The sequence below is a fragment of the Lycium ferocissimum genome, chromosome 6, assembly GCF_029784015.1.
Source record: "Lycium ferocissimum isolate CSIRO_LF1 chromosome 6, AGI_CSIRO_Lferr_CH_V1, whole genome shotgun sequence".
Lineage (NCBI taxonomy): Eukaryota > Viridiplantae > Streptophyta > Magnoliopsida > Solanales > Solanaceae > Lycium > Lycium ferocissimum.
The window spans coordinates 4,268,597-4,340,685 of NC_081347.1; the positions used below are offsets into that span (position 1 = coordinate 4,268,597).

Consider the following 72,089-nt stretch of genomic DNA (forward strand, 5'->3'; position numbering starts at 1 on the left):
AGGTTCTTGTTTATAGAAGAGACAGAAACAAGGGGATGCAAAACTCAAATAAGACTGTAAAGTACTACCTCAATATAAGCAGAATTAATGGCTCTCTGTGCTTCTTCAACAGCAGTATCAAAACCAAATGTTTTGTCCATAAGCATAATATCATTGTCTATAGTTTATGGCACACCAACAACAGCTACCTTCATACGTCTTGTACGGCACTGCACAAAACCAATTATACTTCCTAAGTAACATCATTACTTCAAAAGTTATACCATTGGAGACCACTGGGTTTATATTTCTTCACGGAGGAGACAAAATACGAACATGATATAATTATTTGTTACGATTTTTTTCCTCTTTGCCAACCAAAACAAAACTTTAAATTTGATGTGATTGTGACCACATAATAGTTATAGGCACAAGGGATATCCATTATTCGTCTAATGAGAGGACTAGAGAAAATCATGTATTCAAGAAAAAGTCAGTTCTTCACATAATTTTTAACTACATGCCCATCCTAATTAAAATAAACAGAATCCAAACTTAACAATATTAACACATCTGCCACGATTGACAACCTCATCATGAATTGCATTTGCACCAGCATCTGTACCATTTCCACCCAGCACAAGAGCATGTTTATTCCTGTCAAGAAGTAAATCTTAGATAAAGCCAGCACAATAATTCTGGTGTAAGTAAGCTAGCTATAGATGGTCAGTCAAGCACCTGAATGCTATCCACAATGTCAGAAACTTTAGGTCCTCCACGTGATACACCTAGCAAGCTTCCACAAGAATGATGAATATTTTGAACCACTTTCTGGGATAACTGGTAACAAAACATGCTATGACTTATCACTCAAATATTTATTTCTGTTAGAGAGGATTGTATTCTTCCTAAGAAATCGAGACTTTATCCAGAATAATCATGAAATATTGAGGCTTCTGCACTTAACTCTAACCTACAGCAATAACCAACACAAGGAGCATATGGGTAAGGAGGAACTTACTGGCATTTCAGCTAAATCTTTGTTTGAAAACCCATGATATCCAAATGGAATCCCCAAAATTTGCTTGACACCTTATATCTCAAGGGTGATAACTATCTGCATTCATTGGAAAGATTGGAAGGAGGAGAATAAAAAATGTTGTACAATGAACTAACATGACTGATTTTAAACAAAAATAAGAAAGAGCAAAAGAACAAAGTATATGTTAAGACCTGTCGAATAACGTCCTTAAGACCTGGGCATAGTCCACCACAGGTTACAATTGCTGCTTTGACCTCTTCTGGTTTGAAATATATTTTCTCTTGAGGACCAGCACGTTGAACCCTAAACAAAATCAATTACATATTTACAACCTATAAGGTCAACGGGCTGCCACTTTCAAACTGAATTTCTTCATTAAAGTTATTTCATCTCGAGCCAGAGTTGTAATTCTTGGTAAGACTGTCAAGCCTCTATTAGTTGATGTTCAATACTCTAAAAACACAACAATCACTTTCGACATGTAAACAAACTTTTTTGTGTAAGGCTTATTTTATATAAATAGACATTAGAAACTTTCTGGAGACAGTTATAAAGCCTAATATATTCATTTTGCTGAAAGGATTCTTAGTTCCTTAGTTCTGATAAAAGAAAAAAGGATTATTAAATCCTTAGTATCAGTATGACTGTATCAGAACAGTTGAAGCACAGGTGGTAGTTATAGAAATAATCACGTTGGCATTATACATGTAATTGTAACTTTTGTTCTGCTGAAGATTCATACGACATCAGGTAACACACATATCCAGTAATAGTTAGAAACACATTTCTCCAGTAATAATATTATTAGAGCACTTATTAAAAGAATTAGTTGTTAGAGTTGGAACATCAATTCAAGTAGCCCTTTTCCTTTCTTTTCGGATAAATAATATGTGTAACCGGTTTAGCATCTTCCACTATTTATTTCCACTTCTATCTAGTGCAGCTTAGCATTGGGGCTGTGTAGTATAGGCCACATTTACATAAACCCTTGCCATTACTTGTTGCTACAGAAACTATAAAGAAGCTTACCATTGCTCTACCCATGTACAATCAGGATCAATGCACTCAGCACCAGCAGAAGTTGGAGAGGAATAATTCATAGTCTGAAAAAAACAGAACTTTGCATGAATGGATTGGCAGGAAATAATTAAAAAGGCAACAAAAAGAAAAACATGTGTTTGTTTCTTCATCTGTATACAAAAAGAAACAGGAAACTTACTCTCTTAACTATCACCTTCCTTGTTCCATTCTAACAGTTTGCATGATTTTCAACAAAATAAAGAGGAAGGCAAATGCATATGAAAAAGGCTTCCAGGTTTGATATCCCCACTCCTCATGCACCTTTTCTCAGTACTGTTAAGATAATGAAACAATAAAAAGAAAATAGTAAAAGACAAGAAACAATTTGTTTTCTGCCTTCCATAGAAGCCGATGCTCTTCTTTTCAACTAAAATAAGTTTATAGGGTACTTAATGTTTTCTGTTTTCTCTTTCACGACAAAGAGTCCTCATGTCATCATACGGTGCATTGACTCTCAAAGCAAGTAAACATACAAATTGCTGTTTCTTCAGCTTTTGTTGCACCCGGTGTATACTCACCAAGGAATGTACAGTTGTAAAATTGGACTTTTGACTTTTGAAATTTCTTCTGTCAATCAAAATCCGTCCAAATGAAACATGGAACTCCATTCTGCCCAGAAAGTTTAAAATGCCATCTATCAACTTTTGATTTTAACAACTAGGACGTGTCAATCCCAAGCTAGGTGGGGATTGCTGCTCCGAAACAGAGTCTTGAGTTATTTATCTCATTCAATGGGGCAAAAAGGTTCATTATCCGCACCTTAATCAATAAAGGGCAAAGCTTTTCCACATAGATTGAAGAAATGCCTCAGTATTTGAGACACCAGGCGCATATCTGACAATAATTAAGCATAAAATAACCTTTATAACGATCCTGAACGCAAATCATGTGTGGGTGCAAACTCAAGCGAGAATCACATTATGTTATGCATGATTTTTACAAGTGAAATTAGTCCATTTTGGACACCAAAGTTAGATTAGTTTGACATCATTGCTAGAGATTTTAAAAAGTTGCCTTTTGCCACTATAATCAATTGGCAACGGGTGATGAGATATGCTAAATTACAAGGAAAGAAGCTTACTTTAACAAGTACTCTTATCATTGTTATTGATGTATCCATGCCATTCTTCATCTGAGGGATAACCTTTTGCAAAATCCTTAGTGTCTGGAGTTCTGTAACACAATCGTAGCACTAAAGTTAGTAATATTGCTTCTTCTTTTTTTTTTTTTTATAAGGTAAAGTTAGTTATATTGCTGTCAAACAAGTATTCATTTTACAAATATTGAATATTATCGACGGTATCTCTTGGCAAAATTTAACTACCAAAATCCCTTGGCGACTACATTCCAACAAGTTGTACATGAAAAATGTTGCCCGATTAAGATTTCTCAATAATGCCAGACATACCAATTTGAGAAAGGAAACAGTTATAAATCAAGCAGAAAGTTAGCTGATGATTTAAGAGAGTTGAATAACTAAACTTTGAGAGTCAAATTCCTTAATTTTGACGCTGAATTCAGACGTAAAATCTTTATGTTTTCAAAAATAAAATCTATATATTTAGAAACTATATTAAGAAAATACTATAAGTCACAATAATTAAGAATTTAAAATATTTAAAAACATATAAAAAAAATTATGGTAAAAAAAATACTTGTTTGACTTTCTGATACGTGACCCATAAATTAGAAATCGGGGAGGTACAAACTTTTTACTTTTTTTATTTGCTGACAATTGAAGCCATTCCCATGCATATGCCTATTTTCTCAAAAAGCACAACAGAATAAACAGCAAAATCAAAAGAAGAAAAAAAACAGTAGCGAAAAAAAAAAGAGAAAACTAAAATTCAAACAGAGTGTTATTTAGAAGATACCTCATTTTGAGACAGAAAGTGGAAGGATACGAAATAGCTGTGGGAAAGATATGAGTTTGTTAGTAGCCTTTCGAAAGTGGCTTTGAGTGAAGTATCGACTATCGAGATTGTTTTGTTTAAAATTAGGTAAATCCCGTTTTCGATGTGACATGGGTAGATAATTTCATGATTATAGTATAAAATATAATTCTGAGTTTGCTTTACATGACATATTTAATTCCAATTTTTATTGCCTCCAATTTAACGATCCTTTAATTCACTCCGACTAAAGTTTCTTAACTTTTCAAAAATGTGTGCGTTACAAGTTACAACCTTCCAATTTGTTTTGGACGTACTAAATCGCCCATTGGGATAATATTTAATTGAAGTTGAAATATTACATTGGGGATGGAAAACGAGAGAGGAAGGGGATAATCAGAATCAAACCCATTTATTGTGCCGGAAACTCACAGTAAAACTATATAATGGACGTTGATGGTGATCTTTTTACATGTATATCTATGTTCCCTATCGAAATATGGGTTTCAATTAAACCCATAAAAGAGGTTACTCTCTCCATCTCATATTACTCGTCCACTTTCCTTTTTTAAAAGTCAAACTATATAAACTTTGACTAACATTTTGAGATATATTTTTTCACCATATTGATATGAGAAGAATTACAATTTGTAATACTTTTCGTATGGTTTTTTAATATCTAAATTATAATTTTAAAACATTAAATTGATCTAATTCAATTTAGCTTCGAAGATTGATCCACTTAACTCTCGAAAAGCGAATCAGGACAATGTGGGACAGAGGGAGTACCATTTGCCTCTATTTCTACGAGGAAGAAGAACTAATGTTATATGTAAGAGAAGTTACTCTTCTCAACGTGGAATAACCAGGCTTCACGTTGCAAAGCAACCTTAAAATTCTGAATTTCGAGTACAGAAGTACTCAACATTTTATCTGACAAACAAAATGACAGAATTAAAGAGCACATGGGGAAATCCTTCATGATTTATACCCTGCTTTGCTAATTAAATGATTACACAATATACTATGAAGGAAGATGCAAAATTCGCAATAGAAGTACTCTATGCCTCAGATTGTTTATGCATCTTTAAACTGGTAGTTGAGTTCATCGATGCAAAACAATACCACCAGAAAGATAATCCGCTAGTGCCAAGAAATCTGAGTTTGTATAAATAAAACGTCAGAATCATCAATAGCAACCAGATGTATGAAGGTGAACTTTTTGGTATCGTGAGCACGCCCTCTCATATAACACAAATTAGGAGCAATAACAGACTCACACGACTTGCAATGTGTGTGCTTGTAGCGCTTCTTGCAGGCACTTTACTGCACCAGTGTAATTTAGAAATCCGATAAACCAAAAATCATGGTTATCAACAGATATAACTTGGATGTATTTTTCTGATGGATTGGTTCTGCTCGATGAAGGATTAATTGCTTTAAGCTGATGTAACGGGATAATTACCTGTTCGAATCAATAGTAAACAGAGGGAAATGTGAGTAAAATAAGGTTTCCTCAAATGAGTAATTCTAAGTTCTACAAAAAAGCAATTAAAGCTTGAGCCCGATGTGTTGTAAATCAAGCAGAAAGTTAGCTGATTTAAGAGAGTTGAATAACTAAACATTGGATTCTGAACTATTAATATTAGCTAACAATTCTTTATCATTATAAAAGTAGATTTAATTCCAATTTTCAATTTTCAATTCAATTAACTAACAGATTCTTTATCATTATTAATATTAACAACTTATCATTATTCTCAACTCTACAAACAAATCAAGCCATTTATACGCCGTTTCTCCAAAGAACTAATGAGAAAAGATAGTCAACAGAAAAGTTAGAAAAGCAGAAATAGCAGGAAAAAAAAATCAAATTTTGCAAAAATATGTGCAATTTAAATTACTCCTATGTCCCAATTTATGTCGCACAATCGAGAGTCAAATTTCTTAATTTAGGCAATTAATCGCATAGAATCTTAATGTTTTTTAAAATAAAATCTATATATTTGGAAACTACATTTAAATAAAACTACTATAAGTCACAATAATTAAAAATTTAAAATATTTAAAGACATATAAAAAAAATTATAAACTATATTTAAATAAAATTACTATAAGTCACAATAATTAAGAATTTAAAATATTTAAAGACAAATAAAAAAATTTACGGTGAAAGAAAAACTTGTTATATGTGCCCCATAAATTAGAAATGGCGGAGTACAAACTTTGTACTTTTTTTATTTGCTGACAATTGAAGCCATCCCATGCATATGCCTATTTTCTCAAAAAGCATAACAGAATAAACAGCAAAACCAAAAGAAGAAAATACCAGTAGCCAAAAAAAGAAGAAGAGAAAACTAAAATTCAAACAGAGTGTTATTTAGAAGATACCTCATTTTGAGACAGAAAGTGGAAGGATACGAAATAGCTGTGGGAAAGATATGAATGAAGTTTTAGGTGGATCTGTTTAGAGCCCGTTTGGATTGTTCAGAAAAAAAAGTGGCTTTTAAGCGTAAGTGTACGTTTTTAGTGTTGAAAGTTATGTTATAAATAAGCAGTTATGTGTTTGGATAAAAATAATTAAAGAATTTTTAGAAATAAGTTATAGTGTTGAAATTAACAGAAAATATAAAAGATAAAAAATAAAGTTGTCGGTCAAACTAAAATGGCTTTTAAGCCAAAAAATTAAGTTGAGGTTGAGTAACTTCTTGATTTTGGCTTATTTTAAGCACTTTTTAACTTAATTTAAGTTGTTTTCTATTTTACTAAATACTCAAATAAGTTAAAAATGGCTTATAAGTTGATTTGACAACTTATAACCCAATCCAAACGGACTCTTAGGCCTCATTTGTTTGCACTTATTGGAGAGTCCGAAGATGCACCCAGTCATTAGCCGCATTTGTTTGCATTAAGCATCTAAGCACTTATGGGCCCGAATAAGTTTTAATCACAAGATTTGAATGTTTTATTATCATATCATTTTTGTTGAACTTTTCTATCACCAACTCCAACCCCAACCCTCCACCTCAACTCCACCCCCGCCCACTATCCACTCCAACCCCACCCATCCACCTCAACCCCACCCTACCACCTACCCACCTTCCACTCCAACGCCCCACTCTTCACCACCCCTTCCGCACCACCCCTACCCCACCACCAACCCCACCCACCCCACACCACCCACCCCCACTCTCCACCACCAATCCCTACCCCACACCACCCACCCCTCCCTCCCACCATCAACCCCACCCCCACTCCCCACCAACCCCACCATCAACCCCTACCCCACACCACCCACCCCACCTCCCACCACCAATCCCACCCCTACTACCTCCCACCCCTCACCCCAACTACCCACTCACCCCCACTCACTACCCACCATGACTACAAAACATCTTCACCATTACTAGTGAACATAAATGTTTCATTTTTTTTAATCAAATAATATTTCTTTATTAAATTTGTATTTATTTTCTACTATTTAATTACTTATTAATTTGAATTGTATATTTATTATGTTTAAATAAATACATTATGCACATTCAGATATTGAAAAACAAACAGTCTTAATTATTCAGTGTTCAGACCTAAAGACAACATCTTAATCATTCAGATGTGCATTCAGATTCAGACGTCTTAATCTTAATGAAAACAAATGAGGCCTTAGTTGTTTCCTTTTCTTTCCCCATTGTTTCGGTGGAATATTTCCATTTTTAGTGGAGTTTACAGTAGCCTTTCGAAAGTGGCTTTGAGTGGAGTATTTCCATTTGGAGTGAAGTATCGAGATTGTTTTGTTTAAAATTAGGTAAATCCCGTTTTCGATGTGAGATGGGTAAATAATTTCATGATTATAGTATAAAATTAATTCTGAGTTTACTTTACATGACATATTTAAGATCAATTTTTATTGCCTCCAACTTAACAACCCTTTAATTCACTCTGTGACTTTTCAAAAATGTGTGCGTTACAAGTTACAACTTTCCAATTTGTTTTGGACGTACTAAATCGCCCATTGGGATAATATTTAATTGAAGTTGAAATATTATTATTTCTAAGCTGAGCCTAAAAAGAAATTAGAAATTTGCTCTTATGACACTCTGGGCAAAATTTTCACATTAGCAAAACATGCTAGAAATGCTGAGTAAATAAGGAAGAAAGTCTTCGAATCTTAGTGCCGCATTTTACAACGATGCGACAAAAGCAACAACGATGCGACAAAAGCAAAGAATGGATGATATCAATAGCTGGTTGAGTTAAGAGACCAATTCGAAATTTGATGGTTGAAGGTGCACCATTACATTCAACATTTAATGTAAACATGACACTCATAAAAAATTCAACGAAATGGTGTATATTAGGTCAGTTCGGTGTTATGATATTATTGCAAGGAATGAGATTTGAGTTTCACATCGGTTAGAAGGGAAGCTGATGTGAGGATTATATAGTATTGAGCTCTGCCACCTGAATAGCTAGCTTTTGGGGTGTGATTCTCCTAAGATTATATCATTCGACCAAGTTAATTTGGTTTAGTATATGAAATTTTTTATTTAGAATTCAATGTATAAAGTCTAACATAGCACCATAGAAATTGATGACAAAATAGAATGGAAAAATACAGGGACTCGAATCTCCTACTTTCATATTTGTACTTTTTGAAAGAAAAAAAATCAACTGTGTGGATCAAGAATTTAAACTCTATACTGTGTTTAACCTTTGAAAATCTTAGTTTGGACCAGAGGCAAAGCTGGAATTCTAAATGTTATAAACTTTGAATTCTATAGAAATCACCTCATTGATTTCTGAATAAATTATATACATATTATATGAATTTTTAAACGCAAATACAAAATTCGAATTAAAACTACTAGATTGTGCCGAACCAGTCGGCAGGCTTGTAGCTTCGCCCCTAGACTGAACATATGGTATTTTTGAAATTAAAATTCTGAATTTAATATTTGTTCAAATTTTAGTAACTCTTTTATATTTTTTCTAAAAAATATTCCATTACATTGGGGATGGGAAACAAGAGAGGAAGGGGATAATGAGAGTGAAACCCATTTACTGGGCCGGAAACTCTCAGTAAACCTATATTATGGACGTTGATGGTTATTTTTTTACATGTATATCTATGTTCCATATCGAAATATGGGTTTCAATTAAACCCACAAAAGAGGCTACCATTTGCCTCTATTTCTACGAGGAAGAACTATGTTATATGTAAGAGAAGTTACTCTTCTCAAGATGGAATAACGAGGCTTCACGTTGCAAAGCAACCTTAAAATTCTGAATTTCGAGTACAGAAGTGCTCAACATTTTTTCTGACAAACAAAATGACAGAATAAAAGAGCATATAGAAAATGCTTCATGATTTATCTCATGCTTTGCTAATTAATTTAATGATTACTCAATATGCTATGAAGGAAGATGCAAAATTAGCAATAGAAGTGCAACAAAAGATGTACAGAAGCAAATATAAGTGCCTCAGATTGCCTATGCATTGTTAAATTGCTACTTGAGTTCATCGATGCAAAACAATACCACCAGAAAGATAGTCCGCTAGTGCCAAGAAATCTGAGTTCGTATAAATAAACCTTCAGAATCTTCAATGGCCAGATGTATGAAGGTGAACTTTTTGGTATCGTGAGCACGCCCTCTCTATATAACACAAATTAGGAGCAATAACAGACTCACACGACTTGCAATGTGTGTGCTTGTAGCGCCTCTTGTAGGCACTTTACTGCACCAGTGTAATTTAGAAATCCGATAAACCAAAATTCATGGTTATCAACAGATATAACTTGGATGTATTTTTCTGATGGATTGGTTCTGCTCGATGAAGGATTAATTGCTTTAAGCTGATACAACGGGATAATTACCTGCTCGTATCAATATTAAACATAGGGAAATGTGAGTAAAATAAGGTTTGCTCAAATGAGTAATTCTAAGTTCTATAACAAAGCAAAAAAAGCTTGAGCCCAATGTGTGTCAACCTCTAGTGGCATATAGTCTCGTAATGGTATAATAGGGCATTAATGAATGATGCATAAATATCCCAAAGGAATAAGAAATTAGATTTCCCAGCAAGTAAAGCCAGGTAGGAAGGTATTGCCAAGAGAGGAAGTGAAGCAGCTCAGAACTTCCTCCGCGCAGAGGTAAAAATGCAAACGAGCAGATTATAGGGAATGATTTACATTTGAAGCAAACAATTGAGGATGTTTAGGAAGCTAAAGTAAATAACACGGGATAAAATTATACAAGTTACCCTTGAATTGCCTCTTCAAAATACAAATCAAGAGAAGAAGTATTTTCCCACAAAATGTCCCAGCATATGCAAGAACTAATATGCCACATATTTACATCTCAGCCACTTTGCATGTATTTTTTGAACCAAAGTTTCAGATTCCATTGTTGTTTACATCTCAACTAGGTCTTGGTGATCTGTACTATATATGATAGAGCAAACAACTTGGGCACTTACCTAGGGCTGCCTAAGTATTTTTTATTGTTTCCATAATTACTATCTTGTTACTTTTAAAAGATTTCACCACTGTGGTAAGAACACACAATTTGGGCACTTTCTGAGGACTATCTAGATGTTTCCATAGGTATTATCTTGTTACTTGTTAAAGCATTTCACAACTGCATACAGAGGAGCGCACATGGAGCACAGAGGGGAAAGCCATTCCCCTCCTCGTCAGGGACAACCACTCACGGCTCATACTTTACCAAGTTCGAAACATGTGGCAGAGGCAGCACCGGGAACCATTCGCACCAGAAGACCCTTCTTGAGGAGATTACAAGCAGTCCTAGCATAAGCCTTCTTTCTCTAGATTTCTTGTGATGAACATCTTTTACTATTATTTGGTGTCTTTAACAATTAACAGTATCTAGAGTCTTCAGATTCAAATAAATTTACATGAATAACTTTACTAGTAATTTAATATTTTCTTCATCTATTTTTCATACAAAATAAATCAAACTAACACCTTGAACACATAAACTTAGTGCCCAATGAAATAGTCACATCAAATGGATAAAGGAGACTGACAAAGAAACAGATGGAGTAATTAACAATAAAAAAAGATTTCTTAGTACTTCAAGTACTATTTGATGCTTAGAGATGTACCTTGTAATAGCTCCATTCAGTCTTGTCTTCGGTTTTGTAGGGAAGGGGGTTATCACTACAAAATGCAAGCTTTGCGGTAGAAAGATATAACACTCCCATTACTGGACCAGCTGATGTCGATAAATAACATGCAAATGAATTTTGGAGTTTCTCCTCAGGATCTGCCTCAAATGTTTGGCGGAATATCTTGTCATAACCACCTTCAGCAAGAACCTTTGTTCCCTGAGCAATTCTTCCTAAGGCAGCATCAGCAATACTAGGGCTCGTTTTCACTATACAAGTCAATAAAGAAATCAAAGTTATTGCACACATCGATTTCCTTAGTTCTTTTTCTGAGTGAGTGGTGAGAATTAGCATCTTTGATACTCCTATCTCTTGAATACAATGGTCATTTACCAAAATGACCATTGTTTGAAAACCTCAAATAGAGGAAGCCCTCACTCCTCACCCCCAAAATCTTGAACATACACAAGCTCCTGTCCAGGCCTCACCCTCACTCCTCACCCCCAAAATCTTGGAACATACATAAGCTCCCATCCAGGCCTCACCCTCACTCCTCACCCCACCAAAATAGAAAAGGAAGAAAAAAATAAAGCTATCGCAGGCCTCACAAGGAAGCACCTCCAAGAAAAGGGATATTGCTTGTTTTAAATAGCATATAAACTGCACAAATACTGATAAACATCCACCCTGTGGTCCTTTATTATGCACAACAAATGATTCACAAGAAAGTACTCTTATTATTTCAACACAAGCCACCAAAAAAAAAAACTTACTCCAAATTGGAAGCATACAAAGTTACGCATCAACGTATCGACATCATCCAACATATGACCTAGAAAGACCTTTACCGCCCAAATGTGCATAATGCATTTTGGTAGAGTAAGTGAAACACACATTCTTTGTAAGTGATAATTGAAGTTATAGTCACACTATCGCCAGTAAACAACAACTATTTCTCAATCCCAAGCAAGTGGGAGTCGACTACATGAATCCTCACATCACCGATGAAAAAGAATTAGACTCCCACACGAGAGAATGTGTTAGAGAATGGTCACACACAACTCAAAATATAATCTTCCTGCCAGTTTGCTGGTTTAACATTCGTTTTGGATTAGAAGTTTCCCAAATAGAGCAGAATTGATATAGAAGATCCATATTGCCAACATATCTAGTCTGGAATTGAAGAGAAAGCGAGCTACATACTTAAGGAAGATTCTAGAAGAATGTACAGAGGGCTTCTTATAAGGGTGGCTTTTAAATAAAAGATTACTAGAAGCATTATTTTCAGCATTTCCAATAGTCATGAAATTATTCCACGAAGCTAAAGTCCGTGAAAGCATCTCAGCTCGGCTCAACTATTCACAGCCATTGCTATATACAACATATAATCAAAGTATATCTCAAACCGTACAATTTCGTACCTATTTATATCATTATACAGCAGGGATTTTCTAATCCAAGTGGGACTACAGAACTGTATGTTTATTCAAATGGAAAGTGGACGCACAAGAGGAAGGAGGGTTAAAGAGGAGCAGGAGTTATCTAAGTTAACTGATGAGAATTGAGAAGAAACAAATAAAGAAGGAGATGCAACTCTCGGAGTCAAGTTTGGAATATTTTTGGTAACTTTACTAGAAAAGAGGAAAATTAATATGAAAATAAGGATATTTCTCCCTAGAAAAAACAATAGAAAGGTCACTTAAAGTATCCACGCCCTTCTTTGAACCAATTGTAACATTTGGTTTAGTTTAGATCCGCAAGGGAAAGAAATTCAATTAGTCTCCGTCTCCAGCATGATACTTAGTAAGTAATTCATTAACGTTTTCATCCGCTATTCATATTAGACAGTTCATCATTAACACACATAAAAATAGGACCATTAGACCTTTATGTCATCTATAAGTTCCTCCAAAGCGGTTTCTGTCAGACAACAAACTAAACTTTTTTATCATTTATCAATACAATATAAGTTGAACTATAACTCAAAGTATTCACAGATGGCTACCGAATGAAAGAATAAAAAGACTTACAGTGTTGCCATGTATTGCCAGCAATATCCTCAGCCTTCTTTGTTGCTTCACCAACCCTCTTTCCCCATCTACCAAGTACATCTTTGACACTCTCCATTTTATCTGACAATATTCATAGTTAGTGGTGGATGCACCATGGCATCGAGTTCATCTGAACCCAATACTTTTAATGTGCAGCATACATTTTTTATAAAAGTCACTACCCAAGGGTGTGGCCTAGTGGTCAATAATGGGTTGGGAACCATAACATCTCAGGTTCACAGACAAAAAACACCTAGTGATTTCTTCTCATATGTCCTAACCTTGGTGGACAGAATTACCTGATATATGTCGCTGGTGGGAGGTGGCAGGTATCATGTGGAATATGTAGAATAGTATGTATGAACCATCATTATAAAAGTACAATGGGTTCAATATATGCTAAGAACCTTAATGTTTGAACTCATAGAATTTAAATCCTTACCTTCTCTTCACAATAAATATGTATATTTCATGTATGTATATAATATATGTGTGTGTATGCTCGCGCATACGTATGTATATATAGGCATGCGATTTTGCATGTGCACGTATATACGTATAATAGAGAGAAAAAGATGATACTAACTTTTGATATTGAATAAATTAACGGAATTGTTAGCCAGAACCGGAGAATGAGCTAAGTAAGGATTATTCGATCCGGCTTTTCTCTGATCCGTCACCAATTCCTCGCTCCAATGCACCGATTTCTTCGATTTATTCCCCGATTTCATACTACTCTCATTCTCCTCATTATTAGTATTACCATTTTGATTATTCTCATTTACAATAGTAATATTATTATTATTATTGTCCTTTTGCACATGTTTCGGATCCGGATTATTCATACCCGAATTGATCTTATGTTCCGTCGCTGCACCACCGTCTGGATGTTCCATCATAAGGCGGCGCGTGGATAACTTTGGTTGAATTTGGAAATTTCCGATTTGTAAAGAGACGGGTGTTTTAACGCGGGAAGATAGTATACATACGAGGGTCCGTATTTCGGACCTCTGGTTTGTCTACCGCCTAATTTTACTCTTTTATACATTTGTATTTTTAAAATTAAATGGATTTTTTTTTTTTTTGATAATATAATTTCATGATTAATTATCCTTCTTTTTGCTAGCCCCAAAAAAAAAAAATGCTACTTCCTCCGTCCTAATTTACGTGGCACCTTTCAAATTTCGAGAGTTAATTTTTTTTTTTTTCTTTGACTATGACTTTTTTATATGCCTTATAAATATTTTGATTTATCGATTATATTGGTTTATAGTATTTTTTACATAGTTTTAATGGAAAAGGGTAAAATATACCCCTAACTTTGAGAAATAGTTCATCCATACCCTTTGTTATACTATTGGGCTAATTATGCCACTTCTTTGTTATATTTTGAGTAAATATACCTGCCATAGTTAAAATTGTCGAAATTGGGCATGAGATATGATGTGACACTAATAACTCGGTGAAGTGGGACACGCGTAGCATCCACCTCAACACCCCAACCCATTTATCCCCCTCTTCCCCTCTTCTTCCACCACTACCATCTCCTCCCCTCGACAACTCTTGCAACCATTAGTACCACCATACCATCACTTTTTAAAGTCTTTAAAAAAAGAGACAAAAAAAAAAAAAAAAAAAAAAAAAAGCTAAACAATCAAGAAACTTAAGCAAACAAACAAAAACAGTTGAAGAGAGAGGGGGTAGTGATCAAATTTGACTCTTTCTTCTTCAAAAAAATGAAAAAGGAGATGACTTTATAATTAAATCATCATCAAAAAAAGGTGTATTAGTTGAGAAATTAATATATAAAGCCATTTTGGACACTAAAATTGAACTCCCAAAAGACAAAAACAAGACAGCTGTCAATGATGAATTGAAGTAACCGAAATTAATACTACTACTTACCGAAATTAATACTACTACTTAAAAAACTATGGGAGCTGACACTACTAATACTATTCCAAATTTTGTCAAGATCCATGCTATTCTAGACACTTTTGGTTACTCAATTTCAGCTAAAATAAAAAACCTATTTGTCAAGACATTTAAATTTTCTCCACTCATTTTAATTGTAAATTCAGTTTGACCCCCTTCTTGGTCAGTGAAATAGGAATGACCTAAAGTGTTTAAATGGAACGGGGTCGATTCCCGTGAAAGAAGTGGAACCACGGTGTTTGTCTTAATTATCATTACAAGTTTTGTCAAGATCCAATAATTATTACAGCTAAAATAAAAAATATTAATCTACAAAGCATATGCTCAATTCGATTCCCGTAATCTTAATTATTACAATAAATATTAATTACAAAGCCTTTTTAAAAAATGGCCCATCCTTCTTCACATTATTCCCACCACTTTTCTTCACATTCTTGCAACTCTGTTTTCAGTAATTAATTTTTGATTTTGTAGTCTAAGAATGTGGTTTCGCTTGGTGGTGTGGTGGTGCTAATGGTTTCAAAGGTTGTGAAGGAGAGGAGATGGTAGTGGTGGAAGAAGAAGGGGAAGAGAGGGTAAATGAGTTGGGGTGGTGAGGTGACATGCTATGTGGTGTCCACCTCACCGAGTTGTTAGTGCCACGTCATATCTCATGTCCACGTTCGACAATTTTAAAGGAGGAAGGGTATATTTGGACTCAAAGTATAAAAGAAGGGTATATTTGCACTCAAAGTATAACGGCAAGGGCATAATTGGCCCAATAGTATAACAAAGGGTATGGATGAACTATTTCCCAAAGTTCAGGGGCATATTTGACCCTTTTCCGTAGTTTTAAATATGTAAATTTTATTTCAAAAAATTAAAAAAATTCGTGTTCAAATTCATGGTCAAAATTGAAAAGTTTGACTCTTGAAATTCTGACTATGATATATAGGGAGTACTACTAATAATATGAATATCCATAAAGAATGAAGGAGTTAATAGTACGAAAATCACAATATCTGATTGTTTTCGTGTACATAAATTTGAATATAGCGCTCAAAGATGTTGTGATGTTCAGATGATTCTAGCAGGCAATTTCGTCATCTCAAAATCTCTATCGCTTTTGCAACTGTCCTTCACTTTTTTATTTATTTATTTATTTATTTATTTATTTTTCTTTACTTGTATTTTGATGGTTATAAAGTGCGAATGTATTATTTAATTAGACTTGCTGGAATTTATATGTATGTATGCTGAACTGTTGAAGGTGATAATTATATGTTTGCGATCGAATTTAGACTATTTGGGATGGTGTGAATGTTTGAAACATGGTGGTAAGTGTGGCGGGTAACACTCCCTTGCGAAGGACCAAAACTCAAACGAAAATACATTAATACAAAATATGCTTTGGGTGAAAAATGATATTGTGATTGCAACCATCATGCCATTATATTCGTAAAGTGTTTGTAATCGTTGCAAAGTATGGTTGAGAGACAGTAACTTCAGACTAAAGAATTACAACTGCGCCAAAGTTAATAAAATGGATAGAAATCATTATTTTCCCTTCTTTAACATTTGCCACCAATTGTCAAAATCTCATCTTGTATTTTTAATATAATAGAACGTAAATTATCGTGTTTACTTGTGAACAATTCCATCACAATATGCAGAGAATTAAATCAACAACCAAAAATTCGAAAACAAGAAAATAATTTTAGAATATAACATACTATCGAGAATTCTCTTGGCAGGACCAACAATATGAGAGCCAGAATATACCACTCCTCGTGTTGTCTCAAAGTTGTTGAATTTTGTCAATAAACTCAAGCACTATTTCAAAGCTGCTATCATCTGCAAAGATAACATGTTTTAGTTGATATTTTTAAAATTGTTAGTCAAGTAAGAATTACATTCATAATTTCACATTCTAAACCAAAAAATAGACAATAAAATTTTCCAAAACAACACTACTCACCTAGTTTAGGTATGGTATGTCCTTTAGGATGATGAATCACTTGGGGGTCCACAAAACACTCCAGTAAAACTTCTCCGTCTTTTCTTTGAAAATCCGTTTCTCCTTAAGAATGAAAAATTAAATAAAAGCATTTAACACCAATTGAATTCGAATTAATCGAACTTCAAAATGAATATCAAAATACCGAAAGCAAAAAATAAATTAAAGAAGATAATATACCTAAGAAATGAAGGGATGGGCAGTTGATTGGAGATGTAAATGCATTGGCAGCCAAAGGTGGTACCCCATAAGTAGGCCCTCCAAATTTAGCCCCTGATATTATTATCAGAAACTTTATTTTTGGAACTTTTGTTAGAGCCACTCCTTCCCTTTGCATGCCTGGTATTGCTGCACCTAAAACAGCTCCCTATTCACACACACAGACAAACAAGCAAAAAGCAGATAAACTGTCAGAAGGAGGTAAGGAAAATTGAGATCGGTTTTATGGTCCATGAAAAATGATTTTTTACTTATACGTCCAATTTTTAAGAAATGGTGGGAAAAAAAAAAGAAGGAAAAAGGCTCAAATATGCCATTTTAAATCGGAAATAATAAAAAATTAAGTCACTCGTCGCGTTGCATTATTGGATTGCCATGAACTATTGGAAATGGCTATTTAATCATCAAAATGATCATTTACGCCATGCATAAAAAAAATAACATTGATCAATGCCAATTTTTCATTAATATTTTACAATACCAAAAATGACGTGCGTAAAGAGCATTTATAGTTTGATGGGTTTCGGGGTGTGTGACTTAGATTTTTATTAATTTGGGATTTAAAAAGAAATTAATATTGAGGTCATCATCCTTTATTTAAATCAACCCAATTTAAATCCCAAATTAATAAAATTATCAATTGTTACACTATTTAATTGACCCACCTACAACCATAATTAAGTATGTATTGTTACTCAATATTTGTATTATAATACAGTGTTAATGAAAAATTTCGATATAACATATTTATATAAAAGGACTAAGAGTAAATTTTTTGTTAATGAAAGTGGCATAAATGCTTATTTTAATATCATGACATAACAAGCCCAAACGTAATGAAAGAGACAAAAGTGCATATTATTAAAAATAGCATGACTAATCTTTATAAGGTTTTTTTTTTTTTTTTTTTTTTTTTTTAAAAAAAAGGATAGTAGCACTTTTGGCCCCTCAAACATCAGGCGATACTGATTAAGCACATTGAATATTCAATTAGTTGAAATGGTGCAATCATCCTTTTGCTTGCGGCTCTTTTCAAATTTATCAAATTATCAATTGTTACACTATTTAATTGATTATGTGTGAGGTTAAGTATGTATTGTTACTCAAACTTTGAAGGTGCATGATACAGTTCAAAAATGATTTGGATATAACATATTCCTATATAAAGGGACTAAAGTACATATTTTTGTTAATGAAAGGCTAAATGCTTAGTTAGATATCATAACATAACAATTTACGTAATAACTGAGAGACCAAAAGTGCATATTATCCCTAAAATAGCATGACTAATCTTTATAAGGTCATTTTCTCTTATTAAAATTGTAACCAATCATAGAAGATTATCTTCTCGTTAGTACAACTGAAAAGAAAAAACAAAGAAAATGGTATCTAATAAAGCTTACTTGTGAGAAACCAAGAACACCATCAAAAGGTCCATGCTTTGACATAAAACCTTCTATATACTCTAGGCATTCTTCAAAATTGTAAAACTCTGTGAAATCCTACACGAAGATATACAAAAATTGAACAATTATGACCAGAAATAGTAGTGAATATAGGATGGGATGAACTATAAAATAGTATGCCGAGATGAACAGGATATCTCCATCCTTAATCAAATGTCTCAGTTAAGCCCGAGGGAAATTTCATGTGAGGGAGTGTTTTTCCTTTATTGGGCCTAAGCAGCGTGAATTCGAATTAGTTGTATAAGTGAGATTCGAACATACAATAGTTAGCACTTAGCTGGAAAAGAAAAAGGGATGAAACAAATGTTGATACCTTATTTGATTGAAACCATTCAAAGTAAGGAGGATCAAAAAAACCTTCAAGGGAAGATTTTCCCAGAGCTGGAAAAGGTGCATCCAAGAAAACCAAATCTAATTTCCCGGTGACGGATTCCGGCCACTGGAGAACCAATTTCTTGAGATAATCAGCATTGCCTCTAAAGCCATGGAGACACAGAATTCTTGGTTTCTTTTTCTCACGTTCTTTTTCCATGTTTGGTACCCTTTGTTTTTTATTTTCTTTTTGGGAAAATGTAAGACCACTTAGCATATGGCTACTACGTGGTCTCTTATGTACTACTCCATAATTCAGCCAAAATTGACCAACAACTACAAAAGAGTTTGTGGACTCTGTTTTTTTTTCCCAAGCATACAAATCAACTAATAGGCATTTGGATATGAATTGATTGATATATTTCTTAAAAGTAATATTTGAAGTTAAGTGAAAAAAGTTATTTAAAAGTTAAAGGTAGATATTGACGTGAAAATACAGTTGAAATTTTAAAAGTGAAAATTCAAAAAAATTCTAGAACATGTTATCCTGTCACCACCCAAATCTGCGGACGTGACTTTCGGAAATTTTCACCCGTGGCGCGGTTAATCATGCGAAAATTAACGAATAAAATGAATAATACGCAAAGTCTCATAATATAAAGAAAAAAATACAAATACTGAGTCTTGCCCATAAACCCCAAAAATGGAAACTTTAACGACCATAATAATACGAGACGTCTTAATACTACTAAGTCAACAAAAGTATATGATCAATGGTGGCTTACCTCGACCGAATGGACTGAACGAAGTTTGAATCAAGTATCTACGGTCACCGTTAACCACACCCGCACACATACAACATCAACAAGCAACAGTCTCGTAAAGATCATATACGGGGCAAGTCTTTGAAACTGAGATAATGATAAAAGCAAAGGTAAAGATAAAAAGTATATTAAATATATACAAAAACACCGAAGCTAAAAGCCGAAATCATTGCATAAACAAGCAAAACATGAAATATAAATACGAATCTATGCTCACGGACAGAACGTATTTATCTATGTCTGCACTGGATAGGCATTATTTACCCCATCTTACTTGCATTGACAAAATCTTATGAAATACACCTTAATCGAATGTACGCTCACTGACATAAGACGTATTTGTCTATGTCTTACCCCCGTCTTCCTAGCAGGCATTATTTACCTCCATCTTATCCCGACGAGCCATACAAGCCACGAAATACATTGAACGTATGCTCACGGATTACATGCGTATTTGTCTATGTCTTACCCCGTCTTCCTAGAGGGCATTATTTACCCTCATCTTATCCGACGAGTTAACATGCACTAAACCGAATCAATCGATGCTCACGGACATAATACGTATTTGTCTATGTCTTATGGAGGCATTATACCTCATCTTACCCGGAAGATCTATTTCCCATCGAACATCCATAAGTGTGCCTTCCGAAGATAATGATATCCAATCAATACACAATAGCCTATTTAAGCGAATTTTAAAGACTCATACGGTCATTACACAAACCAAAAAGCAAACTAAAAAAAGAGATGAAGAATATAACCTCAAGTTTTGAAGTGTCCAATTTCCTTCAACCAATCTCCAATAGCCTCAATTGAAACTTCTTTATTATTCAAGAAAATTTACACGTTGATAGCTCTACTTTTCCAAAAAACTGCTCTCTTTGTTGATTCCCTTTCTTTCTCTTGTTTTTTTTTTCTTTTTCTTTAGATAAGGAATAAAATAATCATTTTTCTTTGCCTCCACTATCACCTAAAAGGTTAAAAACGAGATCAGTTGCTGAAGTAGTGGGCTTGGCCCACTAATCTTAACTAATTGGGAAACTTACATAACCTACCTTTTAACAACTTCTAACAATTTATACTACTTTTTCTATATTTACAAATCGTAGTTTTTGATTTCGCCAGATTTTGTATTTTTTTGAAATATGGAAATCGAAATACGGCCGAGTTCGCATTTTTGAAATACCTTTGAAATATAAAATCTGAATAGTCAAAATAGATATATGGAAGGATTCTCTTCTTTCATTTTAAATGGTAAATCAAATTAAATCAACCATGTATCACGCATAATCACAGTTCCATAATAACCCACGTTTCTTCTCAAATTTCCATTCCAAACTTTTAGGAAATACTTCCAAATACGAAAAATATACTGCTTTGGAATACAATAAAATATGATTGATTGTTTAAGAAATATAAAATTGTAGTTGCATATATACAATGGAATACAATGAAATATATCGGAAAATTGTTTCATAAATTAGAAATACATTGAAATACAACGAAATATCAAGCATTTTATCAAACACTTGGTGAGCTTGAGCTCCACAACTCTCATCTGAGGAGGTGGATACGTGGTCTCTGTCGAAAAAGTAAGGAACAAACCAAAACGTCACTCCTTTTCTTCGTAGATTTATATATCGAGAAACTTAAAAGTTTGACCGATTTACAACTACTAAATCGAGAAGGGTACGAGCTCTCTAGTGTTATTCTTGTAAATTCGACGAGGATTGCGGAGATTGTGGCTCTATGCCATCAAGAAGAGTTTTCTAGTTCTTGTCATTCGACACTTCCACCGTCACATCGTCTTGAACAATTTTCCCGACAATCGACATATTTGAAGGAAAGGTGGAAATAGATAGGCGAGAGAGAGGAGAGAGAGAGAGAGAAATGAATGAGGGAGAAATAAATTTGAGAGGTGAGAAAACTAATTTCTTGAAATACGGAAAGCTGGTTATGATGTGTAATTTTGAAAATATTTTAGTTATGACAATAAATAAAATCAAAAGTTATTAAAAAGGTCTTAGAAGTAGTTATGACAAGTAAATTTTCCTAACTAATTTACTATGTAATATTATATCATATAAATAATAGCTTCAACGCTAAATTTCTACTATATAGGGAGTGGGTTTGGAGGCAGGATCGTCAACACGGGGGCATTTCTGGTATTACGTAATTTTCATGCTTAATTTGTGTTGTACTAAATGTTAAAGAGCATGTATCTTTTACCTTATGGACAACAAGGTACTACTATAGTTTATACTTTCTTACATGTGAGCCCCACCACGAGAAAGCTTTCACTTCACACGTTGTTGGAAACAGATATCATCACCATGTGGGCTCCACAAAAACTTCACCATTTCATTATGTCCAGTTCTCTTTTATCCCAAATTAATCAAATTATCTTATATGGTGTTATTTAAAATGGTTGACTTATGATGTAATTAGAGAATTAATAATTCTTTATCTAGAGCTCTAATAAAAAGGAGTAACATTTCCGAGGATTAGAAATAATTCAGTTCTAAGAAAGTGCAACTTCTCAATCATACTTAATTTATTTTTTAAACATCAACATTTGATTTTATTAGAAAAGATCATGAAATAACTTTTTCACCTTAATTTTCATCTGTGTTTGCGTCCGTGCGAGATTATAGAAGCTTGAGAATCATGATCGTCGACATGCTGTTGCACGGAGGCAGTAAGCTTTGGTATTTAGTATACTATTATAGAAGCATGGGTTTGAGAATCGGGATGATTCACATGACATTTGTTTACGCAGAGGGTAGTTTTGGTATTTCGTATATTTTGAGTTTTAGAGATATTGTACTCAATTATTTTATGCATGTACTTTTTCTCGCTTGGCCAATTAAGTGCCTAGGTGACTTTAGTGAAAGTGTGAGTTTGGATTTTCTTCATTTGCACACTTCTTAAATCACTCCTCTGCAAAGGTGGGCCCCATTTAAACTTTTGTGACAATTTGCATCTTTTACTTCTTTCTTTCTCTATAACTTTTTCAGTAAATATATATCCTACATAGCTTTTAAATTCTATAGTTAATATGTCAAAGAGGTAGAGAAACACTGGTAAAAATTATTTTTAAAAATCAGTTTTTAGTTTGAAATAAATATTTTATTTATTAACAGATTTAATTTTTAAAAGTTACAATTGGTTAAAAGTTGTGATGAATAAGGAATAATATCTGAAAAAACAAGTATAATTAGGTAACAAGACTGCAATATTGTAATAAAACTAATTAAATATGTTTAAGAAATAAATTACTCTGGTCTTATTCAAATGTTTAATATTCTGGAAATAAACTAATATAAGTATCCATTTTCCAATGTAATAAGTTTCTAATTATAAAGCATCAAAATAGCCAATACAATTTATTAGTAAATACATAATTATGATAGTTCACAGTAAAAATAAAGATAGAAAGAGTATCTTATACCACACATATAATTATATGCCTGTGTTATATCATACAATAGAGACATATAATTATTATACATATATGTGAAGTTTTAAAGATTATACTACTCTGTGAACATTTCCCGAGTTCATGTATTCCAAGTACATATATATGAAGTTTTAAAGATTATCAAGTTTTAGTCTTGGGGTATGATCGTTCAGATGATGTTTATGGATTTTAAAAAGTAATTAAAATTGAATCAGTTTTGAAATGGTGATTAAGGTTTGATTAGCGGTTTAAAATGATTATTAGCACATTTCTTAAAATAAAAATAAAAAAATAAGGTCATATAACTTAAAACAAAGAAAATATACTATAACACAAATTATTGAACTTTTGCTCCTAAAACTTTTATTTTTCCACATGTAACTTACAAAAAATGTCATAAAATATGTTGAAGGAGTCTTATTATTGCATAAAAATAAAATGGTTAACATAATTCATATAAATACATACATGTTATATGGATATAATCAACACCGCCTCGATACGTTAAAAATTAGTAAGATATAATTAAGGAAGTAACTCTAAAATTCACTTGAAAAATATCGGGTTGTTACATATTTAAACTTCTAATTCCGTATATCAAACTAAAGTTGAAATAATAAGCTAATTTGAGAAACAAGTCAACGGAATATGTCACGATAAATGAAAAAAAAAGGAGATTCCGGCTAAGCGTCCTCTTTCCCACAGCAGATTTTTTTTTTTTTTAGCAATTTTCAAGAATTTGTTATGGCATACACTTCTTTATTTTCCGACAAAAGTATTATTTGTGACTTAACATAACATAAATTTCAAACAAACTATTTGTTGCAACTTTAGTAAAATTTATCAATAAATTCTTCCAAGCTTTGTTTGAATATTATTTCAAGGCTGCTATCATCTGCATTTGAATAAAATGTTCATTCGGGATACCAGTTTAGTAAAGGTCTAAATGAAAAATTCAAACAAATTTAAAGAGCCGCAAGATATAATAGAACCTAAATTATCCTGTTTACGTGTGAACAATTCCATCACAAGATGCCCATAATCAACTAAACAAAATCCGTAAACAGAAAAATCAATTGAGAGTAATTCATATGCTATCGAAACTTCTCCTTTCAAAGTTTTTGAATCTTTTCAATAAATCCAAGCATTATTTCAAGGCTGCTATCATCTGCAAAGATAAAATCAAGTTTAGTTCTAGTAAATTATTTCAAATTTCATGCAGTAAGTCAAAGCCTAAGAGACAACCAAATGATTCTTCCCCCTACTATTTATTGATATTATTCCTTCCAACCCCCCCAACCAAAAAAAAAAAAAGACAAAGGTTTGGCATGTTGAGGGAAACCCTCTTATTCTTGAAATTCAAAATTTGCAAATACGCGTTCTGTCATTAGTATTGGCAAATACTGAACTTCGATAATTGAAATGCCGGTGAAATATTGAACAATTGTTTTCATGTGAAATTTATCACACAAAGCTTTTAAATACCCTTTTTAACTCAATGACAGTAAAATCAAGTCTACAAGTTAATAACCAAGAGCAACTTCAAGAAAAATGTTTTAGTTGATTTTCTTGAATATTAAGTAATAAAGTAAAAATTACTTTCATATTCTAAAGGCATAATACATAAACAGATAATAAACTTGGCTTTGTGGCAATATGCCTTCAACTTTGGGTGTGCGCAAGTAGGCAGTATTAACTTGTATAAAGTTGAACACTTAAAAATCTTGATATGGCGTTGACACATAAATTTTGGAGTGTACAGATGATCATTTTGTAAGTTGGTTGGTCAACTGACAAAGTGGAGACAAGTTGAGATGCTAACTTGTGCATAGTCAAAGTTGGAGGGCATACTTGAGGTTGAAGCTAAATTTAAGGCATTTGTATGTATTATCTATCTCTAAACTACATCATAGACCATAAAATTCCAAAACAACATGCACTCACCTAGTCTGGGTATCGTATGTCCTTTAGGATGGTGCATCACTTGTGGGTCCACAAAAGATTCCAGTAGAACCTCACCGTCTTTTTTCTGGAAATCCGTCTCTCCTTATAAAAGAAAAAATAACTACATTTATATTAATTGTATTGGAAAAAACAATTAATCATTTTTATTTAATAATAATAAGAAGGTAAGCATCCAACTCTTGATTCAGAATTACTGGTTCATGAATTAATTGAGCCCAGTAAGTCTGGTTAAGATGTTAAATTTGATAGGGAAGATGAACTACTCCTTTATTAGCTGTCATAGTGGCCTTATCTGCGATATTTCGAGGAAATGAGATCTCTAAGACAATGGTCTTTTCAGATCTTTTATGTGTAAAAAATGCAGATTTCTTGTAAAAGGGTCATAAAACTAAAAAAAAAAAAAAAATGTAAAGGGCTACGAACCATTTCTCCTGTTAAAATTTGTCAAAAATAAAGATTAATTTTTGTCCTGCGCTTCATTAAAATACTAACCAGATAAAAGAAATTATATTATGAAAGTACCTAAGAAGTGAAGGGATGGGCAGTTGATAGGAGATGAAAATGCATTTGCTGCCAACTTTGGTACCCCAAATGAAGGCCCTCCAAATTTAGCCCCAGATATTATGATGACAAACTTTATTTCTGGTACTTTTGTTAGAGCCACTCCTTCCCTTTGCATGCCTGGTATTGCTGCACCTAAAACTGATCCCTGTTTCCCCCAACAATCAAAAAAATAGAAAAACAGATAAAATGTCAGAGGAAGGTTAAGATTTTGGCCCTCGAGATATCTGAATGAACATATTGGACCTTCAATTAGTTAAAGTATTGCACTTTTCATCCTTCTGCTTGCGACTCTTTCTGAATTTACCGAATTATCAGCCGTTACACTATTAGTCGACTATGTGTAGTGTTTAGTATCTATTGTTACTCAATCTTGGAAGGTAATATACAGTAGTTCCAAAGATATTCTAAATATGACGTATTTCTAATATAAAGGGACCAAATACACACATTTGTTTTAATTAAAGGTTAAAATGCTTAGTCTGATATCATAAGGATCAAACAAGAATTTATTAATAACTGAGAGACTAATGTCATTTTCTACTCAAATTGTAACTGGTCATAAGAGATTATTTTTTCGTTTCTGCAGGAACAGAAAAAAAAAACAAAGAAAATGGGAGTACTTAATAAAGCTTACTTGTGAGAAACCAAGAACTCCATCAAAAGGTCCATGTTTTGACATAAAATCTTCTATGTACTCGAGGCATTCTTCAAAGTTGTAGAACTCTGTGAAATCCTACAATCAAAAGACACTTAATTTAATTCTTCAATTTTGATTCTTCCATGATGTTGTAAACAAAAACTGATAGGCTTAATGCATATGCAGACTGATAGGCTTAATGCATATGCAGCCCCTGAATTTGTTCTTTTTTTCTATTTTGCGCACTTAGCGAGTGTTATTCTGTTGAACTCATGAACTTGTCTAAATGTACATCGTAAACCAATCGACTTACGTAGGATTATGCTTGATGTAGCAACATGCTAATATATATTCTAATTTAATTATCCATCTTAACTAAAATTAGACAATTGATGGGGGGGGGGGGGGAAGGTAAGCTCTTAATTAAGGAAATTTGATGGAAGAGCAGAAACCAGCGCATGTGACACTAAGAATAGCTTACCACATGTCTAAAATATTACTTCACCTTCATTACCACAATTTGATTTTTGCTTCTATTAAAAATCAAATTTAGAGAGTTTGATAGACACACTTGAGGACGAGTTCGAGTTGACTAAACAATCTTTTAGTTGAGGGTGCATAAAATGGAAAAAAATGACAAGTTTAGGGGGTTGCATATGCATTAAACCAAACTGATAACAGGGGTAGTAAATTTCAATCTTGATTAATTCTTCATTGTCAGTTTGATTATGAAAATATTCAATAAATATGAGCAGAAATAAAGTAAGTGAAGGATTGGATTGGATGAATCATCCTAAGGGGTGTAATCCGACAGTTGGGATCTTTCCACTCTTTATCAGAGATTTCTAGTTCAGGTCGTCTAAATTAAGAATTTCTTGGTCGGCGTGAATCCAAATTTGTCAATATACAAGAACCACTCCCAAGAGGTGTAACCATTCGGTTGAGATCTTTTCATCCTTAGTTAAAGATTTCAGGTTCGAATCATGTAAAGTTAAATAGGACCAATCGATAAGTGAGGTTTGGATACCAAATGACTTCAAAAAAAAAAAAAAAAAAAAAAAAAGGGGGGGGGGGGGGGATGGGATATGAACCAAATGTTACCTTATTAGATTGAAACCATTCAAAGTAAGGAGGATCAAAGAAACCTTCAAGTGCAGATTTTCCCTGAGCTGGAAAAGGTGCATCCAAGAAAACCAAATCTAATTTTCCAGTGACGGATTCAGGCCAACGGAGAACCAATTTCTTGAGGATTTCAGCACTGCCTCTAAAGCCATGGAGACATAGGATTCTTGGTTTCTTCTGCTCTGATTCTTTTGTTTCCATGTTTGGTAGACTTTGTTAGATTTTTTATTTTTTTTGAACTTTGGAAAATGTAAGACCATTTAGCATAAACGGCTATAGTTGTCACGTGGTCCGTTAAAGTACATTCAGCCAAAATTGACCAACAACTACCATAGTCCATACTGTTGGTGGGCTTGAATGTTTTTAAAAACATACAAATGAAATTATTGAATGTTCGGATATGAATTGATTGATATTTGAAGAAAAAAATAGTATTTGAAGTTAAGTTGATGTTGGGTTTGGATATGAAAATAGAGCTAAAGTTTTATGAATAAAAACCTGAAAAGCTCGTATTCAAATTTGAAGTTGAATAATAGGCCAAAAATTATGAAGAGAGACTTACTTGAAATATCTCAAAATATTTTTCAAATGAATCCCTTTTGATTCAATGCCTCTCCTTTTCCAATCGTTTTCGCACAGTTATACAATATTAGTTTGAGATTAAATTTAGCGATATGGTTTGCGAGGTTTATATAGTCTATACAAACTTGCTTGAGATTGAGGCTAGTTATTATCGTTGTCCTTCATATATGTCCACTAACGAGAAGAGGTAGGGAAAACTTGAGTTCAATTTCTATGATAATGAATATGAGCGCAATTAAAATTTCTAGAGAATTATACGTCTATGTATTGATAAGATTGTTTGCTTGTATGTTGGATTTATTTTGCTTTTGGATTTCAAAATTGACACAATTAATTTTGATTCGCACCGGATATGCCTATTATTGGGTAAAACACTTATTACCAAAATATTCTCCTTTTTCAAAGTTTGAACACAGGACTTTACTTGTGGACAGAAGAATCCACGCCCTTTGGTGGTAATTACATAATTAATTAATTCATATATTTACTTTATAAAAATAAATTTATCGAGGCAAGTTGAATTAATTTGGTATAAACATCCAGTGCGAGTAAGTATCAACCCATCTTTATCAGTTTAACTTCAAAACATTGAAATGCTTATATATAATTGACACATAAAGGGTTTTATTATATAGTACATCACAAGAAATTTACATGAGCCAAGACTAGATACAACCTAAATGAGGGCTCTTCTTTGAGGTACAACTTTGCTACAATTGACAAGGTAAAATTAAGGTACAAAAACAAACCATACATAACATGTTTTTTGACAAATTACTCCAATTATGTGACCATAGTAGTATAGTACCACCCACCAGGCCACCATACATATTTTACAACAATCTGTTTTTTCTTCTTCACACATGAGCATGTAAATACAAGTAAAAGCTAAGGTTTGTTCCTAAAATGGTTGAGTGCAAGTTGAGCATCACATTTAGCCCCAGCAGTAAATGCTTTAAAGAATTCTAGATAAGTAAAGGCTCTGAACACCGGTTCATTGTGAACCAAAGCAGTGGCCGGTTTTATTAAAGACTCGGGTGATGGACTGAGAAACACACCAATTGTGGTTCGAGCCTCTTTCGGGTGTGTCACCACGCGATGAACCGGAGTTATGAACCTGTCATTGCTTATTACCTGCACAAAAATGAATGGTAAGATCTCCCGACTTTTCTATATTTATTTCTGTTATTCATCCTTTTTTATGAGAAGAAATTTTAAACTTTTAATGCATTAAAATAGCCTTAAGGACATTTCCGTCATTTTAAACGGAAGAAGAAATATCGACATTCTTTTTTTACAACACATTTTCGATGACTTGTTATTGTTTAAATACTTCTATCCAAATTTATAGCTATTTACTATTAAAAAAAAAAAAAACATATTAAACAACAACAACAACATCACTTGTATAATTTGCAGAGTGGAGTGCGGAGAGGGTAGGAGTAAGTTTCACACTTTTTGTTTTGTAAGAAGTATTATTCAACTCTTCACACTTATCGGGGCTGAGTAGTCAAACAGGCTCTTAAGGTGCATTTGGTATAGAGGAAAATATTTTTCAGGGAATATTTTTAATTTTCTTTTAAATATTTGGTTGGTCAAATAGTTTGGAACATATTTTTACTAGGAAACAATTTTCTAAAAATAACGAAAATGAATTCTCTGATGGAAGCAGAGGAAACAAGTTGCATATACGGTATTCTATGTTAATTGTCTTCCCCACCCACCCCCACCCCCACGCCACCCTTAACCCCCCCTCCCACGCAACCCCTCACCTCCTACCGCCACTCCTGTCTCCCGCTCCTCACCCCGACCCTCCACTCCCCGCCCCTCGTCCCCTCACCCCCCACCCACCCCACCTTTAGTCCCATAGTACTTGTATTTGTCTAAATTATGTATAATTAATGTTTTTAAGACAATATTTTTGTTTACTTAGTGACCACCAGAAGATAAGTAAGAAATTTATATTTTCTAAAAATCATATTACTTTATACCAAACACACCCTTAATCCTCTTATATTTGATCACTGACAAATGTAACCAACCTCTAAAAAGATCCAACCTTTTGAAACCCAAAACCTTTAAATTTCGTACAATTATCACAGGAAAGTACCTTCAATTGTAGACCAGGAATAACAATTATAGCATGAGGATCAGGGTGAACACCTATCCACTGACCATCCTGAAGTATCTGAAGTCCAGGGACATCACATTGGTGAAGCAATGTTATGAGATTTGGATCAGAATGTACTGGCATTCCAAGTGTTAAACTTGGATCTGGGCATGGGATATGATGATTAACAGATAGCATATGAGTTTTACTCAATTCCCCTTCAAAGTACCCTGAATTTAGTCCTAATCCTTTACATATCATATCCAAAATCTTGTAAAGTAGCTTCCTTGTTGCTATTGAATACTCACCCACCACTTCTCTGCCAAAAAAATAAATAAATAAATAAAAGAAGAAGAAGAAGAATATAGGCTTTAAGTAAATGTAAATGTATGTACATAACATTAGTTGTGATGTGTTTCTCTTCACGTATTTGCATTTTTTAATATAAAAAAAATCAGTTTTAATGCTTAAAATTTCAAATGTAACATTTTTTATCAATTAGACAAGTGCAAGCAATTTTATTTTTAGCATATAAAAAGTGTGTAGTAAGATTTAACAACTTATGCTACAAAAAGGCAGTTCTAGAACGTTATATAAAAATTTATCATTTAATTTAGTTATGTTAAAGGAAATAAGGGAGGTGAACGTAATATTCCAAATCTTAAAGGAGGTTTGTGTGATAAATACATACCTGGAGGGAGGTCTCTGAAATTATCCCTTAATAATAATTGGTTAAAAAATTATTATACAAAAGAAATTAAAATAAGAGAGGTAAACATAGCCACAAAGAAGGTAAGTTAAATAAGATCAAACTTGAGGGGAGGTTTATGTAATTTTTCATTTAGCTTTTTGTCTATAATGATTTTGTTGATATATTACTCTAACTTGAGTGACTTTATTGATATGAAACAAACATAAGTGACTTTGGTAGTGAATTTGCTAAAGTTGAATGACCTTTTAAGTTATTCACTCTCTAATAAATGCTATGATATTTATGTGCTTATAAAACTTTTGAAACTTATGACTTTAAACATGTCATAATATTTGTGTGATTATGAAAAATGTTTAATAAAAGGTTAATTGGCAAGTGTAAAATTAATTGTTTTCAAATTTAGAAGTGGATAATTCTTTTTAAAACGAACTAAAAAAAATGTTGTCACATGAACTCAAACGGATGAAGTATTATATATATATATATATATAAAAGTGATATTCTTTACTAAACAAATTAAAAAGAACACATGCATAAATTAAAGCAGAGAGACATATATATTACCGATATTTGGTAGGCTTATCAGGCCAAAACTGAATGTACTCCTCTAAAGGATGGCAACGATGAGTAAGATTATCTCTCCAGTAGTGTAACTCTTCAGTATCATATGATAAAGTGCTAGAATAAATCCTGCAGCTTTTGTGGATGTCATTTGAGTAAAATTTTGTCTTGTATTCACCTGGCAATTTGAAGAACTCCTTGTACATATTCATTGTATCATCCATTAGATTTTCACATACTCCATGGTTTAACACCTGCACATAATAAGCAAAATAATAGAATTACTTGTTCATCCTTAATTAAAAGTCTCTAATTTGAGTCCTAGATATGAAATTGTCTTTGATAGAGAGCGTTTTACTTCCAATATTGGACTTCCTATCCACTAGAGGAGGATTTTCCTTGCCATAATTAGCAGACAGCAGTGTCACGAGACATCGTTTCGTCGAACTTTTTTTTAAAAAAATAAATAAATATGCATATGTAGATAATTAGCAAAATGAAAATATTGAAGATAATTAAACATAAAAATGACACTACTAGTAATATAAGGGTGCAAGACTGAACGGCCAACCCCCTACAATATAAGGAGCAATAAAACCAATTAAACTAGAAGTCGTTCTTAGGCAAGTTGGTCTATATAAATGGAATAATTACAGCCAAATATCATTCGGCCATCTAGTTTACAGAATATGTACACAATGTATAAGTAGTGTACAGTTTATACATATAATATACATATTTATACATATAATATACGTACATATACATACCTATACACAACATATATAGCCGAAGTGTATAGATAGTGTATACTTCAGCCGTGTTTGGTAAACTAGTTGGCCGACTGGTATATTTACGTAATTTTTCAATATATAGATATCCTTAACCCTAGTACGCGAAGTTTATTTCTTCGTGTATTGTGTGTTTTATTGACTTTAGGTGTGTTTTTTTTATCGAAATGTCATAGTCAAAGAAACTGCTTATTTGAAAGTTAAAAGCATTCTAAAAGGGGATTATTGAAGCAACCTTAAAACTCTAGGTTTGAAAAACTACTCATTTGTTAACGAAAAATCATGCATACACCACCGCAGTCACAATTCATAGACGCAAACAATCCTTGACTAAAAACAATTTAAGTAGAAAAAAAGAAATTAAATTGTACCTGAAAGAACCCAAATTCTTGGCATGCTCTAACAACTTGCTTTATTGTATCATCTGGATGATTATGGGCCAAGTCTATGAGTGGTGTGTCATTGAAAATAGGAAATTCAAGCTTGCCTGGTCTACTTTCGGGTGGGAAAATATATGTTTTTGGCACAGATTCAACATCTGACCAATTTGAAATCAAGATTTCCATTTTCTTGGTTTTCAATTTTCTCTTCAAAAAGATACTTTGAATTCTGTTGTGTGTTTGATCTATTTGTAATTAGATGATATGTATATATAACACGAGCACTCAAATTATTTTGTTGTACTATATATATATATATATATATATATATATATTGAACAAATGATTTTATTGTTTTTAATTAAGGAATAGTACTATATATACAAATTTGTACTTAGATGACATGTATAAATAAAATGAGAACTCAAATTATTACGATTATTTTTATTAAGAGATAGTACTATATGTACAAATTAACAAATGATTTTGTTGTTTTTAATTATGGAATAGTACTATATATTCAAACAAAAGAGATATCAATTTCAAGATGTGAGGACAAGGGCAATGTTAGAGATATATCGACCTTTTAGATTCCATGAGCCTTGTTTGGAACAAGGAGGGGAGTTGCATTATTAGTAGCAGTGTTTTAAGAGGCGGGGGGCGCGATAAGATTTTGGGAAGACGGGCATTAAAGGTAAGTCCGAGCATATACGGGGTATATAAGTATCATACGGGGCGTATGTTTCATATATCTTCAATTTATAATTTTATTACTAAAAAATAAGTAAATGTAAAGTTTTCGTTAAAATTCTGCAAATAAATCACCAATAATATAAAAAGAATTATTATAATTATTATTTGAGAAAGATAACAACACAAAAAATTATAATAGCCTAGATAATCTTTGAAATGAAATCTTCATTCACTTCATCATCAATCTCCAGATCTATTAGTCCTTCCCACCCTCAACTAATATTTGCACTAACTTTTATTTATATATTCAAAGAAGGAGAAGGGCAAAAAGTGTAAGAGCAATGACAAAAAATGGATGAAGTTGCTTCAGGAATATAATGCTACAAAATCTCTATCATATAAATTTCAGACATAATTATCTAAAAAAATTATTAATGACTGTGCTATTTTCTATGAGAGTTGCTTTCTTTATTTATGTATTTTAAGAAAAATCACTATAACATGATAACATAAAGTATAAATATCATTACACCAATAATAAAAATCATAATCTAAAATTACTTTTAAAACAATAAACATTAAATTTAACGCCCGGGGCATACGCCTTTACGCCCGGAGCTTACGCTTTTGCTCCCGAGACTTACACCCCAATTTATAAGGCATACGCCCTATAAATCTACGCTTTTCATTTACGCCTCGGAGCGTTTTTGGTACGCCCCGCCTCGGAACTCGCCCCGAAAACGCCTCTGAAAACACTGATTAGAAGAGTAAATTTCAATTTATTTTAACGGTGGGGAAACAATATCCTCTCCATCTTTTGAATGAGACTAATTGTTGGAAAACATTTGAGATGATAATGCTAAAGAAAAAACACTATATATACAAACAAAAGAGATCAATTTGAAGATGTGAGGACAAGGGCATTGTCAGAGATACATCGAGCTTTTAGATTCCTTGAGCATTGTTTGGAACAAGTAGGGGAGTTGCATTATTAGAAGAGTAAATTTCAATTTATTTTAACTGTTGGAAACCAATATCCTCTCCATCTTTCGAATGAGACCAATTGTTGGAAAATATTTGAGATGATAATGCTAAAGAAAAACACTTAATCAACAATCAAGAATCAAGGCACAACTATTAGTAATAAAAGAAGAGACAGAGTTTTTAAAAAGTAACAGTTTGAACCATTGGAAACTAGATTTGTAGGACTATAATTTGAATATAAAATTCATGCCCATATATCCTGAGACTTATATCTTTGAAGTTAGCTCTTATTTCACTTTGGACATATTTTTCAATTAGCACTTCCAAATCACTTCTCCCTACTTTCAAATACACCCCTAATACGTCTCACTTATATTTTCAAGTTCGAATAATTTCTTTAAAGTTATTAACTTTCGTTTACATGCAAAACAAAATATTTGTAGCACATTTTAGCGTTCACTGAGAACTTGGGATTTAGGAGCTTGTAACTTTACAAAATATTTACAAAGGCACCAAATGTAAGAAATTCACCAAAAACGATATATGTATATCAGAGTTATCAAAGGTCACCGGCACATGCTTTATAATATCTCAACATCTCCATTCATCTTTGTAGTTGTTTCACCGAAGAAATTAAGCTCGTATTAAGTTTTCACCATGTTATTTAAATTATATCTTGTTTTTCAAAATTGTTTGAATTGTAATCGCTATTCGAAAACTTCAGACAAAAGGTTGATGTTAATCTTACAAGTTGTTCCATGGAAAGGCAGTTTCCACCCTTTTATTTAAGTTATATTCCGTTTTTAAAATTATTAAATTATAGCCGATATTTGAAAACTTCAAACAAAATATTGTTGCTCCTCATCCTTATTCAATTCCAATCATATAAGTCTGAAGTTTTTAGAAAGCAAAACTTCAACTGCCTATGTCTGAAGTTCTGATGAAAATATTTGAAGTTTGGCACAAGCAATATGTCAAACTTCAGACATTTTGTCCTTATAACTTCAGACCCGTGACATTTTGTCCTTATAACTTCAGACCCATGTATGTCTGAATTTTGTAACTCTAGATGTGTATATTTTCAACTTCAGATAAGTTGATATTAATTTTAAAGTGGTTTAACTTACAAAAATTTATATACTTCAGCTATGGCTTAAATAGCCGTTCTCAAATAGGCTATATGTTCACTTGTCCCAATTCCATGGCCAAACTACTCAAATCTATCCCATTATTTTGGGTGACTATTTCTCAGTTTATGGGATCTTATTGGACCAGAGATATTTAGGCTTCATCCATCAAGTAATAAGTGGCCCAGTTTGTTGTATCCAACCAAACAAGTAGAAGTAGGCCACTTCTGCTATCCATTTTGAAGGTTTCCTTTCCTTTTAAGGACAGTTACCGATGATTATCACCTGATCACGTATAAATTATCAATGTATAGAACTTAAGCTCGTAAATTATTGGTTCTTAGAGATTAGAAAATCAACAATGATTTCCTAGCAGCATGATTTGAACTGTCAAACTTATAGATTGGAAGTGAAATTGATTTCTATCTTTCCCTTTTTCATTATCTTGTAATATGATTTATGTGCCATTCTGCTTTGATATTATTGTTTGCTTCCCGCTTATTTAAGGTATTTTGATTTGCATTTAAGTGAGTTAGAAATTTTTTATTATGTGTCACACAATTGACACTAGTTGCGTGAGGTTTTTTTTTTTTTTTTTTTTTTTTTTTTCAAGTTCATGGACCCAAATTTTACACATTTGAGTCCACAAACTTTCCATTTTTATGCAAGTAATTACACGGTCTGTCCTTGAAATGGACTGGTCTTTAATTTTTGTCCTTCAAATGGGCTGGTCTTTAATTTTTGTCCTTCAAAATTGTACTTATACCTAGGAGACATAAGTTCTTTAAGGGAGCTAGCATAACTTGTGAATATTATAATACGTACCTTATGCCCCTCTAGGCGTAAGTTCGATTTTGAAGGGCTAAAATTAAAGATCAACCCATTAGAAGGACAAAAATTAAAGATCAACACAAAATAGGGACAAAAGTGCCAAAGACCCATTTTTTATGTGAAATTTAAAAAAGTCTCACACACTGTCAATAATATAAATCACAAAGTAGAAAAATTCAGCAAATTAAAGGAGTTTCGTCAGTAGCTTCAGATCATGACTAATAAGTACTAACTGAAATATCAAAATCAGAGAGAGGCTGAGATCATATCTAATAATAGTCTGATACATGATGTTAATTGTTACATAAGCACCTTAACAACTACAGCTTTAGGAATTTCATTTTCCAGGTAATTCCGTGCTTAACATGCATACTATTTTAGGCTTTTGTTCGTGTACTAAAGAGAGGTTGCATATTCAGTAACACCTTTCTTTTTAATGACGGTGGTATCCACGTCAATTTGTGTGTACACTTCAACTATTTAACGGACATTTGATACGTACCACAAGCATAAAAGTGTTGAATAACTATATTCATAAAACATTAGACAGGTGAAAATCAACAATATTCAATTTAATTGCTTGTATGAAAGAATTACTCCCTAATAATAGTGTGTTTGTAATATTAACTTTTATCATCCGTATAAATAAATACTCAATATAAAATAAATCGCAAGCATCACAAATTGGTCTCACAGCAATTGGTGATAAAATACTTGGAAAATTTTAGTCAATGTTTTACAAAATTCCTAAATGGTGCTTGACAACTCTTTGCCAGTTACTTCAATGTCTTTTGACACATCACCTAACATGTGTTCATGATTTCAGTAGCCACATACATAAATTGATTAAACACTTATTAAGCCATATGATTGGCCTACAATTAAAATAAATTCCTCAAACTTGGTGCATAGAGAACCTTCTGTGACGCATGTCAAGCCATAAATCTTCTTATTATAAGAATCTTTTTTTATTATTTACTCTTACTTTTTTGGATAATAATATTTTAGTTGTTAAATTATGCTTTTAATCCTCGTGATATATGACTCATCATATTTAATTATTTATTAATTAAAATAGGTACTTTTGATATCTTCATGTAGATAATACATTATTACTTGACCATTTTTAGAATTATATTACCGTCAAATATGAAGTAACAATATAAATTTAACATAACAATGATAAATAAGTGGTGGAACGATTAGCAAATATAACAAAATTTGTGAATATTCACAAGCAAAAAAGATTAAAAAAAAAAAGCACAATGCAATTAATTGAAAATTCAACGGGCTTAGTAAGATATTAGAGGAGTAAAACTAAAATTTATCAAACTTTAAAATTATTCAGGTTCAGAGCACCGACAGCAAGACTTTGTGAAATTAAAATGCATGTAGGTCGTTTACTCGTTCAAATAAACTTTTTTTTTTTTTTTGATTAATTTATGGAGCATTATTGTTTTAGTTTAATTTAATAATTACCATCTCCAATGATCTACCTGTAAACGGCTATAATACAGCTAAGCAAAACCACACCTTTTTTATTTTTTTATTTTTTTTAAGGTAAAGCTAACACACCCATGTTGGGTGGTAAGCAAAACCACACCGAAGGGGAAGATATAATATAAAATCATCCTATATGACCCAAAGTTAATCTATCTCCATCATCATTGCTCCCACATTAAAAAATAATGCAGACATTAATCAACAACAACAACATACCCAGTGAAATCCAATAATGTAGGGTCTGAGAAGAGTAGAGTGTACGCAGACCTTATTTTTATCTTGGGAAGATAGAAAGACTGTGTTCGGTAGACCTACGGCATAAGAACAAACAATTCAAAGCATGATGAAAAAGAAATAACGAATAAACCATGGAAATAAAGTAATACAATAGTCAAAGGACAAAAAACAACAAATATTAACAAAAACGAATTGAAGGGCAAGAAACTACAAGAGCAATACTTACGACTACAAGTATGGAAGGAAATGCAGACATGAATTAAATTTTAGTTTATTTAAAATGATCAAATAATTACTTACCACGTATTCTAACACTAAGATTAAGCATTTGATCCCACGTTAAAGAAAATAATGCAGAACTTAATTAAATTGTAGTTTATATTGAAAATGATCAAATAAGCACTTGCCACGCATTGTAACACTAAGATCAAGCATTAAGCCGCAGGATATTGCGGAATCTGGGCTGATTAAATTGGGGCATAGAGAAAAAAAAAAAAAAAGCCGCAGGATATAATTAGCATTAATTAATTAGAATCTAAATTATTTTGGATTGTGGTATCAGTGTTGGATCATAGATGGTGAGAATAGAAATATGCCGACCACGCTAATGTTGGTTGAACTGTCCTGGTGCAGTGGTGTGATATCAACTCTTACTTTTTATAATCATTATGTATTTGAAATTCTTGATCTAACTAATTCAAATTTATTTCGTCTAGATCCTCAAAAGGAGCAAAACACTATATATCAAGGAATTCTTTCATCAATACTTAAACCTGCGACATATAATTAAAAGTATCGGTAACTATCATTTCGATTTCTCATCAATAGTGTTTCAAATGTGGTACATTCAGATAATATAAAATTTAATGATGGTATTAAAATGCTCCCTTTAATTCGTAAATTGAAAATTTTCTTCTACTTTTTCCATGTGGTCCTTTTTTTCCCCTTGCTTTCCATCCGGTGTGCAATAGTGTTTTGGGATTCGATTAATTGACGCGTAGTTTTACTCTAAGAGGTAAAGTATTTCATTACAAAAGCAACTCAAAAACTAATCGAATACACAAATTTTCCCGTTTACTTTCAAAAATTTCTCATCCAAATTTTAGTCAAAGTTTAACCAAAACTACAATCCGACTCCCACATATCCTACATATTAATTCCCACCATCAAGAATTGTAGCGGGATAGATAGGATCCTTAACCATTAATCAAAAGTCTTTGATCTGAGTTATGGGAATAGAAAAGACCTTGGTAAGGACCAGGGAGCGTTTTTCAATTTAATGGGTTTTACGCGGCGCAAATCCGAATTGATCAAAGGCCTAAAGAGAGTATTAGATACTAGGAAAAAAAAAAAAAAAGCATATCGATTCCCACTTTTCTTTCTGCTGTTTGATTTTTCCTCTTTTAGACATATTATAAGCTATCGATCAATATCATCTGTTTCTATATTTCGTTTGTTATTTGCTAATTAAAATTTAGTTTGGAAAAGGAAAGGATCAGTTTGATTTTGAAAGCTTAACGCGGATGTATAGAATAGATAAATACAAAAATAAGTTGGGCAAATGATTGAGAAAATTATACATACAAGTAATAAATCACAACTAAGTAGATAATGACATTTTACTTAACATGAGAAAATGACCCCCATATTGTTTCGTTTTTCTTTGGTGGCTTTTAGGTACATCATCACGGAAGAAAAACGCAATGGTCCCTTGCCATATTTTTCAAGAAAGTATTTGGTTGTATCTGTCGGGTGTGAACAGCGTACTATTATATAGGAAGTAGGTTGAAAAAAAAAAAAAGGGAAGTTGCTTATAAGGTATTCTATACTTTTAAGAGTGTGAGATTTTTTCAAATTTTTGTGCGATTTAATTAAAGGTGGACAGTATTATACCATGTTAAAAGAAAGGTGATTTTAAAAACAGCATTGACTTTTGATTATGAAGGTTTATCCATGAGTCTTTTTTGTTTTTGTTTTTCATCTGGTGTCTTCTTTGCATTGGATTATTAAATTCACTTCGTGTAGGACCATTCGAGTCTTTCCTCTTAAGATTTTTTTCATACCTAGGATTTGAATTTTCAAGACCTCTAATTAAGGGAGAAACGGCTCCATCCGCTGCACCGCATCCTTGATGGTTATCAAAAATCACCTGTTTCTAGTGCATTGGATATAGGTTCATTTAAATATCTTTGGACTGTTTTACTCAATAATATATTTTAGTTAATTTTTCATTCCAACTTGAGGTTGAGGTTTTTTAAGTTTGAAAACAGGTTCTAATCACTTTTAAATAAAACTTTTTTTCCTCCACGAAATTTCAACATTTTTTAAAAATGAAATGCATGTTGAGACACAACTTTAATTTTTTCCAACTTAATTCTAATTTTTTTTTTTCTTTTCAAATAGCCTCAAATGTTTATGCAAATGCCTGCGATATACTCCATGCTAGACAATGGCAAGCATGGGCCCGGCACGAAAAATGGATTAGTTTAGTAATAGAGATAATTATAATTGAGTTAATATAAATAGCATTTTTTATAGTCCCATACTTTCAAGTACAAACAAAGTAGTTGAGCGCTAGCATAATTAGTTTTCTCTCCGAATATAGTAAAAAGAAAACTTTTAAAATTTACGAACTCAGTCATAATTTTAATGAACTTATTATCATAAAATCCTAAACTATTTATAATTATCTCTTATCTTCTGCATTGTTAGGGAATTGGTCTATCACAAAATAAAAGCAAGCAAGTTATTAAAAATTAATATGGTTTAAGTCCAATAGAATTTTTCTTATTTGTTTGCACAGTTTTTGAAAAAGTCATATAATTTCAATACGGTGGTAATTCACTACACTCTCCGTTTTAAAATATTTGTCATGTTTCACTTCTCGATATTTTATTAACTAAATCAAATTATATTAATTTAATATTTTACAGTTAAAATTTAGATATTCGAACTACACGAAAAATACTACTAAGCCGCAACTCACTTCAGTGATACATCTTAAAATGTTAATCAAAATTTCTTTTTAAATATTTTAAACTATCAATTATTGTGACTTATGGTATTTCTTACGTAGTTTCATATATATATAAATTTTATTTAGAAAAAATTAAATGTTTTATGTTCAACTTTATGATTAAAATTTTAAAAATTTAACTCTCGAAATTCAAAATGTGCTACATAAATTAAAAGGGAGGCAGTATATATTCCAGTATAAAGAATTGTTTGTCAAAAAAAATGAAAGAGCCTAAATTTATAAGAATAAGAAAATTGAAGAAAGTAGAATTATGCGGTTAAGTTAGCAAAAAGAACATTGGCATATGCTTGGAGGCCAGAACAACACGTGTAAACTCACGTAGGGGAGTAAAAAGGTGACCGGAAAGTTTTATCATGGGCCAGGCAGGGCAGACATTAGTTGTGTGATATTCCTCTCAAAATTTGCCATGTGGAATTTGGTGGGTTCTATGTCAGCACTCTCTCTCTCTCTCACCTACATTTACTTTGGTTTTCTATTTTATTTATTTATTTTTCTCTCTTCTCTTTAATAATCCCGTTTCTGCTTCCCTCTGTATATTTTCTCTCACTTTTACATTATATCTTCACCTCTAAAATATAATCGAAAAAAATGGATTGAGACTACCTCAAATTTCTTTTTTCAATTTTCTGTGTTTCCTAAATTTTTTTCCTAACATTCGCTAATAAGTATTTATTTCTAAAAATTAAATATGGTTCTAGAATTAACACTACAAAAAAATGAGTAATTTACGGAGGTTGAAAGTTGCAATTCGCCTGGGTTTAGCCTCCTCAAGCAATTAGAGGAGGTTAAAACCTCCCCATATTATAATTTTCAACCTCCGCAAATTATCTCTTTTTTTTGTAGTGTAAAAAATACTCCCTCTGTTTCAATTTGTTTTAACCTATTTCTTTTTTAGTTCGTGTCAAAATGAATGACCTCTTTTCTAATTTAGAAACAAATTCACTTTATGAATGATTTACAGTCACACAAATTTTCAAGGCTTATTTTGAACCACAAGTTTCAAAAGTCTTCCCTCTTTCTTAAATGTCTTGCCTAGTCAAATGGGTTCATATAAATTGAATTGGAGGGAGTAAGTAAACAAAATAAATTTCTATAAACGAATTTCATTTTGCTGTTTCGGGTTCCTATTCTTATACAATCGGTGTGCTTACATAAATTGTTTCCAACTCATTGCGTGATTTTTTTTTTTTTGGAATAGATAATATCACTCTTAAATCTATTACGTGTTGATAGAAGAAAAATTCAATATGAATCATCTCCAAAACAAACGAAAAAGGGTAAATTTTAATGAGTTTTCCCTTTAACAAATAAAAGTAAATACAATGGAATAATTAAAATTACTTTGAGTTTTAAGTTTTAGTTCCTAAAACTTGTAAACTACTTTTAGATTAAAACTACATAAAGAAAAAGAAAAAAACATAAAGATGATTGTTAATCTCATATAATGAGCATGACAATGATGAAGCAAAATTCTAGTGAGAAATTTAGAAACTCTGTGATTACTTGAAGCTTCACTTTTTCTAATTTTGCTTTTGATTCTATATTTATTGTCAAATCTAGAACCCCATTTAATTTTCCAAAATAAAAAGAAAGTTCAGTCTTTTGCATATATTGGGAACACAATCAGTGAAAACATTGGGAAAAATAAGAGAAAAATCAAAAGCTTTGGCTAGTATCAATATAATTTTACAAATAGAAGATAAGATCATAATCGGAAAAGGCTCAAATATGTCATTCAACTATCGAAAATGGCTCATTTATGCCACTCATCTCGTTTATTTTACAATAGGAAATGGCTCATTTATGCCATCGAATTATAGGAAATGGCTCATTTATGCCATTGATCGATAGTTTGACTCATTTATCATCGCTTGTTAATATAAATGACTCATCCATGCCATATTTCATTAAAGCTGGTGTTACAATACCATATATGACACGTGGCCTCCAATTAGAGGTCTACATCGTTTAATTAAATCAACCCAATTTAGTAGGGATAATTAAATCAACCCAATTTAGAAAAAAAAAAAAAGAGAAGCATATAAGTGATAAGTACAAAAGAATAGAACTAAGGAAAATAAGTGAAAGACAGTGCACCATATTCCACTTGTAATTATGTAGGGATGAGTTGGATGGCATATTTAAGCCTTTTCGTAAAAAAAAAAAAAAAAAGAAAAAAAGAAAAGAAAAAAGAGAAATATAAGGTGAATATCATTCTTTAGTAGGGATATAGTAGGCATATTCCACTTGTAATTATGTAGGGATGACGTCGAAACTTTTACCATTCTTTGGTGAGGTTGTGTGTTGGCGTTGTCGAATTCCTCCCCCATTTCCCCTTCCCCTACCCACTATGTAATAAAAACGATTTTTGATGAGTCTTTGGCCAATTTTTGCTGAAGTGGGACCTAAAATTCACTTGGCAAAATATTAAAGGAGACTCACACAAGTTTTGTCTTCTACGTCATATTTGTGCCTCGCACATAATAAATTTTTTAAGGACCATATTCCCCTGACAATCACATTTGCCATAAATATGCTAAATCCTTTGTTGCGTTTTAAAAGTTTGTTAGAACAAGTTTCTGGAAAAGTGTTCTGGATACTGGAATTAGAAAGGTTAAGTGTTAGATAGTTGTTAAGTTTTGTTCGGTTCTCAAAAATATTTATTTCTAATTTTTTAGTGAAAATGATTCAATTGTATTTTCAAAGACAGAATCTTTATAAAGTTTTCTTTTAAAATATCCACACAAACAGAGAGGTAGCTTTGTATAAAAGCTTACTAACTTTATAGAAAAACTAATGCATGTTCCGCCTATAACGCTTGGTTAAATTTTGATATCTTTAAAGAAGATATTAACCAATATTTTAAGATATATACCCAGATATAGTATAGTGATTTTTCAGTACATTATCAATGTACTTTTAACATCCGTGAACCCATAAGCGAGTACTATTTTCGTTAGCTATTTAGTCACGAAAGTTTTCCTTTAATTGCTTATAAATAATCTAATTATATAAATATTTTTGCAATATTAGTAATATAAAATTTAAATTAACAAAAACGTTAACTCTAAGACCGCCCAGTAGAGTTGATAACAGCCATAGCGGAGCTAGAATGTTAGCTACGTATCCGAATCTCGAACCCCACCTCAATAGCTTTAGTTCACACAATATTTGTCTTAAAAAATTATTGAATATATACAAATTATCAATTTAGAACTCAATAACTTAAGACATAAAATTCATAACTTATAACTTTCAAATTATGAATCCGCCTCTAATTAACAATACAACCAACTCGTAAATTATGAAACTTTTTTTTCCTACTCAATGTTCAATATTTTGTATTGGGACACTAATTAATTTGAATTCACAATATGTAAAACTTAATAACTGGAAGCATTTTCTATCAAGCCTTTTTTTTTTAATTCCTAAAACTCGAAGAGACTTCTGACAGTGAATTATGAGTCATTTTTAGCTGTTCATGCACACTAGTGCATGCATTATAAATTTAGGGGTCGTTTGGTGTGAAGAATAAATAAAAATAATTTCGGAATAAAATTCTAATGTCTTTTTATTCCATATTTGGTTAGAATAAAAATTTGAATAACTAATCCCGAAATTATAACTTTATTTTATCCCATCGTGAAGGTGGAATAACTAATCCGACTTTATAGTGTACCAACAGACATTACACCCATAGTACATCTGTATTCATAATAAACAATAGATTATTAAATAATCACATTATTATACTAATAATAATTTCCTTGTAGGAACCTTCCTTTTTCTCTTCTCCTCACTTATATATATTTCCTCTTCAATCTCTCTTCTATTCACTTTTTAGAGCCCAAAAAGAAAATCTCTCTTCTTCACAAAAAGAAAGAAAAAAAAAATGGCATCTTATTTGAGAGTTATGCTTTTCTTAGCCTTTTTTGTTGCTACATCCATAGCTCAATCTCCAGCTCCATCACCAAAGATCTCTCCAGCAGCAACACCAACTCCACCTCCGGCAGCATCTCCACCAACAGCAACTCCAGCTCCGGCACCATCTGCTTCTGCCACGTCACCATCTCCATCACCATCTGGTTCCGCCACGTCGCCATCTCCATCTCCATCTCCATCTACTTCTGCCACGTCACCTTCTCCGGCCGGTGGAGGTTCTACTCCGGCCGGATCTCCTGCCGGGGGACCAGGGTCTTCACCGACGGAACAGCCAGCCGACAACAGCCCTAACGCTGCCAACAGGGCGGTGATTGGCGGTGCTGCCGCATTTGCTGGTGTCATCATTGCTGCTGCTTTCATGTAGAGATGACACGTGTCGTTACACGTGTGTTTGTACTTTTGAGTAGTACTTATCCCATCTTTTTTGGTTTTTTTTTTTTTTTTTTTTTACGTTGTATTTTGGTCATTTGTTTGTTCGGTACATTATATTGAGGTGTTCTTTTTTTTGTTTAGAGTGAATCATTCATATTTGGGTGGTTGATGATTTATGTTTGTGTGGTGAAGTCATCAACTCATCATCCTATGTACATTCAAGTAAAATAAATATATGAGTTTATATTCTTTTTGTTATATATGTGATTGATGACTTATGTTTTACAACAGGATTATTTTTTTGTTAGAAGAGATTACCAAACGACCTTTTTAAAATTCACAAAATTAGTAAAATTGTTCATGGTTAATTCAAGAAACCGAAATTCAGTGTCCTACACTCCTATTCCCTCGAGCTTTTATTTACTAATAAAAAAATGCTATATATTAATATGACGGAAGAGGGCTAAATATACCCCTGTACTATTGGAAAAGGGTCAAATATACCCATCATTGTATTTTGGGTTTAAATATACCCTATCGTTATATTTTGGACACAAATATATCCTCCACCGTTAAAGTTGATCAAAGAAAAAGTTATTTGACTCTAAATTAGTCGACCTCAAACAAATTGTGACGGAGGGAGTAATGTAATTTGACAATAACATTGATAAAGCCGAATCTCCTAGTTTTAAAGTACAAAAGTTTGTTTAGTAAAAAAAATCATATATATATATATATATATATCGCTAAATGCTTAATCCGTCGTTAACACAAACCGTATATAAATGCAAAAGATTATTCCGTCGATAAATTTACTTAAAGTCGCTAAATATACCCAAATCGCCTAGTCCCAAATAAGTTTGTATTTATTTAATTACTTAATTAGTACGTAATTAGGATTAGGTGTAGACTTGGTTGGTGGATGTCAGATGTCAGAAACCCTTGCACATGAATTGCCGATGATTGCTAAATAAATTAATGCAATTTGACGTTTTTAGTGGGATGACAATTGCAAAAGATAATTAAAAAAAGATATTATCGTGAATCTCAGAAGTCTATTTCTATTGATTTAGTAAATTATGAAAAAAGAGTACTCGTTTTGCTTCGTTGTTTGTTTCCTTTTAAACAAAAAGTTAGTTACATTGAATTATCATACTGAAAGAAAAAAGGATACTACTTAGCTACCCAAAAACATTTCCACGGAGACGTAATTAACCAGGCAAACAGCTTTGCTATATCGATAAAGATAGGTAAGTTCATGGAAAGTGTCAAGAAAATGAATATCGACCTAACTCGACCTGAAAAGGCCAACTCATAAAATGAGAATTGATCAATCCGCGCTCCGTCCATTTTTCATTTTTCGAGAGTTAAACTGCATAAATTATGACCAATATTTTAAAATGTATTTTTTCATCATATTAATATGAGAAGACTAGCAACTTATAGTATCTTTCGTATAGTTTCCGAACATTTAAATTTTAGTTTTAAAATATTGAATTAACCTAATTTAATTTAGCTTCGAAAATTATTCAAATTGACTCTCGAAAAGCGAAAAGTGACAAGTAAAAATGAACGGAGAAAGCGTTATATAATTAAATTTATTCTCAAAATCAGTGTGAGATATTTAATAAACATCTTTTTCCTTTCGTATATTTAGGATTGAACATCAAGTGCATAATAAATAATATAACATTGAGGCTTAATGTTGCATAAATCAAGAATTCCGATGAGTTTGACTCTAATATATTGATATGGTGTTCAGGAATACAAATATAACTCCACTTTGTTTCAAATTTTAAGTGTAATAATTTGACCAGACATGCATAAAGTTCAGGAAAACAAGAAAGACTTTTGAATTTTGTGATATTCAAATAAAAATGTGTGTAATGTAACAATTATGTCATTTGAATCTTGTAATGTTAAAACATGAGATATAAAATGTTGAAATTAGAGAGTTACCAAACATTAAAAAAAAAAAAATATTTCTCGAAACAGAACAAAATGTAAAGTATTAAAATGGATAGAATACATTATTTCTTCAACTAGTGTAAGACATTGAATGGAGAGGGAAATAGACCAAGGGAAATGATGGCGAATTAAGAGCAAACATAGCACTAAGAAATTCATTAAATATTTATAAATATTTAGTTACAAATCCAATTATTATTAATATACTAACTTAAAATTATTATAGAAACATATAAGTTTGAAATTCTCAATCTGCTTTTAATTCTGGATTCACCCATGTGAGGAACTTTATCTAGACAACGAAATTAAACTGAACCAATCAGCAGAGAACAGGATGATTTCCTCACTGGATAAACACTGAGCAATATTGATTAAACAGAAGTACCACAGAATAAGAATCTTCTAATGCTCGAACCACAATGCATGCATGTGTCTTTAAATTGCTATCTGTCTTCCATCTTGCCACCTAAGGAACCAAAGAATATGCCATCTTTTAAAATGTTGAAAGTGCTTCTAAATGTTATTGTTTGTAAAATTGTCATCCAAACGAGGCTACATCTATTAGAAAAAAAAATCAAATGTTTTTTTACATGAAAATTCTTAGGGGTTCTAAATTGTGGAAGTATGAAAAAATAAAAGTGGCAGAAACAATAGAATCTCAAAACACGGAAAATTTTCTGTATTGGAGTTCAAAATTTTTACACGTGAAATTCTAGCACACTATATAAGAGTTTCACAATTCTTTATATGTGAACTTCCAGCACTGTGTGATAGAGTTCCAAACATCCTGTACTGTATATGAAACTCTAGTAAAGTGTCAGGGAGTTCTAATCTCCCTATATATATGAAAACTCAAGCACAATGAGCTGAAATTCCAACTTTTACCACTGAAATTCCAGTCTATTGTGTTGAAATTATGCTATTAAAACCCAATGGAAAGAAATTGTCCCACGTAGCAAATAAGACAGTATCACTCTGGCATTGATGAAATTGACTTTTCCATTTTTGTAGCCTGTAGGCTTGTAGCAAGGATATGGTCTTGTTTGAACTGGAAATGGTACGAGGGAGGCGCATATAGAGAACTGTATTTTAGTTAGAGGTATTCTTTCGAGAATTATTTTTGTATTTAATGTCTACCAAAAACAGCCTTTCTACCTTTCAAGGTTGGGGTAAGGTCTGCGTACACTCTATCCTCCCAGACCTCATTTTGTAGGATTTTATTGGGTGTGTTGTTGTTGTATTATCTTTGTATTTAATGGCTAGAATTTGATTAGTTTTAAAATGATAGCTGATTTTAATTAGCTATATAAAAGTGGCTATCTGTCAAAGTTTTCCTGAGATGTCCGTCATGTGAATGTGATTTCTTATGGAAAACGTAGCTACTTGTGAATTGTGAGCCCGTTATTTCAAATTTGACGTCTTGGAGAATAAGTGTTAAGTTATAGCCATTTGTGCCAAAATGTCATTATTAGTTGAACAGCCCAATTGAAACTCACGAAGGTTTGGGCCCATTGGGTTACATCGGTGCTGGACCCAGCTCAACCCATACATAAAAGGCAAAAGGACACTCTGTGTCCACTCAGCCAAATTAATCTCACATTTGATCACTGTTTGGGTTTAATTCCACTAGGAGTCTGGTCTGTCCAAATTAATGCCAAAAAATGACCGGCCGGCCCGAAATAATGCCAAGGCTGGTCCAACAGCCCAAGCGCTTTTAAAAAAAAAAAACTTTTTGTCGCGACTAACTCGCCACTAATGAGCTGCTAAAGAAAAATCAGATTTTTAGTGGCAACTAAAAAAGTCGTCACTAAAGGTTGAATATCCCAAAACATGTATAATATGTGTATATTTAGTAAGAAATATCCCAAAATATGTATAATATGTGTATATTTAGTAAGTATATACAAGAATGACACATTTTTATATACATATGTTGGAATTATATATACACTTTACATACAAGAATGATACAGTTTGTTTATATACATATCTTTGGAATTAAATATACACTTTATATACAAGAATGATGTAGTTTATATACATATCTTTGGAATTAATTATACACTTTATATACAAGAATGATACATTTATTATACATAAATTATACGTTAATTATACATTTATTATACACATATTATACAATAATAATATGATTTTTTTTTTACATATACAATAGTGATACATATTATATACCACAATGATACGGTTTCTATGATACGTTTTTTATACGTATGATACACTTTTTATACAAAATTGATACAGTTTATATACACATATTGGAATTATATATACACTTTTTATGCAAAAATGATACATATTATATACAAAAACGATACAATTTTCTATTCTATAATACACATTATATACACAAATGATACATATTATATACAAAAAAGATACATACCTTAGTGATTCATATTTTATACAATTTCTATACATTAGAGATAGGTACTGATACATATTTTATACACAAATGATGCATATTATATACAAAAATCGCCTCAGAGTTTTTGGGATATTTCTTACTAAATATACACATATTATACATGTTTTGGGATGTTTAACCTTTAGTAGCGACTTTTTTAATTGCCACTAAAAAGCCTGATTTTTCTATAGCAGCCCTTTAGTGGCGACTAAAAGTCTGGTTTTTTAAAGCTCCTGGGCTTTAATGGCGACTTAAGACTTGCTACAAATTTTGGCTAGTGGATGGAAATAGTTTATGGGCTAATTTTTTGGGTTTGGGAATAGATGGGCCAGCGCATGGGATTATTGTCACGCCCCGAACCATGGCCTGGGCGCAATACGGCACTCGGGCCTTGCTTGCATGTATCCGAGCGAACCTCATGGCTTGCTTGTCAACATGGGCATCAAAACAACATAATCTATGTGATGCAATTTAAATGAATCATGAAAACATAATTGCAGAATAAAGTCTTGAAGTAATCTCATAGTATGACATATCATGAAAACGTAATAGTCTGCAAATATAAAAGCATAATTGACTCATGTACTAACATTTGTCTATGAAACCTCTAAAACATGTCTGAATACTAACTACCAGGATATGGCCCTGGACTACCATAAACTGAATACTAGTGCAAACTCCATGTTGAACCCCGAGAGAAGGCTCACCGATAAGTCGATAATCGAGGTGATCCTACTACGCAGTGTATGCTCGAAAATCGTATCCGCACCATGAAGTGCCCCCGCAAAAAGGGACGTTAGTACATGGTGAATAGTACTAGTATGTAAAACCTGCTGAAATGAAGAGCATGGCACAATATAGGTATAGGACATGAACTGAAACTGAATATAACCTGAACATGAGCATGAAGCGTGAGTAAAGTCTGAAAATAGTAAATCAATGGAAATACATGTATATATAACTGCTTGTAACGTGGGGAGTGCTATAGTATAACCGACAACATGATCTGGTACTTGCGTCCTACCAATGTAACACTCCCACCTTTGCTGGGGATATGAGATTTAAATAATAATAAGCATGTAAGGATCAATCGGCATAATGAAGGTGTTGCCTCCTTGCTAACAACCCTTATCCTACGGTGGCTACGTAGTTTCAGGCTTTACTGAGCCCTGTCGGTTAACTAAGCAAATCCCAAAACATGTGAATTATCATGATAGCTTGTGAGATCATGGTTTCATGATATACTTGTCATAGTCTTACAAACATGTTCTTGATTCATGAATAATAATAATAATAATAATAATAATAATAATAATAATAATAATAATAATAATAATAATAATAATAATAATAATAATAATAAATACCTATATAATTAACTTGAAAACATGCTTGTAACTTGCTAGATAAAATCATGAAGCTTCATATAAACATAATGAGAACACATGAGGAAGAATTCATGATTCATGGATTAAGCTAGGGTTCCTAATAACCGTAATGGAAGATTATGAATACAATAACGAATATAGGTACAAAATTCATGTTCATAAATACATAAATACGGGCTACCAATATGTTGGGTCTAATGCCTTAGGATTTGAACTTCATAGATATCAAGAAACGGAGCTTGGGGAAGAAAATAGACCCTTCAAAATAACAAGATCAAGTTGGGCGGGTCATGACCCAACTTCAATGATTTTAGAAGATTCAAGATAATTTCATATTGGGCTGATTTTAGAAGGTTCAAGATAATTTCATATTGGGCTGAATTTAGCCCAACCCAACATATCTCATTTTAAAGTAATTTCTAACTTAGCCCAATACTAGCCAGTTTTTAAGACTTACTTAATTTTGGGTTTATTGTTTGAGATTTTTTTTTATGCGTACACTTTTCTTGTATCATGTATCTTTTAAGTTTGTGGTGTGTTTGATATGAAGGAAAAAAAAATCATGAAAAATAGTTTTCTCGAAAATATTTTCCACAGCAAATGTTTTCCTAAAAAATATTTTCCACCAAAATATTTTTTTAGGAAAAATATTTTTCACAAAAATTGTATTTCTAGAAAATATTTTCCACGAAAAGTATTTTTTAAGAAAATAGACCCATCAAAATAACAAGGTCAAGTTGGGCGGGTCATGACCCAGCCCATTTTTAGCCCATTTAAGCCCAAATAACTATCATTTTTTTGCACGGATTGCCCTTCTTTGGGGGTGGTCTTTAAATTTTGTCCCTCATATTTGTGGTCTTTAAGTTTTGCTCTTCGCTTGAAAAGGTTGGCGAATACCTAAGGTTCTGGATTCAAAACCCCGCTCAGGCATAAAATTGAAAAAAAAGATCGCAAGGCAAGGTTGGAGGGCGTGTATCTTAGGATCACACTCCTTAAGGAAAAACTAAAGTTATGTCGGATCCGACATACACTCCTTAAGGAAAAATTAAATTTATGCCGGATCCGACATAACTAAAAGTCTGCCGCATAAGGCAGAACTTTTCCTTAAGTCATAATTTAGTTATGCCTCATGGGGCAGACTTTTAGTTAAGGCATAACCAAAAGTATGCCCCATAAGGCAAAACTTTTCCTTAAGGTTCCTTAAGGCATAAACTTTGCCTTATGAGGCAAACTTTTAGTTATGCTTTGAGAAAAAGTTCCGCCTTATGGGGCATACTTTTAGTTAAGGCATAACCAAAAATATGCCCCATAAGGCAAAACTTTTCCTTAATGCATAGACTTTGCCTTATAAGGCGGAACTTATTGTAACAACCCGATATTTTTGAGCGAAATTTAGAGTTACTTCCTTAATTATAAGTTATTAAATTTAACGAGTTTCGTATTAAAATGGGTATTGATTATATCCATATAGCATGTATGTATATATTTAGTATTGAAAATACTAATTATGTGATATAATATTAGATGGTAAATCTGTCAAGGGTAAGTTAGTGTGCTAGGCACACCACTTTAGTAATGGTCACGTTTAAGTGAATATGGAGGCACAGAAAAACCATTATCTTATTTCTAGTCAAAAAAAAAAAAAAAAAAAAAAAGAACAAGGGAAGGAGAACCGCATAGGGTGTGCAGTTGCTTTCAAAATATAGCAGTGAAGTGAAAATTCTCCTTGAGTTAGAGAAAAGCATTAGGTATTTGTGTCATTAACTTTTAGGATATAAAAGTTACTATGTTGTAGTGATGTGTAGTCTAGTGTGATAGGAATGACAAGAATCTATTGGGAGTAATGATTAAGGGGTCCACATGATGGTGGTAATATGAAGAATTGTAGAATTACTAGTAAACTATGCCCGTGCGATGTACGGGTCCAACATAATTAATTTGGCTACTCAATTTAGTTAGTCTTTATGGTTTGTATATTTTGCAAAGGATAATGCGATTCTCCTTAGTGAGTCTCCATATTTTTTTTCTTTTCGTCTTATTTTTCCCTTAATTTCTCAATTGTTGTTAAAATTTGTATTATTTTGATTATGTCCGCCTCTTTTTATATTTAGTAAGTTGACAATTCATATATCCTACATGTCAAGTTTATAATCACAAGATTCAAAGGATATTTTATTATATTATGCACATTTTTAATTTAGAACCATAAGATAGTCTATCTTTATTTCTTAAACTCCGTGTCTAGTCAAACATAGACACTTAAATTGAGACAAAGGGAGTATATGCCAAGTGAAAAAAATGAAAGGACAATTGAGGCACTGTGGACACGTGGGGATTTAAAAAGTAAACACATAAGAGTTAGTATTAATGTTAAACTTCTGAAATGTACACATGTTAGTCCTGGCTTAGAGTACAATTTCAGTTGCATTTTGTACAATTTATTATTGTTGTGTTCATCTACTTGTGCGTTTGTTGTTAAAAAATATAAAAAAAAATTGTCTTATTTTGGTTATGTCCGCCTCTTTTTATATTTAGTAAGTTGACAATTTAAATATCCTACATGTCAAGTTTATAATTTCAAGATTCAAAGGGTATTTTATTATATTATACACATTTTTAATTTAGAACTACAAGATTTGAAAGTTCATCTTTATTTCTTAAACTCCATGTTTAGTCAAACATAGACACTTAAATTGAGACAAAGGGAGTACATGCCAAATGAAGGAAATGAAAGGACAATTAAGACACTGCGGACTTGTGGACACACAAGAGGTAGAATTAATGTTCAACTTCTGAAATATACACATGTTAGTCCCTGCTTAGAGTACAATTTTAGTTGCTTTTTGTATAACTTATTGTTGTTATGTTCGTTCACATTGGGCGTTTATATATAAGAAGATAAGAAGAAGAAAAATATAGAATAGAAAAATAGACATATATTTTTAGTAATGTAGCCAAGTAATATGGGACGAATGAAGTACTTCATTTATTAATTCTTAAAAAACGTGAAAAGTCAAGTAATATGGCCAAGTAATATGAGACAGAGGGAGTACTTCATTTATTAATTTTTAAATAACGTGAAAAGTTAAAAGTGAACAAATAAAAGTACACGAGGAAATAAATATGTGTCGGAGAATTAAAATTGAAGTGCATACATGTATACATGAGAAGAGAATAAATATTCAGCAAGAACGTGAAAAGTCAAAAGTGAACAAGTAAAAGTGCACGGGGGAAATAACTATATGCTGGAGAATTAAAATTGAACTGCTTAAGTGTGCACATGAGAAGAGAATAAATATTCAGTACTATGACATATATCCACGTGGAATTTATTAATTCTTAAAGAACGTGAAAAGTCAAAAGTAAACAAGTAATAGTACACGAAGGAAATAAATTTGTGTAGGAAAATTAAACTGCATACGTCTATACATGAGAAGAGAATAAATATTCAGCAAGAACGTGAAAAGTCAAAAGTGAACAAGTAAAAGTGTACGGAGGAAATAAGTGTGTCAGAGAATTAAAATTGAAGTGCATACGTATATGCATGAGAAGGGAATAAATATTAAGTACTCTGACATATGTCCACGTGGGATAAAAAAATAGTTGGGTAAAGTGTACAAGTTATATAGCTTATGGGACAAGCATTCATTGCGTGTACGGTTTGTAAAGCTTTTGGTACAAGTTGGTGATGTTGTGTTAGTCTATAACGTGAAAAGTCAAAAGTGAATAAGCAAAAGTGCATGGAGGAAATAAATATGTGTCGGAGAATTAAAATTGAAGTGCATCCATGTAAACATGAGAAGAGAATAAATATTCAGCAAGAACGTGAAAAGTCAAAAGCGAACAAGTAAAAGTGCACGGAGGAAATAGATATGTGTCGGAAAATTAAAATTGAAGTGCATACGTGTATACATGAGAAGAGAATAAATATTCAGTACTATGATATATATCCACGTGGAATTTATTAATTCTTAAAGAAAATGAAAAGTAAAAATGAATAAGTAAAAGTGCATAAAGGAAATAAATTTGTATAGGAGAATTAAAATTGAACTACATGCGTCTATACATAGGAAGAGATACATGGGAAGAGAATAAATATTCAGCAAGAACGTGAAAAGTCAAAAGTGAACAAGTAAAAGTGCACGGAGAAAATAAATGTGTCGGAGAATCAAAATTTAAGTGCATACGTCTATATATGAGAAGGGAAAAAATATTAAGTCCTATGACATATGTCCAGGTGGGATTAAAAGATAGTTGGGTAAAGTGTACAAGTTATATAGTTTATGGTACAAACATTCATTACATGTACAATTTGTAAAGCTTTTGGTACAAGTTGGGTATGCTCTGTTTGTACCTTTAAGGCACTTATATTAGAAAAGCATAAAAAGTCGGTTTCAAAAGTGTAGAAGTAGCTATACTCTTCTGTATATTTCGAACAGTGCTTATTTTTTGGGTTTCTTCCCTTTCTTCTTTCTTCCTTTCTTTATTTTTCTTTCTTTTATCTTATAATTATTTCCCTAATAATACCAAAGGAGTATACCCATTATGAGTAACTACACATACATCATTCAATTATTTATTAAATTTTTGCATATAGGAAAAGTTAACTTGAGGATTACAGTGTGCAAGTAATTTTATCTTTAGTTTAATATATATATATATTATGTTTACATACAATTGCTTATTAATGGTATTGAATTACAGTTTCTACCTTTTTAAAAGAATTATGGAATCAAGGTTGAGGATGTTGGGATTTAGTTCTAAACCCAAAATTGTAGGATTAGTTTTTCTAGACTAATTTGGACCATTTATTTGTGGTATTGAATAGATTGAGGCTATTGGAGATTGTTTGAAGGATTCGACACTTCAAGAGAGGTTGTGTTCCGGTTATAAGGCAAGTGAGGCTTAAACTCTTAGTTTACTTGCTTTTCATAAAAAGCATATGGTTTATATTGTTTGTATGTGTTTAAACCATTTAGTTCGTGTGAGTGGGCAAGCATGATCTAGATTGGATAATTTTCAAGTGTTTAAAGTAATGACCGTATGAGTCCTTTAGCGTATTTTCGCTTAAACAGTTACTTGCTATATATGTAAAGTTTGGAATTGGTATTGACTGGATGTTTGTTCAACTTTATCATATCTTTAGAGGGGCATACTCCGACAGACCCCATTGGGTTTGATTGGAGGTAGATGCCAGAATTACAAGTGACCCGGGTAAGATGTGAGTAAATAATACCCACTCCAGAAGACGGGGTAAGACATGGACAAATACGTACTGTGTCCGTGAGCATAGAAAATTACAAGTGATCCGGGTAAGATGTGGATAAATAATGCCCACTCCGGAAGACGGGGTAAGACATGGACAAATACGTACCGTGTCCCGTGAGCTTAGATTCAGATTCAGATTCAGTATATTCCATATATTGCTTTTACACTTTGTGATTTCAGTTTCAGCTTCAGTATATGTGTACTATTGTTATACTTGTACCGTTTACTTGTTTTTATGCATTATCATGGATTTCTAAGACTTGCCCCAGGGGTAAGCTGAGGGTGTGTCGATGATCTTGCTGGGTCTTTTAGACTCATACTTATTGTTGATGTTTGTATGTATGCATGCGTGGTCAACGGCGACCAGGTAGCCGATAACTGATTATTCCAGCTTTCTTCAGTCCAGTTCAGTTGAGATGAGCTACCATTAGATCATGGCAGGCTCTTCTTCTTTAGTTGACTTAGTAGTATTGCGAGCTGTGTCTCGTACTTTTGTTTTCAGACTAGTAGTTCCATGACTTTGACATCTTATGGGGTTTATGGGCAGACTCAGAATTTATATTTCGCTTCCGCACTTTTCTTTATATTATGAGACATTAAGGATTATTCGTTTTATCTGTTAATTTTCGCATGATTAGCTTAGAGAGTTCGCCTTATGGATAGAAGCTCGTTAGGTGCCCTGTCACGGCCTGAGTGTCAGATTTGGGTCGTGACACTTATAGTTATGCTGGACCCGACATAACTATAGTTATTCTGATGGGTATAAATTATTCACGTAATTTCAATATAAAAATATAATATTTTAAAAATAAAACATGAATAATTTATATCATATTCTCGCACTTTTCTAACAAATTTTGCAGGAAAAAGAATACATGGAAAAAGAGAAGAAGCAAGAATTAAAAGCCAAAAAAGAGGATGCATCCGTAACAACTTCACCAAAGACTACACAAAGTCAAGAGAAGCAAAGTTATGACAAATTCTCATCAAAATTTCAGGATAAATTGCCATGCCAATTTCTCAAGATTGCATGATAATTTGCCATGCCAATTTCTCATCAAGAAAATATTATTATATTGAATTTCTCTTGCAATGTCTCTCCAAGACTTCTAGGAATTTTTTTATAAATAGGCATATGTTTTGTAGAAGAAAAAAAAAACCCATCTTTCATCTTATTTACATCCAAGAGTGATGAGGACACAAGAACTAGTCTTGGTGTCTCTCTTGGCTCTTTCTTGTAGTAAAAAAAAAATATTCTCTTACTCTTTATTTGTATTTAGTTTTCTACTCCATAATAGAGTAAGTTTCCTTGGTTGGGATACTAGATGAAGCTATTATAATAAATATCTTTATTTTATTATCTTCTTATGTTGAGATTTTCTCTTTATCATCTTTATACACCAAGGTATTTGATATTAATTATTGGATATAACTATATCTCTTTACAAAAATCTTTATCGTGTTATTTTATTTCTTATTCGGGAGAAGAGAACTACTTAAACAAGTTTATTGATTTAAATGATTTCTATCTTATTTCTTTTTGTCTTAATTCTCGCGGAGGGATTAACTCGAATAAGTTATTGATTTAAATGATCTTTATCTTATTTCTTTCAGTCCTAATTCTCACGGAGGAATTGACTCAAATAAGTTTATTGATTTCATGGATCTTTGTCTTATTTCTTTCAGTCCTAATTCTCACGGAGGGATTGACTCAAATAAGTTTATTGATTTAGCAAAAGCTAATCGAAAGAGGCTTTTGTTCATTTGGTGCACTCAACTAAGATAATTCTTGTTTGAAGCCATTACTTTAATTGGTTAACTACACTAATCGAAAGAGGTGTTATTAATTAATTACTGTTTAATGTCACTAATTAATTGTCAATAAATTAATAGTATAAGCGAGAGTGGTGCTATTAACATATTATCGTTATGTGGATTGTGGAGTGATTGTATTAGAAATAAACAATCATTCCTTAAACGGAGAAATAAGTAATAAACTTTTGATTTTATTATAATAATTTTACCTTGCCGATTCAAAATATCCCAACCTCTTATCTTTTATTAGAAAAATCCAAAAATATTTCTTATTTTATTGTTATAATTTTCAATACTTTTGAACGACTCTCTTTTCATCAATTTGATCCTCTCAAATAGTAACAAAATAATACAAATCAGAGCCTAGGTGGTTCCAATACGGTGGGACAATATCTTAAACTTTACTATAAATCCTGCAGGAGTACGAGCGTAAAAAATACCTATGCACATTGGACTCGTCAAATTTTTTGACGCTGTTGCTGGGGATTGGTAAACATCTACTTCAGATAAATTATTTTATTACTACTTTGAGGTTTTTATTTACATATATTCAAGTATTTTATTTTCTAGTGCTGGACAAGTGCTAGGGGATTAAAACTTGAAGTTGTTATTATTATTATTATTACTAATAATAATATTATATTATTATTATATTACATTATTATTTTAATTTTATTATATTATTATTTTAATATAATATATTATATTATTATTATATATCATATTATTATTATTATAATATTTTTATATTATTACTATATATCATATCATTATTTAATTATCTTCACAAAAAACAAAAAACAAAAAAAAAACTAATGTATAACAAGTGTTGGAGCAAGACTTGGAAAAAAAATTCTGAAAGAAAACTCATTCCATGCACCTTAGGAAATGAATCTTAATCAACCACGTAGAAATCTGGTTCAAAGTTATTGTCAGGTGATTATCACTTGTAATCTTTGTGGTGGGAGCAATCATATATCGAATTGTCAATCTGTCATTTATGAATATGAAGATGATTGTGAACTCTTTGATAAGTTCTCATATGGTGATTCGTAGAAATCAAAAGACATTGAAAAATTACCAATTAGAATCAACCAAAGGTCTGTTACTTGTGATTATTGTGGTGAAAATCACCCAGTCATGAATGTCAAGCAGGTAATACTTTCTCATATGGTGGTTCTCGGAGACTGAAAGACCTTGAAGAATTAATTGATAAAATAAGTCAGAGGTCAGTCACATGTAATATTTGTGGAGGCAACCACCAAAGCTTTGAATGCCAAGTAGGTAACACAATCTCATACGGTATTTCTGAAAAACTAAAATACATTGAGGAATTAATCAATCAAAGGTCTGTTATTTGTGAATATTGTGGTGGAAGTCACCTTAGTCATGAATGTCAATCATATAATCCTATCTTTTTTGATTCATTTTATGAACAATCTCATGATGCTTCTAGTTCTTACATGTATAACGATTTTTATGGGTATAATCGCATTCCGGAATGCAATCAATACCTAAATTCTATGTAGAATCAAACTAACATGAGTCAATCACCTCAAGAGCAAAACAAAAGGTTTGAAGAGACTTTGTATATATATACAAAAAAGACAGAAGAAAAGCATATGCAGGATCTAATAGCCATGATGCACTTAACAATGCAAGTAAATCACTTGGTAAGTATCGTAAACTCCTTAAATTTTGGTGGTGAACAAATAAATGACATAACATCATGTGAGAATGAATCAACTCAAGAAGACGAGCCTTGTGAGAAAAGGTTATCACTCAAGAAGAAGGTTTACATCTAATGGAGATTGCTTACAATGAAGATTAGGTTGAATCAACAAATGATGAGTGCATATCCAATTTTTCTTATCCACATAAATTGATTAATTTTGAAAAAAATGAGAATGAAGAGGTCACAAGCACAAACGAAATATCCTTTGATCGTTATTCTTCAATTTCTTCTAAAAATTATAATTTTATGGATTTTGTTATTGGAGATTTTCAGGAAAACGCTTGGAATGATCTTCGTAAAAAATGCAAAATAGATTTAAGGAAGATCATACACAATTATTTGACTCCTCAAGACAAGGATAAAAAGGAGCGCTATGTGCGAAAAAGAAAAATGTTTTATGATGTTATTAGCCAAATGAACTCCACGAGGAACCATAAAAAGAGAAAAAGAAAACTTGATTCACAATTAGGAAAAAAAAAAAAAAGGATTTAAGGGAGATTCTTTACCCCTCTTGTTTTTAAAGTATGTGTCATGTCAATTTAAGTGTGGGGGTAGAAGAAAATACTTTTATATATGTATTGTTTTTCTTTCTTTTATTCTTTTTTCTAGTTATGTATTTGATTTTTTTTTTCGCGATTTTTTTTTTTTTTTTTTGGTATCTTTGCAATTTTTTTTTCCTTCAGTTTGTTTTTATCTTCCCGTAGCCATTGAGGGTGAAGCAATGGAACGTTATAAGTCTAGTAAGAAGGAGTGATAGTGCATTTGATTAACTGACTTGGTTCATATCCATATCAATGTACAACTAGAATACAAAATGATGGCCTCTGCAAAAACAATGTCACTTATACAGGAGTAACTCCATAGCCATTGGCATGCCTGAATGACTGGTTAATCAACCGCATTTTGAACAATTTCATTATTGGCACAGGTAATTTTTTAGTTTATACTTAAGCTAGGTTCTAAAAGTTGACAGAGTTAACAAATGAACTTATTGCACATAGAAGGTGTGTGGTTGCAGTTTCTTTCAAGCTTTCTTCTGCAGTTGTATATTTGAAAGCCAAAAAGATTTTCACTTTATTTTAATATTGAATAATTCAATTTATTATATAAAAATATGCCTCTTGTAAAATGCTAATATATCAAAATAAAATTCTTATCATCCAATGTCAAATATATATTTTCTAAATTTAACTCATAACTTCCTTGTTTGTGAGTTTATTTCTGTGAAGGCAAGAACTAATATCTTCAATACTTGGCAGGACTTTCTGAGATTGAGAAGCATTACGATCAAAAGCAAGAAGAATTTACAATCTTTATTCTACAACTTGCCCCGAATGTCCTTTGAGGCGAAATCCTAGACAACACTAATTTTTAGAAAATGAATTAGGCTTTCTTTGTTTACCTTAGTCTTTTCTAAATATCGCACCAATTAAAAAAAAAAAAATGTATCCCTAGCACCTCTTTGAAGCCTAAATATATTCTTTTTTTTTACACCTAAACCATCACAAATTTAAATATGCAATTGCATGCTTATGATTTGAAAGTCCTTTTTCATAAAATAAGTTTGGAGCTCGTTTTGAAAGAGAACCAGAATTAAAAAAAAAAAAACGAAAAAAATGGTGGTGATTATGTACAAAATTCTAAGTACATCAAGAAAAAAAAAAGCATCAACTAGCAAATATGTGAAAAGTCTGTTCTGAAAAGAAAAGAAAAAAACTGCTCCAAAGCTGAAAAAAGGCAAGTCACAATAAATATAACCTTTACATTAGTGGAGATAGACATAAAGGGCAAGTCCTAAATGATTTTAGAAGTCAGTCTTTGTTCTACATTAGTGGAGATAGACATAAAGGGCAAGCCTATGGACAAAAAGATGAAGAATACTAAATGCAGATGATCGTAAAATTTATCAATTTTCGGAGAAGTCCGAAAAGAAAGAAGGTGAAGCTTTTGTCGAACAAAAATAAAGCGAAACAAAGTGAAGGTTTGATAAATATGGAAATTATAAAGTTTAGAAGCATGATCGATGTTATTTGATTAAATTTCCATTTTACGAGAGTAGCCATAAGTTCAAAAAAAAAAAAAAGTTTTCCTTCAAAATTCTTTCCTTGAGGACGAGCAAAAATTGAAGTGTGGGGGTATTTGATGGGTATAAATTATTCATGTAATTTCAATATAATATTTTAAAAATAAAACATAAATAATTTATATCATATTCTCGCACTTTTCTAACAAATCTTGCAAGAAAAGAATACATGAAAAAAGAAGAAATAAAATGAAAGGCGAAGAAAGGAGGATGCGTCGTGATAACAAAACCAAAAAGTACGCAAAGTCGAAGGCTAAAAGTTATGACAAATTCTCACCAAAATTTCATGATAAATTGCCATGCCAATTTCTCATCAAGAAAATATTATTATATTGAATTTCTCTTGCAATGTGTCTCCAAGATTTCTAGGAATTTTTCTATAAATATGCATATGTTTTGTAGAAGAAAAAAAAATGGTCTTTCATCTTATTTGCATCCAAGAGTGAAGAGGACACAAGAAATAGTCTTGGTGTCTCTCTTGGCTCTTTCTTGTAGTAAGAAAAATATTCTCTTAGTCTTTATTTGTATTTAGTTTTCTACTCCATAATGGAGTAAGTTTTTAGTTGGGATCTTTTAGATGAAGGCGATGAAGCCTATTATAATAAATATCTTTTATTTTATTATCTTCATATGTTGAGATTTTCTCTTTATCATCTTTATACACCAAGGTATTTGATATTAATTATATCTATTATTGGATATAATTATATCTCTTTACAAAAATCTTTATCTTGTTATTTGATTTCTTATTCGGGAGAAGAGACCGACTTAAACAAGCTTATTGATTTAAATGATTTCTATCTTATTTCTTTTAGTCCTAATTCTGGCGGAGGGATTAACTCGAATAAGCTATTGATTTAAATGAGCTTTATCTTATTTCTTTCAGTCCTAATTCTCCTGAGAGGAATTGACTCAAATAAGTTTATTGATTTAAGGGATCTTTGTCTTATTTCTTTCGGTCCTAATTCTCACGGGAGGGGTTGACTCAAATAAGTTTATTGATTTAACAAAGCTAATCGAAAGAGGCTTTTTGTTCACTTGTTGACTCAACTAAGATAATTCTTGTTTGAAGCCATTACTTTAATTGGTTAACTACACTAATCGAAAGAGGTGTTATTAATTAATTACTGTTTAATGTCACTAATTAATTGTCAATAAATTAATAGTATAAGCGAGAGTGGTGCTATTAACATATTGTCGTTATGTGGAGTGATTGTATTATAAATAATCATTCCTTAAACGGAGAAATAAGTAATAAACTTTTGATTTTATTATAATAATTTTATCTTGCTGATTCAAAATATTCCAACCTCTTATCTTTTATTAGAAAAATCCAAAAATATTTCTTGTTTTATTATTATAATTTTCAATACTTTTGAACAACTCTCTTTTCATCAATTTGATCCTCTCAAATAGTAACAAAAATAATACAAATCTGTAGCCTAGGTGGTTCCAATCTTTGTGGGACGATATCTTAAACTTTACTATAATTTGACAGAGTACGAGCAGAAAATACCTATGCACATTGGACTCGTCATATTCCTTAAGAAGTGTATGTCGGATCCAGCATACACGCGCCCCAAGCCTTGCTTTGCGTTTTTTTTTTTTTTTTTTTTAAATTTTATGCCTCGGCGGGGGTTCGAAACCCAGAACCTCATGATTTCTATGTGAAGCTCGGGGTTGCAACACGAAGGGCAAAAATTAAAGACCAGCAATTTGAGGGGCAACAATTAAAGACTACAAATATGAGGGGCAAAATTTAAAGAACACCCCAAAAGAAGGGCAATCCTGCGAATTGCCCAATAACTTTTGGGTCAATGTTAGCCCAACCCATTTTGATTGGCCTAATTTCAGCCTAACCCGCCCATTTGACACCCGTACTCTTGCCTATGACGACTTCAATGGTTTTACCATGTCGCGATTATTATCAGACACTGTAATGACACTCTCAACTAGATTTCTCCATATATTCATGTTAAGGCTTTAGACAACCCGTATAGAAATTGTCATATTTACCTTTAGATTTTCCTTACCCATCTTTATTTGTGTTTTGGTGGGGGGGGGGGGGGAGGGGGGTTGAATCTAAGCATTGGGCATTGACTATTTCAAAAACTCTAAAGCATGTGATTTTCAAAAAATATACGAAGCGATAAAGCACAATCTTGCACATAGTTGCACTAATGACTAATGAGATTTACCAGGGGTGGCTCAACAATATTTGTGGCCTAAAATGAAACTTTGACAGGAGGCTTTTTTTACGATTTTATATATTTTTATTAGATGCATATTTTCCTAATTTTATAAGATTTAAAGGTTTATAATTTGATGGCAAAATAATTTCTCGTTGCTTCAAATGCCTGCTACAATACTTGAAAATATGAATAAGAAAAAAAGAAAAATAATTTGAATGTATATTGTTCTTGGTTGGTTCTATTCTTGTTTTTGACACGAGGAGTAAGAAATTCACGTGTTCTCTTTTCTTCTTGTGTTTGCAGAGAACAACTGAAAATAGGTGATAAAGTCTTTACTACAGTGAAAAAACTGAAAGGTAACTAAAAAGTAAAAACGTAAGTTCTTGTCAAAATGATACTAAATATATATAAAAATGCATGTTCACATAACATCTCTAAAAACTGTTTTCTTATTTACGTAAAGAAAAATAATACTCAACCATCGAAATCATTATTAAAACATAATATTCTTTTATAAATATTATAATTCTTCATTTAAAATGTTTAATTTTTATAAAGAAATCCATCCCAATAAAAAATGAGGGCTTCATGACTGGGGAGCCTAGCAAGGGTCTTAGTGTCCTTACGCTTAAGCCGCCCCTCAGATTTACATACACATGCATCACGTTCAGTCAGATCAGAATTAAGTGGATCCAGTAGATTGTGCAGGTTGTTACGTAAAACATTCAAAGCCATAACTGTAAATAACACTTGTCTTAAACAATAATATATTAGTTTTATCATATAAGCCATTTTTCTTTCACAAATACTTTAAGACAGAGATTTCTTTATAATTTGTCAGATCACAGGTGTACATCTTTGTGACACGATATTCACTTCTTATGGACAATGTAAAGGGACCACATGAGTCAGTCATGACTAGTGAAAGAATTTAAGCCCACATGAATCACTTTTTGGTTACTTCTATGTACATGTCGAAAAAAGATGATTTGCTTTTTTCCCTGTAGTTCTCCCTCCACAAATATATTAACCTCATGTCTTCTAGCGTGGAACATGCAGAAAATCGATGACCTTAACCTAATAAAGAGAAAAGGTCCAAACAGAAAAATACTTTTCTCTTTGTATGTATCTATTTATTTATTTATTTATTTATTTATTTATTTATTTTATGTGTGTCAATAGACGGATCTAGCATGTAACATATGTGATCACGTAAATTAAATAATTTTTACCAATGCCATGTATATGCATTAATCTACTGAATATCTACAAGCTTTCGATTGTGGACTCTGTTTACCCCGGAATCGGATAATCAATTGAATTTGTATGCGGGTATAGGATATGTGCTTAGTTCATGAGATTGACAAGACAAAAGAAAGTAGAGGTTTGAAAGCTTCCAATAAGATAGCTAAAGATATAGACTTTATGAGCAATGTATCATATCATTAACAAGAATATTAAAAGGAAACAGCGGCCGAACGGATGAATGGGAGGAGAAAATGACATACGAGGTTCTTCTATCAGAGGTATTCTTTTGAAGATGAAAGGAGCCAACCCTCACAAAGGAGGGGTGTCCCCTATTTATAGGCCGCTCCATGGGCTTCCTCCAATGTGAACTCGAATAAAATAATAATAACAAGGACAAACAACGGATGGCGGGATTCGACCGACGGCGCCGTCCGACACACGCACGGTCGGTAGCTGACCGTGACAAGACGCCACCGACGCGCGGCTCACGAGTAACGGCCGTACGGACCAACAACCACCGGACAACGGATATACGAATCATACCGGTCCATCGGAGATCATACGGCCTACGGCCACATGGAACCGGCCATGTGGGCACCCTTGCCCGCCCGTGAGCAGACCAACGGCTACACCGGAACAAATGGCTCTACTCACCTCCGCATGTGCGCTACTCCGGCTCTCCCGAACGTCATCAGCACGTTCCCATCTTTCTTTCCCCGACCTCACTTCATCGGTTTACGTTATGTCCGGTTTTCCCCGTATATTGATAGCCCCTCACTCCTCGCCATGTCGATCCATCGGGGTAACGGGGAGTGAATAACCTTAGAAACCGCGACTTGACCGCTCGTTCTTATCTTTAAATTTTGGCGGAATGACCACGTAACGCCCGCCAACCGCCTTTTTGCACGTTCGCCACGTCGCTCTCATTAATGACGGGGACACGCGCGCTATGCGATTGGTCACCCTCGGTAACCGTTCCTCTTCTCGCCTATATAAGGCCCATCACCCATTCATTTGCCATTTTTCACGCTCTTCTTCTCTTCAGCTTCCCCTTCTCTCTATATTCCTTTACATTCCCATAAATTGCTAACGCTTGCATTCGACTTGTTGTTTGAATCACCGACTCGAAATTAGTGCAAGAGAGTCGCTTTTGCCATTTGCTTTGGTTCGGGCGCTGCTGTTTCGTTGTTTCCGAGACACAAGTTTCTCCACTTCCTTTTTTACTTTCCAACCCTTCCCCTTTCGTATTTCCGATATGTCTGAGTCTACTTCCCACGAAGTTCCACCGATGTCATCACCGGGATCCGATCTCCGGATCCCCCGCCAAAATCGAGCTCGCAGTTTTCGGATATTATTCCCGCCAAATTCAATTTTAACAAAGATCTCGAGGTCGACAAGCCGTCCACGGTCTCGGACGGGGATTCGATGCGAGCGGTATCCCTCATCGATTACCGAGGAAAACTTGACGTAGTCCGGCCGACCGCGGGGACGGGATACCCGCCTAGCAGTGGTTTTTGCACCGGCCCGACGAAGTCCGTCACCGATCACCGAGAAGGGTTCTTGTTCGTATACACTTACCCTTTTACCCTCAAAATCGATCCTCCGATTGATCCGGTCATCCTTGATATGTGCCGAACTACGGTGTGACTTTAGCGCGCATCGGTCCGATCGTTTGGAGGGTCGTTGCGTGTCTCCGGTTTTAGCTAACAACGCCGAGAAGCGGATTTACGCCGGGCCATTTGATACGCTTGTACTCCCCGAGGTCTTCCGGGCGGCGTAATAAAACTTGTCGAGCGCGCCCGAACCCGTTCTTCTCGAAGATGGACGAGGACCGGATAGGGGGCCGGCAGAGAGGTATGTCCGAGTGAAAACCGAGGACATCATCCCCGCCGTTATCCGCTCCTTCCCAGAGAAATGGAACAATAAGCGTAAGCTCGATCCTCGGGGCAATCGTCCTATGCACTTAGTCATTTTTTATCCATTTTTTGATCTTGTCGACTCATTGCCTTCTCCTTGCTCTCACACGCCCAACGGATACGTCCCTCCCGTCATCCGTGACTCGAGCGAATGGGTTACGCTCTCCTCCGCCGCACCCCTACGAGAATCGGACATGGGCCCCCGTCTCGTGGTCGGTGGGTAGCGCAGTAACCACGGTAACACGTTTATCCTTGTTTAGTGTTTTATCGCATTCTTTACTATCCGCGGCCTCTTCGAACTCACCATATACGCCATTATTTTCGCCTTTTGTTTGCCCAAGGGCTCGGTGGCCCCAAGGCCGAACCGGAACCGCCACCCTACGTCGCCATCCGGTTTGACACGGCGGGTTCTTCCCGCATCCTCGACGCCGCCGCGAAAAGAAAGAGGTCCTCCGATAAGGTGACGACTCCAAAAGGAAGAAGGCACGCAGCGTTGCTGGCTCTCTCTCGAGGGAGGAAAGCGAGCCCGATATCGTCATTCGGAGGGTCAGTTCGATCCCCTCTGTGGCCCCGATACCGGAGGAGACGGTCTCTGTCCAGCCCCTTCCTTCCATCAGCGAAGGACCGTTGGTCCATGCTCCCCAATCAGGTGCGGAAGAAATACTTTCACCGGTCCCTCTTCGGTCGATTGACTTTGTCGACATTTCAGGTGAAACTTCTTCTGAGGATACTCCGCCGCAAAGGAAAAGATCCGAGAAGCGGTTACCGTCGAGGCCGTTGAAAGCGTAGCCGGAGAACCGGATACCGAGGCCCCCCGTAGGTGCTCGTCCATCTTCCGAGCTCGCCGCGACTACGGAGCCCCCGGCCTTCGCCGAAAACATCGAGGCCGCTCCAAGTTCGTCCACCCCACCAACGTGTCGATGATTTCGAGGAGATGTTCTTCGGGGACTCCACCGGCTTCAGAAGCCGGGCTTCGGTCACCTTCCTATTCCCCGGTCACTAGGCCGGCCAACCGAGCATCGAATCCGGTGCCAGGGATAGTGGGGTGAACGTTTTCCCCGCCCCGAGCCGTGGAACCCGAGGACCCGATCGCCGCGGTCACCGTCCCCGAAGACTTTAGCTTCTTATCACGCCCCGCGGGCGTTGCGAGCTATTTGCGTCCCCTTGTCTCGATTCGGACAGACGCAAGATGACCGGGTCACTGGGCGTTGCCTTATGAACGAGGTATGCACGCGGCAACCGGTAAGATTCTTAATCATCCTTGTACACTCTATTCTCGAATGCCATCCCTTCTTTGCTTAAGTCCTTTGATTTGTCTTATCCGGGCAGAGTGTGGGCCGGTCAACGAGGCCTTCATCCGTGCCCAACACGAGATAGATGACCTCCGGGCCAACTCGATGCCTGTGTGGCCGGGAGACGGAGAAATATCAACACCTTCTCCAAAGAGAAGGAAGGAGAGAGTTGAGCCGGGTGGCCGTTCTAGCCAATCTTCGCCCCGAGCTTGACGCTGGGCGAGGAGAACCGTCGTTTGGCAAGCGACTCCGGCCGCCATGACCGATTATAACCGAGTCTCGAGGCCGACAAGATCGCTCTAGCCGGGATAAAGCCCACCTCCTCTACGCGGCTGGACGAACTCGAGGCCACGGTTTCCCACCTTTGGGGAGAGCCGGACTCGGTGAAGGCCGATGCTACGAGCTTGTCCGAAAGGAACGGCAGCTCGAGTCCGAGGCCGCCTTGTTCAACGAGCGCAACAGAGACTTTGGAGGAAAAGAGCCGAGGAGCGGGCCCGGATATGTGAGGGTATTAGAGCCGAACTCGAGGGGGCGAATAAAGCCACAAGGATAGCCTTAAGGCCAATTTGGACGCGGTCAACCGTGCGAAAGCGTGACCTCGAAAGAAACCGGGCTCACTTAGAAGCCAAACTAGCCAAGGCCGAAGCCGATTTGGAGGAAGCGTGGAGAAGTGCGGAGGCGGCCGAGGCTCATACCGCTATTGTCGCCGAGTATGAGAAGTGGAAATCTCGGCGCCTCACCCTCGAGCAAGTCGAGCACGCCGCCGAGAACCTTCCGCCCGATACTAGAAGCCAAAGGAACGGAGGGTAGGCCAACCGCGTCTTCTTCGGTCCGAGTCGATGACTCCGAGCGGACCGAGTCCGAACATTCATCCTCCTCTAGCCATGCGGGATAAAGTGTAGAGCCATTATTTTGGCATCTATCTTTTTATTTTTCATTTTCGTAGAACTTTCATTCTTCTTTTTCTCAATGTAAAGAACATCGCTTGTATATAAATGAAAAGTGTATCTTTCCAGCTTCTTCGTTTGAATGTTTGTCATTATCTTTACTGCGATTGTTGGTCCGTTTTCACGGTAGGGTGACTCGTGGTCACCGATTCATCATGCTTGTTCGGTTTTTTTTTTTTTTTTTTTTTTTTTTTTTTTTTACCCGACTATTCGAGAGTTCGGTCGTCTCCGAATTCCGAGGGCCGTTTTACTAGAGTCGACATTTTACTTTTATTTTTGCTCGTTTTTAGGGCCTTCGTATCTTTTTAGCCTTGGCTAATAAAAGTGTCGTCCCCGTTTGGGGGTCTTATCGAGCGTTTGGCCTCATTGCCTTTGCTATTTTGTAGAGTACCATTTAACTTTAGAAGTTGCTAACTTTGACAAATTTTTGACAACTTTATTTTTGTAAATCGTTTGTACATACGAGAGTTTTTGACTCTTTTCTTATTTTGTCGTAGCAAGTAAAAAATGGGACACGATTCATTATGATCGTTTGGTCCTTACATTGGAGGCTATGGCCGGTGGTCGGCCTTATTTTGCCGTAGCAAATTTTGGATGGGACACGATTCATTATGATCGTTTGGTCCTTACATCGAGGCTACGGCCGGTGGTCGGCCTTATTTTGCCGTAGCAAATTTTGGATCTTCCCGTTCACTTTAATTGTCGTCGTTGGTGTGGGCACGGTACTTCCGAAGATCGATCCGAGCCTTAAGGCCGGGTGAGTGCCGTTATTTTCCTTCGGCGAGTGCTCGTTTTGCCCTTCATACAGTAACACGTTGTACTTGTTGCCTCGTTAAAAACCTTGTCGGAAAACCCTCTTTGGGACAAAACCGTACTAAGGAAAAGAGTGCAACACGTGTTTTCAGGCCTAGATTCTATTTTCCATCCGTTCTCGATTTCCTGCAAAAAATGAGAAAGGTTAATGAGAGAATACGGCCCATACCTTAGCAGTAGTATTTCTTTAGATGAGCCACGTTCCAGTTGTTGCGTAACCGTTGCCCGTCCATTGATTCTAACTGGTACGATCCTTTGCCCGTTATACCGGACACCTTGTACGGGCCTTCCCAATTCGGACCAGCCTTCCCCTCGTTGGGGTTTTTGGTGTGCAAGGTAACCTTTCGAAGACTCAAGTCCCCCACCGGAAACGCCGGAAGCTGGACCTCCGGTTGTAGTATCTTTCCATTCTTTGTTTTTGGGCCGCTATGCGAATAGACGCGCATTCGCGTAGTTCATCCGCGAGGTCGAGTTTCACGGCCATGGCTTCATCGTTTGACTCTCGGGTGGAGTACCTGAAACGGAGAGTCGGTTCACCGATCTTCTACGGGGATAAGAGCCTCGGCCCCGTACACCAACGAGAACGGAGTTTCTCCGTGCTCGATTTGGGACGCGGTCCTATAAGCCCACAAAGACCTCCGTAATACGTCTTTCCAACGGTGCTTCGACGCTTCAAGCCTCTTCCTTAGACTTTGGATTATTGTTTTATTCGTGGATTCCGCCCCCGTCCGTTCGCGTACGGGTGATACGGGGTTGATACAATTTTCTTGATCTTCAATCCTTCGAGGAAACTGCCGACCTTGCTGCCCACGAACTGAGGGCCGTTATCACAAGTTATCTCGGCGGGGATGCCGAAACGGCAGATGATGTGATCCCATATGAAGTCGATCACTTCCTTCTCTCTTATCTTTTCGAAGGCCTGTGCTTCAACCCATTTAGAAAAATAGTCAGTCATAAACAGAATGAAACGGGCCTTACCTGGTGCTTGGGGTAGCGGACCCACGATGTCCATTCCCCACTTCATGAAAGGCCATGGTGAGATGACCGAGTGCGGCTCAGCTCTGGGGCCGATGGATCATCTGGGCGTGCTTCGACACCCTCACATTTGGGACAAAATTTTTGCGTCCTCGTCCATTCGATCCCAATAGCCGCCTCGACTAGTTTTCGAACCAAAGCTTTCGAACCGGAGTGGTTGCCGCAGTTCCCTCGTGTATCTCTCTTATCACGTACTCCGTTTCGCCCGGTCCCAGACATTTGGCCAGGGGTCCGAAGAAGGAGCGTCGATACAACTGGTCATCCACTAAGCAAAAGCGCGCGGCCTTGGTCCGTAGCGATCGCGATTCTTTTGGATCACTCGGGAGCTTGCCATCACGCAAGTAGTCGACGTACTTGTTACGCCAGTCCCAGTCGTGCTCATCGTGCATATTTCGCTCGCCGGTCTCTATGGCCGTGTTCGTCAAGTGC

The 72,089-nt window shown here is 33.9% G+C and overlaps 4 protein-coding genes and 1 pseudogene across 6 annotated transcripts; all 5 read right to left on the minus strand.

Annotated features, from left to right (window-relative positions):
• Positions 1–2,203, minus strand: part of LOC132058993 (ATP-dependent 6-phosphofructokinase 5, chloroplastic-like) — a 6,191-nt pseudogene extending 3,988 nt beyond the window's left edge.
• A 7,405-nt stretch (positions 2,204–9,608) lies between these two features.
• On the minus strand, positions 9,609–14,171 carry LOC132058991 (GLABRA2 expression modulator-like). Of its 2 annotated transcripts, none has more exons than XM_059451438.1 (4): positions 14,021–14,171; positions 13,153–13,254; positions 11,120–11,391; positions 9,609–9,869 (listed from the first exon to the last, which is right to left on the minus strand). In XM_059451438.1, the coding sequence occupies exons 1-4, from the start codon at positions 14,070–14,072 to the stop codon at positions 9,681–9,683; spliced, it is 615 nt and encodes a 204-aa protein (XP_059307421.1). In that variant the 5' UTR covers positions 14,073–14,171; the 3' UTR covers positions 9,609–9,680. The 2 variants fall into 2 exon arrangements, with proteins under 2 accessions (XP_059307421.1, XP_059307420.1); XM_059451437.1 differs by having other exon boundaries at positions 13,760–14,171.
• A 2,325-nt stretch (positions 14,172–16,496) lies between these two features.
• Positions 16,497–19,628, minus strand: LOC132058994 (uncharacterized). 2 transcript variants are annotated; one of them, XM_059451439.1, is made up of 5 exons: positions 19,103–19,621; positions 18,727–18,825; positions 17,285–17,471; positions 17,066–17,167; positions 16,497–16,941 (listed from the first exon to the last, which is right to left on the minus strand). In XM_059451439.1, exons 1-5 carry the CDS (start codon positions 19,376–19,378, stop codon positions 16,886–16,888), a joined length of 720 nt encoding a protein of 239 aa, XP_059307422.1. In that variant the 5' UTR covers positions 19,379–19,621; the 3' UTR covers positions 16,497–16,885. The 2 variants fall into 2 exon arrangements, with proteins under 2 accessions (XP_059307422.1, XP_059307423.1); XM_059451440.1 differs by lacking the exon at positions 18,727–18,825 and having other exon boundaries at positions 19,103–19,628.
• Positions 19,629–24,347: 4,719 nt separating this feature from the next.
• Positions 24,348–27,937, minus strand: LOC132058995 (uncharacterized). Its single transcript, XM_059451442.1, has 5 exons — positions 27,653–27,937; positions 26,549–26,647; positions 25,873–26,059; positions 25,330–25,431; positions 24,348–24,553 (listed from the first exon to the last, which is right to left on the minus strand). Exons 1-5 carry the CDS (start codon positions 27,872–27,874, stop codon positions 24,498–24,500), a joined length of 666 nt encoding a protein of 221 aa, XP_059307425.1. The 5' UTR covers positions 27,875–27,937; the 3' UTR covers positions 24,348–24,497.
• A 971-nt stretch (positions 27,938–28,908) lies between these two features.
• LOC132060564 (hyoscyamine 6-dioxygenase-like) lies at positions 28,909–33,053 on the minus strand. Its single transcript, XM_059453568.1, has 4 exons — positions 32,801–33,053; positions 31,642–31,892; positions 30,366–30,684; positions 28,909–29,389 (listed from the first exon to the last, which is right to left on the minus strand). The coding sequence occupies exons 1-4, from the start codon at positions 32,993–32,995 to the stop codon at positions 29,144–29,146; spliced, it is 1,011 nt and encodes a 336-aa protein (XP_059309551.1). The 5' UTR covers positions 32,996–33,053; the 3' UTR covers positions 28,909–29,143.
• Between the last annotated feature and the right edge of the window lie 39,036 nt (positions 33,054–72,089).

Excerpts from the sequence above, each read along its gene's own strand:
- LOC132058994 (XM_059451439.1), bottom strand. The coding sequence starts at position 19,378 with ATGCTAAGTGGTCTTACATTTTCCCAAAAAGAAAATAAAAAACAAAGG. Across the intron at positions 17,168-17,284 it reads CCCATCCCTTCATTTCTTAG|GAGAAACGGATTTTCAAAGA; the intron begins GTATATTATCTT and ends TTCATTCTTAAG. Across the intron at positions 16,942-17,065 it reads ACATACCATACCTAAACTAG|ATGATAGCAGCTTTGAAATA; the intron begins GTGAGTAGTGTT and ends TTATCTTTGCAG.
- LOC132058991 (XM_059451437.1), bottom strand. The coding sequence starts at position 14,072 with ATGATGGAACATCCAGACGGTGGTGCAGCGACGGAACATAAGATCAAT. Across the intron at positions 13,255-13,759 it reads TAATTTATTCAATATCAAAA|ATAAAATGGAGAGTGTCAAA; the intron begins GTTAGTATCATC and ends GAATATTGTCAG. Across the intron at positions 9,870-11,119 it reads CTGAATGGAGCTATTACAAG|GTAATTATCCCGTTGTATCA; the intron begins GTACATCTCTAA and ends TGATACGAGCAG.
- LOC132060564 (XM_059453568.1), bottom strand. The coding sequence starts at position 32,995 with ATGGAAATCTTGATTTCAAATTGGTCAGATGTTGAATCTGTGCCAAAA. Across the intron at positions 31,893-32,800 it reads AAGAATTTGGGTTCTTTCAG|GTGTTAAACCATGGAGTATG; the intron begins GTACAATTTAAT and ends TATTATGTGCAG. Across the intron at positions 30,685-31,641 it reads GATAAGCCTACCAAATATCG|AGAAGTGGTGGGTGAGTATT; the intron begins GTAATATATATG and ends TTTTTTTGGCAG.
- LOC132058995 (XM_059451442.1), bottom strand. The coding sequence starts at position 27,874 with ATGGAAACAAAAGAATCAGAGCAGAAGAAACCAAGAATCCTATGTCTC. Across the intron at positions 26,060-26,548 it reads GAGTTCTTGGTTTCTCACAA|GGATCAGTTTTAGGTGCAGC; the intron begins GTAAGCTTTATT and ends TGGGGGAAACAG. Across the intron at positions 24,554-25,329 it reads ACATACGATACCCAGACTAG|ATGATAGCAGCCTTGAAATA; the intron begins GTGAGTGCATGT and ends TTATCTTTGCAG.